The sequence below is a fragment of the Tursiops truncatus genome, chromosome 2 (assembly GCF_011762595.2).
Source record: "Tursiops truncatus isolate mTurTru1 chromosome 2, mTurTru1.mat.Y, whole genome shotgun sequence".
Taxonomy (NCBI): domain Eukaryota; kingdom Metazoa; phylum Chordata; class Mammalia; order Artiodactyla; family Delphinidae; genus Tursiops; species Tursiops truncatus.
In genome coordinates, this window is record NC_047035.1 from 92,958,666 (window position 1) to 93,020,225 (window position 61,560).

The 61,560-nt window shown below is 37.2% G+C and overlaps 1 protein-coding gene across 2 annotated transcripts; it reads right to left on the reverse strand.

The window, feature by feature from the left end:
- Positions 1-10,037: 10,037 nt before the first annotated feature.
- On the reverse strand, positions 10,038-59,510 carry SPPL2A (signal peptide peptidase like 2A). 2 transcript variants are annotated; one of them, XM_073800995.1, is made up of 16 exons: positions 59,303-59,510; positions 41,893-42,012; positions 40,982-41,164; positions 40,469-40,558; positions 39,849-39,982; positions 35,790-35,941; positions 32,984-33,080; positions 32,426-32,527; positions 31,363-31,444; positions 30,360-30,434; positions 26,485-26,541; positions 26,236-26,289; positions 25,705-25,807; positions 23,123-23,197; positions 21,180-21,340; positions 10,038-12,445 (listed from the first exon to the last, which is right to left on the reverse strand). In XM_073800995.1, exons 1-16 carry the CDS (start codon positions 59,363-59,365, stop codon positions 12,374-12,376), a joined length of 1,620 nt encoding a protein of 539 aa, XP_073657096.1. In that variant the 5' UTR covers positions 59,366-59,510; the 3' UTR covers positions 10,038-12,373. The 2 variants fall into 2 exon arrangements, with proteins under 2 accessions (XP_073657096.1, XP_019784994.2); XM_019929435.3 differs by lacking the exon at positions 26,236-26,289 and having other exon boundaries at positions 59,303-59,509.
- Between the last annotated feature and the right edge of the window lie 2,050 nt (positions 59,511-61,560).

A 61,560-nucleotide genomic window follows, 5' to 3' on the forward strand; every position in this document is an offset into this window, starting at 1 on the left:
TAGTGTTTTAGACTTCACGTTTCATAAGGACATTTAAAAAAATAAGATTAAGAACCATGAGAAAAGAAATGGATTATATAACTTCCAAACTGTAGAGGAGAAATGGATTAAAACAAAAACAAAAACTCGGTCAATCTAAAAAATGTCAGTGATTAGTCCACAATTTCCTCTTGGTTTTTGTAAGTTAAATTTGTTAACTAAAATATACAATACTTGGTGTTGTATTTACATTTAGAATGTTTCAGAAGCACATTTTGCTGTTTTAAACACATCAACAGCTGCAGTAAGGATGTGGCAATTATAAAACAACCGTTTTAAACATTAGCAGATTCTTTGTGGTTTTAGGGTATTTAATAATAAAGAGGCTAAATTTTAACCTAGGAAAAGTATTTTTAGAATGCTGCAAGTTTATTGTAATTTATATTTAAAGGGACCAATAAATAGTGCAGTTTATGAGTGATGACTATCTCTGACACTAGCCAGGTTTTATGACTTCCCACAATTATTTAAAACATGTTTCACCTTGATGTCCACACAAATGTGTATAGAGGTTTACATTCAGATAAGTAAAAGCAGGCTCCATAGTAAAACAGTTGGAAAGCATCAGAGTCCTTACTTCCTAACACTGAAGAGCAAGCATTTATTGAATGGTTTCTCTCTGCCAGGTATTATTCTAGTCACTCAACTTGTATTAACTTAGGTCCTCTGAACTCTATGAGCTACATACTATTATTATCATCCCTATTGTACAGAGGAGGAAACTGAGGCACAGGGCAGAACCACAGTTTCAACCAAGGCAGCCTAATTCCAGAGTTTATGTCCTTAACACTTCTGCTATATTACCTCTTGTGACAGTAAAACACATTGAGAAAGCTGTTACTAATAATAGAGAACAGATTATATATGATTCAGCCTTTCACAAAATCTTTTCTTCAAACTACTTAATCAGCTAATCAAGATTCTTTATTTACTTCACTAAGTCCAAATATTTGGCTTATATGATTGTTTTCACATTAATCATGCTCTAACTTCTCCCTAAACGGATTTGCCACCAGCATTAAGTCCCTGAGCAACCTGAGAAGGGGACACTGTGTTGAAAACTGAAGAACACTGGCAACATTAAAACAATTAAAATTGATTAAAGCATCAAATTAAAACAATTAAAAAGAGAGCCAATATATAAAGTATATGTTTTATGATCAATTTCCCTGTCACTTAAAATTAGACCCTCATAAATGTTTGGCAAATCCTTTGTATAAGCAGAGCTATTAAACCAGTTCCAAGAAATTTTGCAGTAATTTGGATTGAGGATTAATGGATTTTCTTTCTTAGGCATTCTTTCAAAAGAATTAACCTGTTTTGTAAGAGGAAAGCTAATAAAATGGCACCAAAAATACCTGGAATCTTTCAAATATTTTTTTTAATTAATTTATTTTTGGCTGTGTTGGGTCTTCGTTGCTGCGCGCAGGCTTTCTCTAGTTGGCAGTGAGCTGGGGCTACTCTTCGTTGTGGTGTGCGGGCTTCTCATTGCGGTGGCTTCTCCTGTTGCGGAGCACGGGCTCTAGGGCACGTGGGCTCAGTAGTTGTGGCACACTGGCTTAGTTGCTCCGCGGCACGTGGGATCTTCCCAGACCAGGGCTCGAACCCGTGTTCCCTTCATTGGCAGGGGGATTCGTAACCACTGCACCACCAGGGAAGACCCTCAAGTATTAATCTCTAACCCCAATAGTTTAGTACAGTGCCTGGTATATCATAAGTATTCAATAAATAGTTCTTGAATAATTGAGAGGATGAAAATCAGGCTTCTTGAATTAGAGTGTATGCATATATGTTATTTATGCAATATACAAGTAATAAACATTTTTTATAACTGTTTTCTTTGCCCCTAGTTTATTTTTAAAATAAATGAAAATCATAGGGCTTCCCTGGTGGCACAGTGGTTAAGAATCTGTCTGCTGGTGCTGGTCAGGGATGATCCCACATGCTGTGGAGCAACTAAGCCCGTGCACCACAACTACTGAGCCTGCACTCCAGAGCCCTCGAGCCACAACTACTGAGCCTGCATGTCACAACTACTGAAGCCTGCACACCTAGAGTTGGTGCTCTACAACAAGAGAAGCCACCGCAATGAGAAGCCCGCGTAGCACAACGAAGAGTAGCCCCCGTTTGCTGCAACTAGGGAAAGCCCATGCCCAGCAACAAAGACCCAATGCAGCCAAAAATAAATAAATAAAATTAATAAAATTATTTTAAAAATAAAATAAAATAAATCATAGACATCATGCCATTTTGCTTCTCTATACTTCAAAATACATCTGTTTAATAAAATGGACATGATGTCATTATCACATCTAAAAAAACAATATTATTTGGTATTGTTTTATATCTGGTTCATAACCAAATTTTCCCAGTTGGCTCACAAATGTCTTGTTTAATTGGTTTATTAAATTGGGATTCAAACAGCATCCACACAAGTGATTTGGATGTCATGTCACAGAAAAGTCTTTTAATTTAGAGCAGCCCTTCCTTCCACACTTTTTCCCCCTATGGTATTCATTTATCACAAGAACCAATTCAGTTGTCCTTGAGAATGTTGCATATTCTGTATTTGTAAATTTGCTCCCTTGAGTGTCATTTAACTTCTCCCTTCATCCTCTATATTTCCCATAGTTGGAAGTTTGTGCTGTAGATTTGATGAGATTCCAGGTTATCTTTTTTTTGGAAGAACACTTCATGGTGCTTTGTGCTTCATACTATACCATGTTGAAATGCCTACAATGTCTGGTTGTCCCACACTTAACAATGCTAAGATTAATCAATGATTTCAGGTGCTGACAGATTTAGCCCTCCTCTCATCTAATGGTTTTATACCCTGATGATCATTGCCTAAACCAATTATTTCGTGTGGGATTACAAAATTGTTATTTTCTAATCCTATCATTCATGAAGAACCACAAATCTCCTCTTATACTTCATGTAGCTGGGCAAATTTTTTTCCCTGACTCTGGCAGAAAACTGGAGCTTTGTTCTTTGGAGAGAGTAAAACAGGGGTTTTACTGACTGGGATGATACCAGTTACAATCGAGGGTGTGCATGGGTAACAGACTGAAAATTGTGTTTGAGTGAATGTTTGCGTGTAGAATGCTGAGACCCTCAACACTTTCCCAACCACATGACTCCAAAAGATTTGGAGACATTTTTCTGAGAAATCTGATCATCCCAAGAGAAAACATTTAAATATACTGGTATTGGGGTTTCCCAGCAGCAAAGCCAGATCATCCTACAATGTACCTCACATTTAATAAGCCCATTTATGTGCTCAGAGTATCCAACTGTATTTTTAGCCTCTCACTCTTAAACATGAGCAGAAAACTAAAGATTACCTTCTCTCTGAAGAAAGCTTCTAAGAAATAACACACAAAAATGGAGTTGAAAGAAAACGGTGGTTATACACAGAGGACAATTTCAAAAACAAGCAAACAGAAACCCTACGATTAATATTTTCAGAGTGTTAAGAGAATATATGGCATCAATGAAACAGCAATAGAATACAATAAAAAATAAAGTATCAGAGAGCAAAAAAGAGCTCTTGGAAATTTTTAAATGTTAGCAGAAATAAATTCAATAAAAGGATTAGATACTGTTAAGGAAATCTTCCAGATAATGGGCAAAAAGACAAGAGGTGGAATATTTGAGAAAACAGGTAAGACAGGAGGTACAATATCAATATATTAGGGATTCCAGAAAGAAAGAACAGAGAAAATGAAGGGGAGGAAATAACCAAATAATTTAAGAAAATATCCCAAAATTGAAGGACAGAGGTTACTAGGCTGAAGGGTCCCATTGTAAGATCAGCATAATGGATGAAAATAAACCCTTTCTAAGTATACTTTGGAACATACTTATACTAAGAAGTATCCATTGTTTATCTAAAATTCAAATTTAAATGGGCATCATGTATTTCATCTGGGAAACCTACATTGACCTTATCATTACCAGTAATGGCAATTCCTCATAATTTCCACTTCTAACAATCATCTTGGACCACCACTTTCCATCTATTGAACTTTTTCTACTATTCCAAACCCAACAATCATTCAGTTCTATAGGTATCTATAATGCATTTATCCTAACACCTTTTCACCATCATTTACTGCCCCCCCAAACCCTCATGTTCTTCTTTACCTAGCTTAAATTTCATGGTTAATAAGTTATATTCACTCCTTCACACACATCCTAAATTCCCTTGCTCCTCTTTTGCTTTTGAATTTGCTTGGCTAAATCACAGCCCTGGTTCAATTCAATATTATACCTGTATAACTGAATGTGGCTGGGGAAACATACACACACAAACAGAAAGTCCAATTTAAATTTAAGACTACGGACCTCATGATATGCCCCTGATGCAACTATATCATACTATATTTCCTTAGACCAGTAGTTCTCAAAGTGTGGTCCGCTGGCCAGCAGTACCAACTTCATCTGGGAACTTGTTAGAAATGGAAATTCTTGGTTGGGTTCCACCCCAGACCTGAATTAGAAAATCTGAGACTGGGGCCCAGCTGCCTGTGGTTCAATAAGACTTCCAAGTGAGTCTGATATGCCTGGTCTCAAATTTTAGCTTGTAAAAGAATCACCTGTAAAGCTTGTTAAAAACCAGATTGCTGTGCCCCACCCTTGGAGTTTCTGATTCAGGTCTGGGTGGGGACCAAAATTTTGCATATTTAACCAAGTGATGCAGTTGCTGAGCCAGGGATCACACTTTGAGAACCTGTCCCTATACCAATCATTCTTACTTTTGAAAGATTAACTTTTTTCTTTCTCTTCAAACTTTCTGCATCTGCTCCCGAAACTGACTCAGCTGATGACCCTGATTAGCACTTCATTGGCAGAATATAAAAGCAATCAGAATAGAACTTTCCATGCCCACGCCTATCACATCTACCTCCCTATTATGCATTTATACTTACATACACTACCTTATCTCCAGTTACTGGAGGCGAACGCTCCATATTTCTATTTAATGCAAGCCCTTCCACTTGGGCACTAGATCCCATCACCTCTGGCCTACTTAAGGAAATAAACTTAGTTAATTCTCCAATCTCTTTCCAACATCATCAAAATATCCCCTTTTATTGGATCCCCATTAACATTCACAAATGCTGTTATTTCTTCCCTTGTCAATACCCCACCCCCATTCCAAACTTCTTTTTTAAAAAAATTTTTAATTTTTTTAAACTTTTTATTTTATATTGGAGTATAGTTGGTTAACAATGTTGTGACAGTGACAGTTTCAGGTGTACAGCAAAGTGATTCAGTTATACATGTATCTATTCTTTTTCAAATTCTTTTCCCATTTACCAAACTTATTTCTTGAGCCCATTTCTCATCTTCCTTTTTAATAAAACTCCATAAAGGAATTGTATTTGTTCTTTCCACATTTATCTCTTCCCATTCCAAACAGTGATACCTAAACTGAGATTTGAAGGGGATGGCTGGGTGTGGGAGGTGGGAGTGTGTTTAGAAGAGCTTCCTAGGAAGAGTGTAAGGGGGCAGGAATGAAGGAGAGGAAAATAATGGGAGATTAAGTTGGAAAGAAACAGGGACTAGAAAAACCACATTAAGGTATCTAGACTATTCTTAAACAAATTTGGTGCTATTAAAGGGTTTTTTTAAAGTGCTTGAATTGCATGATTAGATTTTCATCTTGGAAAGATCACTGGCTATGATATGGAAGGGGGATTGATAGTGAAATTAGTATTTGGAAGACCAATTAAAAGTCTGTTACAGTACAGATGAATTAAATTGAGTTAGTGGCAGTGGGGATAGCGAGTACCAGGATTCTTCGAGAGACGTTTAGAAGAGTATGGAGAGGAGTTGGCACTTGAATTTGTCTATTTTATTTCTCTGCACTGAAAGGGGCTGGGGTAGATTTTATAGAAAAAATAATAATACGTGAGGCTTCAATCAGTGTTCCAAACACATATAATAAATTTTTGGATGAAGCACTCTTCACTTGTAAAAAATTACTTGGTTTTCCATAGCTAGCAGAGCCTATTAACACGTAACTATTAATTAGAATCCAATTGATACCTTTCCCACTTATCTAAAGAAGTGACCCTATGATCTAAATTGGAAAGTTGTTTTTAACATAATGACATGCCAAACCATAGACTTTCATTTACAGCTAAGGTTAAGAACTATTTACAGTAAACTTTCATGTTGTGAACTTTCAAAGATGCAAACCTGTGTTCACGTGTCCAATCACGTTAGTTCACATGTCTGGCATACATTGTCACGTGCATGCATCGTCTACAAGTGGTTGTGCTGTTGTGGACTTACCTTGTGTAGCTTACTAATGAAGACCTGATGGAATTGGAAGCCCAGAGAAAGGACGAAGAGAGACAAGAGGAAGAAGTAATTGAACTAAAGAGATTTACTATGCAGGAAATGGCAAGGGGATAGTCTTTATTTGAGGAGGCACTATTAGTTTGTTTTTGTTTTTAATTTATTTTTGGCTGTGTTCATTCTTAGTTGCCGCACGTTGGATCTTTTGTTGGGGCACACGAGCTTCTCTCTAGTTGTGGTGCCTGGGCTCAGTAGTTGTGGCATGCCTGCTTAGTTGCCCTGCTACATGTGGGATCTTAGTTCCCTGACCAGGGATCGAACCCTCATCCCCTGCATTAGAAGGTGGATTCTCAACCACTGCACCACCAGGGAAGTCCGGAGGCACTGTTAGTTTTTGAGGCACAGGACCAGAACATAGAATGGTACACGAAGTTTGCAGCAGCCGTTCAGAATGCAATCCAGTGCTACCGTGTCATCTATGACGAGAAAAAATGAGCTACTACCCAGACATCACTGGATCGTTTTTTCAAGAGAGTAGATAGAATTGAATCCAGCAAGGAAACAGAACCTGTGCCATCAACGTCAGGCATGAATGAAATTGCAGCTTGCTCTCCTTGTCTCCTATTGCTGACAATCCTTCAGCTCTACCACCTCCCACCTCCTCTCCCTCCATCAGTCAGTAACTCTTCTTGGCTCTTCACTTGATGCCAGCCCCTGTATGCCAGCTGTTGCATTGTACTACTATACTTTTCAAGGTACTGTACTGTAAGATGAAAAATGTTTTATTTTTTGTGTTTGGGTTTATGTATTATTTGTGTGAAAAGTATTATAAACCTATTACCCTATATAGCCGATTGTGTTAGTTGGGTACCTAGGCTTTGTTGGACTTACAAACAAATTGGACCTACGAACACGGTCTCAGAATGGAACTCGTTCGTATGTAGGGGACTTACTGTACCCATAACCTCCTAAGAGAGCTGTTAAGAATTAGTGCCTTACTGCAATTTACAGAGCTCTCTCTCCAGAATTCTGCTGAGTCTGGCTATTGCTGCAAGTGCCAAGTGTCTATTCTAAGAGCTCATATGCAGGTTGTTGAAATTTCCAAAATTTTTAGGAAGGATACTTTGTTATCATGAGTGTTGCCTGGAATTGGACATTGTTTTCCATTGTCAATGTTTTTCAGTGATTCATTATTTTTACTTTTTATTTTTTTTTGGCCAGGTCACACAGCTTGTGGGATCTTAGTTCCTGGACCAGGGCCTGAACCCTGGCTCCAGCAGTGAAAGCACTGAGTCCTAACCACTGGACCGCCAGGGAATTCCCACTTTTGCTTTATTTTTAATTTGTGTGGGTCATTTGGTTAAGGGCCACAAAGAAATATTAAGTTGAGAACTTCTGATCTCAATTCTAGAGTCTTTATGGGATTATAGAAATGGGAATGAGCTCATAAAATTTAGTTCTACTCTTATTTTCTAGCAAAAAATGAATTTCAAGCTAATAAATTTGTACAGAACATAAATTTCAAGACAAAAAACATGACAACTGGTTATTTCTCCCTCTTCTCCCACTATACATATTAGACTGTTTCCAAGGCTTACTATCTTAAGAAAAATGAGTAATTTATTAGTTAACCATCTATTTAGTATGAATACCTATTAAGAGGAAAATAATTCAACAGATTTTTATGATTTGTATTTTGAATCTTAATAGAAGTATATGATAGAAAATGTAAAAGGTACTAAGTCTCCCTCTCACTCCTGTGCTCAACCCATCTTATCCCCTCTCTTCTTAAAGAGAGCCTCTCTTTCCAGTTTCTTATGCATCTTTTCAGGTATATGGGCCTGTGGGATGAAACAAGCTTCCTCTGAACAGGACTCCTCAACATATGGTCGAGACAAAACCACTACAGATACATATCTGGGCCATCCACATCTAAGTTTAAAAAAAAAAAAATACCCCATACAATGGCAGCAGGGATCTTAGTAATTTGTGAGAACATAAGCAAAGCTGCAAATGTCAGGGATGTTCATTACAACAGGTAGGATAGTTTCTTGGTAAAAAAAAGTCTATAGATATATCAATTCAATAAATATTTATTAAGAGCTATTATGTGTCAATATAAATTTCCAGTAAATGACACTTATGGAATCTAGGTTTTATGGATAATTTGTCAGATTTAAAATAACCACACAATTTCATAAGTGATTATTATCATTTTCACCTTATGTGAACATGATCTAGTAGCTTTTAGTTCATTTTCAATTATTTTTCACCATTCAAAATAAAACAAACTCAAATTTTATTTTAAAATAGAATTTATTGAATACCATAGTGAATTCAATACATTAAAAAAACTGTTTTTCTTGTCAGTATTGGCACATAATGAAGAGTTTTAAAGCACTGCCAGATTAACACTTCAAAAAATTTTAAATCATGTTCCATAAAAAAATAAAGCCTAGTAGTGCTATTAAAGTACTAATTTACACTAACATATCAAAGTGTTAAAAGAAAAGAATTTCACACTCAAACCTCCATCTAAGAAGTAAAAATTCAGTCATGTACTTTAAAAAAGGTTCTCATATGATCAAAAGACAACAGAAGGTATAAAACAAGCAAAACCCACGTAATTTACGTTGACTTGTCTCATTGGGAAATCTCAAGGCTAACCAGGTAAACTTTAGATACTGAAAAAAAAATCCACATTCCAAAGCAAAATAAGTTGTTTACTTTTTATGCCTAATCAAAGAAACAAATAATGACATTAAATATTCCACATTTTTTCTTCTAGTTGCCCCTTAATTGCAAATAATGTAGGACTATTCTAAAAAATTTAGTTAAAAAAATTTTCCCCAATGAACATTTTCTTAGATACAAAAAGCTGTCCTTATGGAAACATTAAACAAGAAAATTTACATATATGATTTTCACTGTAATATGGCCTGTATATTACTCTTATAAATCATTTTGTTTACTCTGAAAATTCAGTAACCCAAATTGTGAGTACTACATAATTTCTTTCAAATTCCAAAAGGTTAAGTCATTTGATTCAGATCTCTTGAATTTATAGAGTATTTTTCTTCCAGGAAGCATAAACTGATTTTTACTCAGTATTTTGATTTTATTTTCATTACCCTCCCCAACTCCTTTAGAATTACCTCTGAGGTAAATAGAGCACTGAAAATAAATTTTTTAAACTGTAAAACGGGTTGTTTGGCATAACAACTTTTTTCCTTGTTAATGGGAAAATATAAAGCCTTTCAAACTAGTACAATCCACTAGTCTGAAAAGCAATTCCTGTTTGTGAAGTCTCATTAGCTGAAATCAAGTTGACAATTTAGAGACCAAACTTAAATAAATTAGTTTCTGCTTATATCTAAGGCAGAAATTAAAAAAACAAAGGAAAACTGGAAAGCTCATTTGTATTTACTCTAAATGTACCATTTCATCAAAATCTCTATGAACATGTAACTAAAATCAATGAATGCCAACAGCAGATGGGTTAAAATTTTCTTCCTTCAAAAGAGAAATAAATTGCTGAGTCTACTAATAAGGTATTGCTAATCTAAAAAAAAATCTACAAGTTAGAAGGAAACATAACATCATAAAATATCAAAGTCCTTTCCCACAAACCTCATATTTATCTTTGCTGAACTAAACTGAAGTAAAAATCATTGACTTTACAATTTGAGGTATTTAATAATTTGTTTGATAAACTACAAAAATGTTCATAGGGAATTTCTCAGACTTTTTTTTTTTTTGCAGTAAGTAATCTCCTACAATATTTCTTATTGTTTTAAAGACATGTTTAGGAAAAAACCAAACTTCTCTTCCCCTTAAAGTTATTGGTGGTGGGAGGGCAAGAGAGGAAGAAATGATACAGTCTTCTAAAGCCAAATTTCCATCCCCGCTATCTTTTGCTTATATTTTGATTCCCCAAATATTTCTGCACTTTATTGTAATTTCTATAAATATTTTCAGTTCATTTGCTAGAAGGACTAAGTAAAATATAAAGTTGATACTGAAGATGGAGAAACTTAAGAAAGTTCACTTTTTATGTTATTTCTATTTAATCTGTAAGATTTAAATAGCAAACTAGAACAAGGTTATAACTTCTTGATAACTAATGGTTGGATAAAGTAGAATTTGCATCAAAGAATTAAGATTCCAGACTTCTAGATGTAAAATTTTCTCTTAACATTCTTCATAAAATGTGGTTGAGGCTTTTGAATATTCTAAAGCTGGGATAAGAGTGCAGATAATTTTACTTAAAAAAGCTGTATTTTGGCAAACATTTTATTGATATTATAAATGAAAATATAGTTGGAGCTTTAACATGGCACTTAATCTGTTCTCTCTATCAGAGTCTGCCAAATAAATTAAATTCTCTGGAAAAACTTCAAACTTTATATTATAGAGGCAAAATTAACATGAACTCTTACTTGTCAGATACTTGTCATTTGCCATAAACCAAATGACCCATAAGTGTATTAAGTAGAAAGAAGGGCTGACTGTCAAGGGAGCTTCTACATCTATAAATTACGTAACTTAACAATTAACAATTAATCAAAAGCATCTAATTCCCTCAAATACTAAATTTAGTTCAAACATCAAAGGTCTGATCCATTTTTAAAGGCATTAGCTTTATCTTTTAATCAGTTAAACTGGCCTTAGGATGAAAAATCATGGATTTGTTCACATATCTTGTACATTATTCACAGAGAAATACAAAATCCTGCTGTCTCTGCAATCACTTTTCATTTGGGAATTTCTTAGAGAAAATAAAAGAAAATGGAAAGATAATGTGACCTATGAGTCCCAGGATAATGTTCAAGTCCACATCTGAGATTTAGCAAAGAATGAGAAAGATTTTTTCAAGTTGGAAGATACCAAAGTGATTAGTTGGTCTAACATACTCATTTTGCAGATGAGAAAGCTGAGATACAGTTTTATTGCGCTAATAAAATTTACTCAAACTCTTGTAATTAAATTGAGACTAACACCCAGTCTCCTGTCTTCTGTCTCCAATTCTTTTCTCTGAAGCACACTTTGTATATTAGTAAACCACTCTCCATCCAAATTTTAAAAAGTTAACAGTGGTTTCCTATGGAGAAAGGAGTAGGGATCAGGGGAAAAAAAGGTAGGGGAGGGGATTATTAGGGATGTTAACACTCAAACAATGAGTCATATGTATTAATACATAATTTAATAAGAAAAATAATTTTTACAAAATATTAAGTCTTAACATTAGCAGAACCAAACTTCAGAGATCAGAAATACCATAGTGGAATTAAATGTTAGTTTAGAAATTTAAGCTACATCTTCAAGGAAACAGCAGAACTGAAAACTGTGGATTTCAGTTTTTGTTTCCTTTTAATGACTAGTTCTATATATTATGTTTCTCTATATCTGGAAAAATATTCTAATATAATACATATGTAGTCTGAAGTAATTTAGGTTCTCAAGTTTAAAAAAGGATTGGGATTTTTTTAAACTTATGCTACAAAAATACACATTTATATATATTCCCAAATTATATATTTCTAACCTCTGCAGTGATAAAAGGTCTAAAATTCCATTGCTGAACTGCCTTCTTACATGGTCTTAAACAGTTGTTTCTATACAGCATAAAATTTGCATAATTCTTTACAGTAAAATCTGCTCAGAAATTCACTTTGACAAATACTTTTAACTATCATTAGAGTTGAAAGAAAGAGATTTCAGTAAGAAAAGTACAGGGGTGGGTGAAGACTTTTTTTTTAGAAAAATATACTGTATATATTACATCTTAAAAATTACACAGACCATATGCTTTTATTTAATGTGAAGGCACAACTTTAATGTAGTTAAAAGCAAATGTATTTTAATTACTTATCATGTAGTCGTCAGTACCAGCTCTTAAAAATACATATTTGCAAGCACAGCATTGAAGTTTCTTTCAGATTGTCAATTCAAAAGCCAATTTAAAATGGCCAACTCTATTTGTAGAAAGTCAATTGACACATTATTGCAAGTCCACATAATATTATTATTGGACAATCTGTTCACCAGCAGTCACAGGGTTTTCTTCATTTGTTGCATAGTCCAGATGGTCCATCATCTAGGCATAAATAAAAGATGTTAGGAAATGCAAATTTTCAACTTGCCCCTAGCATTCACTAATTTGGCAAAAGGAGTCCCAGTTTTTAAGAGACACAGAGTGCTCCATGGAACTGAGCACTCCTTTTGGAGCAATGTACTGTTTCAACATCCACACTCCTAAGGAAGGACATGCTCAGAGTCATTACTCTTTCAGGAAGCTTAATCATTAGACTAGGGCCAATCTGATAAGTGCTTTCTCTGGATCTTCCACTATTTCCATCTCCCAATATGAATACTGCCCTGCATGGCAGTGGGAATATCCATCACAAGATATTCCTGATGCTTATTCCAGGACACTATTCCAAGCAGTGTCCACTCCTACAAGTGGAAAAACTAAAAACGGCACCACAAATCACTGTGAGAATACTAGCTGGTTCAGGGACAGTATAACCTGGTTGACACCTTGAATTGACCTTAGGATCATTTAAAAATGATACATGAAATATTAAAAAGACTGTATGACAAAAATTTCTACTAAGAGCAAAGAAATTAAAGTCAAATGATATCTGAAAACAAAAACAAGAATATACTTGCCATAGACTATTTTAGGGGAATTACCAGTTGAACTTCTCTCAAATGATCACTTCAGTTCCTCCCATATTCTCATAAAAATCTTTACATGTTTGGGAATGAAGGAAGAAACACTTAAATGTTTTCAGTGTTTTTACCCTGTTCTTCAGATAAAACTAATTAAAAATAGGAAAAAAGGGACTTCCCTGGTGATGCAGTGGTTAAGAATCCACCTACCAATGCAGGGGACACAGGTTCGAGCCCTGGTCCAGGAAGATCCCACGTGCCACAGAGCAACTAAGCCTGTGCACCACAACTACTGAGCCTGCACTCTAGAGCCCATGAGCCACAACTACTGAGCCCACGTACCACAACTACTGAGCCCACGAGCTGTAACTACTGAAGCCTGTGCACCAAGAGACCGTGCTCCGCAACAAAGAGAAGCCACTGCAATGAGAAGCCCGCACACCACAACGAAGAGTAGCCCCTGCTCGCCGCAACTAGAGAAAGCCCACGTGCAGCAACGACCCAATGCAGCCAAAAATTAATTAATTTAAAAAAATAAAGTGTGACCTATAAAAAAAATAGGAAAAGAAAAAGTACTTAATGTCTTTCTGAAGATTGGCAAAGATTTTTAGATTGGTGATTAAATTTAAGTATTGTGATGTAGTTTTTCCCTTCTCCTTTACTAAGAAGTAGAAGACAAGCAAGATAAATGTTCCCATTTTTATAAACTGATTCTAAAAGCTTTAGTGTTTTTTGGAAGAGGAAGCAGAGAGAGCATTAATTTTCAAATGGGGTCTCTGGACATGCCAGACAAAGAAGAATACAAACATGAGCTGAGGCTTTCAGCTGACAACTGTCTCAAGTGACGGAGACACCTTATAAAACCCAAACCTGCTGATACTCTGAGTCATTTCAAGCCCCTAAACAATCAGTTTTGAGGTCCTCTATTTGCAAAAGATATCCCCTAGATTAATGTAGTTGCATATTCATAGCGCTTCTGCAGCAGGTCAGTGGGGGGGGGGGGGGGTGGCGCATAAAAGCCAAATCAAGATAAGTAACAAAAAGACGAAGTTGTTGAAGAGCTGATTTTAGTCACAATTTAAACGAGAGAGGGAAAGAAGAAGCACATAAGATATATTTAGCCTCCCTCTTTTTCTATAGACACTCCAGTGTAAGAGGCTGGAGCTGTGGGGACAGAGAACTGCAGAATGGATGTTGGGGAAAAACCCTCTTTCTTCCCCAAGACCTGCTGATCCTGGTAACTATAACCTAATGAAATAATAGCCTACATAACTCTAAGTTATAATGTGCCTCTTCTTTCCTAATCCTCTGGTACCTCATTGGTACTGTAATCTAATCTCTAAATATAGAAATATATTAGTTAAAAAGAAAAAAAGTTGCAAAATCAACCTATTGAGAAGTGACATCTCTACTCTGTATTTACTTTTCTTTACTGACTTTTCAAAAAAAAAACAAGACAGAGAAATAAAGAGCAAACTTGAAACAGGATTTTAAAAACACAACAAAAATTAACATAGATAATAAAATTAACCAGAAAATTCATGTAAATTTTTTTCTTAATATTTGTAAATAGGCAAGGTCAATTTAGAAAAGATGTTCTCTGAAACTGGGTCGACTAACCTGGCATTACTGATAGCTCTGAACCAATCTCCAGAAATAGCCTAATAAAATGCTCATTAAAGTGCAGGAACTGGAGAGTTGTTGATAGTACAGCAAAGTTGTTCTAAGTATTTCTGTATTCTGACTTGTCAGTTACAGCTTGTGACTTCTAAAAATAATTAGAAGCACTAGTGACATTTAACAGAGACAAACCCACTGTTTACTGGATCTTCACAAACTGAAAACTTACTTCCCACCCAGAGTAAAACAGCCCATTGGAGGTTGCTGCATAAATCTAACTCCACTGATTTAGGATTAGAAACAAAAAAAATTCTCCCCAAAGGATGATTTCTATTAATTGTTCTATATGCCAAAGTAATTATGTCACCGCTTAATTTTTCTCCTTAGAGAAAAAACACCTTAACTTTCTCTACACTCATTATAAAATAAGGGAAACTGAATATTGTAGCTCTTAAAGCACTCCAGAAAAATAGTTCATAAAAAATATAGTGTAAGTAGCTTTGAGGTACAGAAAAGAATATACAATTAAGATTTCCGAAATAGTATCATTTAATGAAATCCTATAGGAAACTTTACTTTTTTGATTAGAGAAATTCATGGAAGGGCTGAATGACTCCAAGTATAATACTGAAGTATCTCTATGAAGTCTCTAAGTTTCAGCAAAAAACAAGGTATAATTTGCCCTTTGAAAACAGTATAAAAAGGCTATCAGGGCTACCCATGACTTTTAAAAATCTCCAGTGGAAAAATCCTGCTTTCTGCTACTCTTACACTCAATGCTAATATCAGGAATTAGAATGAATCAAATGATAACAGCATAAACAAATGTGCTGTTAGATTCTGATTTTAATTTATATTATTTGCTTTACATTTGATTTTTTTTTCAAAACAGTAGCAAAAACTTTTGGTACTTGCATAAAATGGTTATATATAAAGACTGTAGAGATATGTCTAGTTTAATGTTTCAAAAGTGCCACACTTTTACAATACCTTATTAACATTTTTGGTAATTTTATGAAGGTTGCTTAAACACAACCCAGAAGTTTACACACATACACAGAAGTGATTAAAGGTCAGTGCCTTAAGGACTGAACATTATAATTGCTTTGCATGAAGAATTTCAATAACATAGACTGAGAATTTACAGTGTATAAAAACACTGTTATCAGCACTGTGGGTTCCTAACACCTAGGAGCTAATAACTTAAGTGAGGGAAGCATACACAAATATCTACACTACAAGGCAGGTGTCAATAAGTATTTAAAGTCAAAGTCTAAAGAAAATATGGGGAAAGGTGAACCTGATTTCAATTGGAGAACTCTTGGATATCTGCTTGGAGAAGGTAGATTTTGAGTTGGGAGTTATATAAGGGATATTCTGGAAAGAGATACTGGAGGTAGGGGGAGAAGAGGGAAAGGATTATTATACTGTTAGCCAAAGAGATGAACCAGTAATGGCCTGAGGGTTGTCTTCAGGGCTGATTCTCAGGCCTCTCCTACACTAAGTCCATACCTAGTCTCCCTTTATTTTCCCAGGCTTGTTGAGGTTCCCTGTTCTACTTCCAAAGCCTCTGCTAGCCTTATCTGATTTCAACATCCACTTGCCTCACTAAGCTTTGGGCTAACCTACCTCTATAGATTAGATTCTCCTACCTCCCTGTAAGTCCAACCTCATTTTATGAACGAGGAGTCTTCAGAGATTAAATAATTTGCCAGAACTGATGCCAAAGCTATAATATACTGTCTTCCACAAATGACAACATTTGAGCTAAATTAAGTTGGACTTTAAAGGTTGGACAAAAGGAATGAGAGATTTTCTTTTTCACATTAACAGAAGGCATTACATTCTATAACTTTTAAAAAGGCTAGTTTTTTTGAAAAACAGACTCTCTCCTGGCAGCAGTTTATAATATTCTGCAACTAGCTTGCCTAAAATTTCAGGAAATGTCCATGCTTAATATTTTCTGTGGGAAAATGACCATGTTTAACAAAATCTTTTCTCTGAGGCTTCTGATGGCCTTTTACAAATAAGTTAAAAGGAAACAGATTTAACAAAGACCCAAAGTTTTAATATCCAAACCAGGAAAGTAGAAATCAGTTAATGAATTGAAAAATAACCACCAAACCAACAAATAAACCAAAACAAGAAAACTCAATTCCTACAAATAATAATAGCAAATACATTTATAGTGCTAACAACGTGCCAGGTACTGTACTAAGCAATTTGCGTCTATTACAGCAACATTCTGAAGCAGGTTGATTATTATCCCATCTTACATTGGAGGAAACTGAGGCACCGAGAAGCTAAGTAACTTGCCTGAGGTCACATGGCTAATAATTAACAAAATCAGAATTCAAACTTAGGCAGTCTGGCACCAGACTCCATGCTTTTTATTACTATGTGGTATTTTATATTCTGAATGTCTTATGTAATAAAATTATGATACCACACTACAAAAGTGAGAAGTGTATTACCAAAATTGTCTTATTTTTTGACACTTTAAGATGGATTTTCCTACAATCAACTGTCTTATTTACTGTCTCTGTCTTAGAGTGAAGGCCCTGGAGACCATCCTTCTGTAACTATTTACTATGGCTTTGTGTCCAGCTGCAATGATCTTTAACTTTATATGTAGCTGTTGTGAATCAGAATCATCATTTCTTTCAAGGTCACAATTGTTAAGAATGAAACTTGAATGGTCCAGGGCAGAGCACTTATTCATAGGGAATATAAATGCATCCCTTGGTTGAAGTCCATTCTTACCTACCGTCCCCATTCTCCTCAATAAAAAGCATGGAGAGAGAAAGGTGCTATAATAAACCACCCGACCCTTAAAGCTGCATTAAAGGGGAAGGAAAATTTTACAAGTAAAAATAAAATGCTGGTGATGAAAATAACAACAAACATACTTAATTCTGTAAGATAGTACCATGTGCTCTCATTAACTGTCCCAAATTTAAACTTTAACCCTAAACAAAGTTTCCCCATGTTGCTCATCCTCTTTGTCCTGATTTGCCTCATAATCAGTTAATAAGATAAGTGCCCCTAAAAGGAGAAACCTCTTGGCCACAGTTCTGTCCTGAGCCTTTTCTTCTCCCTCTACATTCTCACTCATGGAGTATGCTAGTGACACTCCCAAATTTCTGTCTCTAGCTAGGCCTGTCTCCTGCATATCAGGAGATGTTTATTCAACTGCTTACTTCTCTTTTCCTGGTAGTCCCATAGGTATTCTGAAATGTCCAACATTGAATCATCATCTTATCTCTCAAATCTGTTGCCCTTCTTAATCTCAGTGAGTGGTGTCACCATCCACCCACTCAGCTACCCAAGTCAAAAATCTTGGACTCCACTTCCTCTCCCTACACTGAATCTATCACCAGATCACATTAATTATGCCTCTAAATTTCTCTTGACCTTGTTCTCTTCTCTCAATCTCACTACCTTTCTAACTCTGGCTACCACTGCTTCTAATTGTAATAGCTACCTCAAGTTTTGCTCCCTCCTCCAATCCATTTTCTAGATTTCTTAAAACTCTTAAAATGGTCTCCAATATTCTTAGGATAGAGTCCAAGCCCTTGAACGTGGCTTACAAGACCCTACAGATTCTTTCCCTTGCTTCCTTCTCCAGTTTTCATCTCCTACTGCTCCCCTATTCTTACTCAATAGGATAGCCATCCTAAACTTCATTTCGTTCCTAAATCTGTCAATGCTCTTCCCTCCAAGCCTTTTTTTTTTTTTTTTTTTTGCACTACACGGGCCTCTCACTGCTGTGGCCTCTCCCATTGAGGAGCACAGGCCCCGGATGCACAGGCTCAGCGGCCATGGCTCACGGGCCTAGCCACTCTGAGGCATGTGGGATCTTCCTGGACCGGGGCACAAACCCGTGTCCCCTGCACTGACAGGCAGGCTCTCAACCACTGTGCCACCAGGGAAGCCCCCTCCAAGCCTTTGAAGTTATGGTTCTCTCAATATGGAAAACATGGCTCAGTCTTAAAGTCTCAACATAAACTTAACATTCTTTTTTTTTCTTTTTGGCTGTGTTGGGTCTTTGTTGCTGTGCACGGGCTTTCTCTAGTTGTGGCCAGTGGGGGCTACTCTTTGTGGCAGTGAGCAGGCTTCTCATTGTGGTGGCTTCTCTTGTTGCAGAGCACAGGCATGCGGGATTCAGTAGTTGCAGCACGTGGACTCAGTAGTTGTGGGTCGCGGGCTCTAGAGCGCAGGCTCAGTAGTCGTGGCGCACAGGCTTAGTCGCTCTGTGGCATGTGGCATCTTCCCGGACCAGGGCTTGAACCCTTGTCCCCTGCATTGGCAGGCGGATTCTTAACCACTGCACCAACAGGGAAGTCCCATAAACTTAACATTCTTTAAGAAGCTTCCCTTCCTCAAATCACCTTTGACTGTCTCAAAACCATAAGCACTGGGTGTCCCACTTCTAGTTTTCATGGCACCTGCCATAACTAACATTCATCACACTTTATTGTTAGTGACTCTATTTGTATCCTCCACTAGATTCTAACTTTCAAGAGGCCATGAGAGTAGGCCTGCTTCTAACTTGTTCATCTTTTATCAACAGCACATACAACAGTACCTGGCTCAATAGAACTGCTCAATAAACATTTGCTAAGTGAAGAAATAGAAAACTATTTTTAAAACATGATGACAAAGAGCACTTCTTGGGATGTGACTTTCAAAAACTAGTATTAGGGACTTCCCTGGTGGCACAGTGGTTAAGACTCCGTGCTCCCAACGCAGAGGGCACAGGTTCGATCCCTGGTCAGGTAACTAGATCCCACATGCATGCCACAACTAAGAGTTTGCATGCCACAATTAAGGAGCCCATGAGTCACAACTAAGGAGCCCACGTGCTGCAACTAAGGAACCTGCCTGCCACAACTAAGACCTGGAGCAACCAACCAAATAAATAAATAAATATTAAAAACAAAACAAAACAAAACAAAACAAGTATTAGAGTATGTGTTGTAGGACATACTTTTACTTTTCAAAATCTATAAAACATTCCATGTGGGTGTCCTCTTTATGGGAGTTACAAGCTGTCTTACTAGTTTAGTCAAGGACCTTGTGGCCATAAACTAATTCTATGTGTATAAATACAAGTTGAGACAATGGCATTGTGAGGTAGGAAAGGCAGGTATTTATCCTAATCTCAAAGAAATTATAAGACTTAACCCAAAGAATTCTAAGCTGGTGCTTTTTTCAATTATAGTAGTCTAACTTAATGTGCTAATCACCTCTTGTTAAATAAAGATGACACTACAGGGCTTCCCTGGTGGCGCAGTGGTTGAGATTCCGCCTGCCGATGCAGGGGACACAGGTTCGTGCCCCACTCCGGGAAGATCCCACATGCCGTGGAGTGGCTGGGCCCGTGAGCCATGGCCACTGAGCCTGCGCGTCCGGAGCCTGTGCTCCGCAACGGGAGAGGCCACAACAGTGAGAGGCCTGAGTACCGCAAAAAAAAAAAAAAAACCAACCACAAGGTGGATATGAACTTTGAACTGTTTATCTACTAACAGAATTGCAGCCATCTACCCAAAGTATCTCTATTTTTGTTCATGTGATCACTGACATGCATGCATGAGGGTGGATGACAGAGGGTAGTTTGTTGTAATAGGGCAAAGAAGAGCTAACTGCCTCATGAAGGGATCAATGTCATGACCATGACCTCAACAGGTAAGGGTTTCCCAACCCTCTTTAATTTCGAAGCAAACAAACAAACTTTACAGGAATACCAAGAACATTTAGGAAAAGAAGAAAGGGGTTTAACTTCAATGAAGAAATAACTCAAACATGATAGATTCTGGTATCTGATATTCTCTGTTCTAGGAATTTTACAGAAAGGTTAATCTTGATCAATTTAAATCTGAGGGGCTTCCCTGGTGGCGCAGTGGTTGGGGGTCCGCCTGCCGATGCAGGGGACATGGGTTCGGGAGGATCCCACATGCCGCAGAGCGGCTGGGCCTGTGGGCCATGGCCGCTGGGCCTGTGCATCTGGAGCCTGTGCTCTGCAACGGGAGAGGCCGCAGCAGTAAGAGGCCCGCGTACCGGAAAAAAAAAAAAAAAATCTGAAATGAGTGCCCTCTTTCACTTCGTTAGGCCCATTTAGATGCTGGAGAGAGTACTTTTTATCTGCAAAATCTCAGGACTCTTACTATAAATAGCTAATGTCAGTATCAAAATTTATTACTTAAACAAGGGTTTTATCTTTCATGAAGGCGACTTTTGTGTGGATTTTGAAAACTCATGTTGAAATGCCGTTTTGGTTTTCCCTGATGCCCTCCCATGCTTCTTGGTAGTTTTATCTTGAGTCACCAGAATTCTGGCATCAGATTGCAGTGGGGATGAGAACTGATGATGCAACAGGTGAATAGTAAGAGGGTAGTAGTGGAAAAAACTTAGGACATCCTGACAAATTCAAGGCAACTTTTTGGCATGTAAAAGCTTTGACATATACAAGCAGTTCCCATCCAAAGTTAGGCAGTGTCATAAGATAACTTGGTAACCAAGATATAAGCACATACCTGATAGCCGCTACCTTTCCAGAACTTTTTCATTTCCTTACGTCTCCAAGCAACAACTGAGGCAGTAATAAGTGTGCAAGGTACTAAATAGAGGAGAGCAGGTTGCCCCTTTTTCATCAGCACCAGAACAACAAATGTAAGTATCATACCGACGGCATAGGCTGCAAAAATAATATCAAGTATCAGCAATTTCTATATGCTATCAAAGGTGGATTTTAACTCTGTCACTAAAGTACTGGTTTTCGAATACTTCTAAGGACGTTTTTGCCCTATGACTTCTTTTCATAATTTCATTATTTTCCTAGATAGTAGTTAGGAGAGACATTCTACAGAGCTTTTGAAAAATTTGGAAACTGGTTAGTGTTTTCATTATAATTACCCTAATCGTTAATCATTGATAAAGATAATAATTCAAGGAAGCCTCAATTATCTGCCACTGTTAAGGATGTTGAGTTGTTCCACATTTTAGGTAACTAAAATCTGTGCCTCTAGGTAGTAAAGTTTGCTTTTAAAAATCTTCCTAATATTGATTATATACTTCCTGGTCTTCTTCAACAAGTGCACACCAAACGTCATTTGATCTTTTATTAATGATTGAGGGTCTCATTATGAACACAGGATCTCAGAATATTGGAGCTAGAAGGGCCTTTATGGACAATGCAGTCCACATTCTTGCTTTATAGATGAGACAATGGAGGACCAGTGAAGTTAAGTGAGTTGCCCAAAGTTACACAGCAGAGTTGACAGTCCTATTATCTGTCTTTTCATTGAGTTCTTTTATTCTATCACACTGATTGGTGCTGGACTCTAATATGTTCATACCTTTTGGGAGTACTATACTTAATGGCCTCAGACTGCTTTTCTTATTCCTTTATAATTTCCCCTTTTTCATCCTTTCACTTACTTAGCTGTTCTTTCTTACTGTCAGGGTAACTATTTCTAGCAACACCCTTTTCTACCACTAATGTACACTTTTAATTTACTAGATTTAATTCCACTGTGGAATTGAAAACCTTGCTAGAACAGTATCTAAATGGCTCTGGTGCAGGCCATTTACCTAAGAATAAAGAACTTTGGTGTACAGACTTTGAGATATCTATTTGATATGTTCAGAAGCAGAAAAGTATTTTTTGGCTTACAGCCTGTTCCTGTCTGTTTTCGATAATAGAAATAAAAGGATGAGTGACAACTACCGCTGCTGTCCCAGGTGAAATGTTATTGTGCCATAAATTTATTTATATTAATACGTAATTATTGTACCGTATTTTTAAAGATTTATTATTTATTTAATTTTTGGCTGCATCAGATCTCAGTTGCGGCACGTGGGATCTTCATTGAGGCACACAGGATCTTTCGTTGTAGCACACGGGCTTCTCTCTAGCTGTGGCGTACGGGTTCTCTCTCTCTAGTTGTGGCACACATGCTCCAGGGTGCATGGGCTCTGTAGTTGTGGCATGTGGGCTCTGTAGTTTGCTGTAAGCAGGCTCTCTGAGGTGAGTGAGCTCAGTAGTTGTGGCATGTTGTTGTGGCATGTAGGCTTAGTTGCCCCACAGCATGTGGGATCTTAGTTCCCTGACCAGGGATCGAGCCCATGTCCCCTGCATTGGAAGGTGGATTCTTTAACAGTATAGGGACCACCAGGGAAGTCCCTATACTGTATTTTTTAAAAACCTAGTATTATAGAATTTATTGACTACTTATGTGCCATGTGCTTTAATAAGAATTTTATGTGTAGAACCTAAAGTTTTTCTTTCACATATAATTTCCTTTTTAAACCTCCAAAACCTTGTGATATAGGTAGTAAAGTATAATTATCTTTTTGATGGAAAAAATATGTCTGATTCATTCATGGTGAAGAACTAGAATCCAGGACTCTTTATTTTTAGACCTTTTCCTACAGACAGTACAATTCAATATAATAAAAAGAAAAAACAAAAACTTACCAACTGTGGAGGAAACATAGTATATAGAAGAACCAGCCTGAACATCAAATCTTCTACAGTATGCAATCAACAGGCCTAAAAAAACACTCTACATTATTTTCTTAAAACAACAACAGCAATACAAATTCAACTGTTAACTATGGCAACAGAACATGTTGTATTGTATCTAACCTTCATTTTTGCATCATTAGAACATTAAACTACCTCAAATTCTGGACAAAATTTTACATGCTGATTTTTTTAAACTTAATACCATATATTAAACATTTTCCTAAGCCATCAAACAGTCTTTAAAGATATGATTTTTATTAGCTGCTTAATATTCCATCTCATGGAGAAATTTTTCTAATATTTCTGTGGTATCACTTGTAATGTCTCCTCTTTCATTTATAACTTTACTGATTTTTTTCTTGGTTAGTCTAGCTAGAGTTTTGTCAATGTTGTTTATCTTTCTAAAGATTCAACTCTTGGTTTTGTTAATCTTTCCTATTATTTTCCTGTTCTCTATTTATTTTTGCCCTAATCTTTATTATTTCCTTCATTCTGCTAACTTTGGGCTTAGTTTGTTCTTCTTTTTCTAGTTCTTGTAGGTGTAAAGAAAGGTTGTTTATTTGAGATCTTTCTATTTTCTTGATGTATATGCTTATCAGTGTAAACTTCTTAGAACTGCTTTTGCTGCATCCCATAAGTTTTGAAATGTTGTGCTTCTCTTTTCATTTGTCTCACAACACATTTTTACTTCTCTTTTAATATTTTCTTTGATCCACTGGTTGTTCAGGAGTGTGTGTTAATATCCATGTGTTTGTGAATTTTCCAGTTATCCTCCTGTTACTGATTTCTAGTTTCATTCCACTGTGGTCAGAAAATATACTTGGTATGATTTCAATCTTCTTAAATTTGCTAAGATTTGTTTTGTGGCCTAACATATGATCTATCCTAGAAAACGTTCCCTGTGTGCTTCAGAAACGTGTATTCTGCTGTTGCTGGATGGAATATTCTGTATATGTCTCTAGTCTATTTGGTCTCTAGTGTTGACAAAAATTTTTAAATGTATCATCAAAAAAAATGTATTGAAAGAGCATCAAGGAAGACAATTTCAAATTGTGATCAAAGAAATCTCTTTTCCAAGGAGAATAAAATAATTTGGAATTATAATACAGAGAGTTCAAATGGCAATGAAATATAAGGTTTAATTTGTAAGCATGCAAGTGTACAGGAAAAAAAAATTTATTACCTATTTAAGAAATGTGTTGAACCTCTCCAAAGAAGAAATTTCAGACTGTATTTATTTGCTAAACACTATTATGAAACAGTAAGAATGACATTCAACTGCTTAAAAATATCAGAAAATAATTTTACTATCTTTATTAGTTGTTTCAGTTAATTAGTTTTGGTCCTTACATAATTAATCAAATACGATTCTTGGTAGTTCCTTGTTATTTTTTACTATATTTGCTGTTTAATCAACATTTCCATACATTAAAAACAGTGATATCCATCCTCCCAAATTAGAATTTAGCTTTTAGAATTAAGTCACATATTATAAAACACTCTGCTTTTTGGGGAAATATTTGTTAGTGACCTTTGTCATTTACTTCAAGAATGCAGTATTTACATACGATCACACTATTTTCACCAATTCTATGCTATGTGCTTTTTATAGCACATGGTGTGGGAGTGGTAAAGTTGGGGATAAGTTTAAAGATATTCAAGAAACCTTAAGTTTACTCAACAGAATGCTTTCCCTACTTAATCAATTATGTGAATGGAGACTCACTGAGCTAAGAGAGCTGCTACACTGGTCTTTGCGATCCAGCTCACACGGCAACACTTTTTGCTTATTTCTCTATCCAGCTTTACTATGTCAATGAAAGGGCTTTTTCAGAAGAGCCAGTACTCTTTACCCAGCCACAGGCAGTTAGTACATAAGGAGACTATAAGAAAAGTGAGGAAGGAAAAACTCTCAGCTGATTGAGAAACATTATTAATTATTTCTACACTATATTATTCCTGGGCTGGGATTAACTTTATTCTACAGGTAGCCCAGTGAGGAAAATAATGCAGAACTGCAATAACTGTCAGAGAAGACATGCTAGGAGAAGGTGATCAATTTCCACCACATGCTGTATTTTTTTTGCATTATAGTGCCCTACAAGCTATTGTTGTTCTACTATGTTTTCCACTTGGTCATGACCTTGCTTAGTATTCCTAAACCACTTTTCCTAGAATATAACTATTATTTTATTATGATACATTTGGTAATATTAAATTCAACTTTTAAAGGGGGATTTGTTATATACTTTCTTGGGAAAGAAGGTCAAACTGATACTAGTTACTTCTTCTAAGACACTTTTTGAGCCATGGAAAATATACTTTGGTTGTTACTATTTGGGCTTTATCTTCTACCCCCCAAAACACTTTTTCTCCACCTCTGTCTCTGTGGCTGATCCCAGCTCTAGCTATAGCCAGAAATACTTAATACAGAGTAGGTAACTTTTAACATTTGACATTTGATACTATACATATGACAATGTTAAACCATCAGTATATTTCCACTCAAATTGTTACAAACAACCGCTTACCTGGTACAATAATGTCTCCAAAACCCAATATTGAAACTGGCATGAGGCACACACTCATTACTGAGAAATAGGCCAGCTTTGGTACTCTGATGACTACTGGTAACTGTAATTACAAAAAAAAAAAAAAGAGGCCACCAATAAACCTCTTAGGAATCTTTACCCATATCTTTAGAAATGGAAGGAATGATATTAGAATAATTGTTTTAACATTTGAGAATTAACATTTTAGGAAAGCTTAGAATCAGAGAACATAAATTAGGCATATATATACTCTGAATTTATAGAAAGCTTGAAAGAAATAGATATGTAGTTTTGGAAAAACAAAACCCAACACACATGTAGGGTTAACAGTATTAATCCAGTATCCGCATATCTAACCTTTTTCTCTTTCCTTTTTACCAAAAATAGGACTCAGGCCTTGAAACTTTTTTTTTTTTTTTGGCAATCTGGATTTTTTTTCCCCAAAGAAGAGTCTTGTCTCAGAGGGTATGATTTAAAGTCCAATGAACATATCTGAAATACAATCCTTACTTTCTCATGGGGAGCTGAGGGTTGAGCAGTGGCTTCCACCAAGTTTCCATCATTCTAGGATGAAACCCAAGTCAATAGGTATTTAATAATTTAGAATAACTAATAAAAGGGCTATATTTTGTGAGAAATAAAGTTTTACAATACCTTAACATGCACTACGTGACCAATGAATTACACAAGAAGGTAAAATTATTAACTGGACACACACACATACACTGGCAGCCATTTGTATTTAATTGCCATCCCTACCTTTTCATTATTTCCAAAAGGTCCAGCTGCAAGTTCAATCATGATACTCTCACCATTCTAAAATTGAGAAGAAAGGTGAAAGAAATTGTTCAATCACTTAAAGGGAACAATCTGCCAGTGTTCAAGACAGATTTGACCCCATTGCTCATGGCCTACTGTAAGCTGATGAAAAATGGGTTGTAGACTGATTTTTTCCTAAAACGGTCTCTGTAGATAGCAAAACTTGGAGTCATCTAAAACAAATTTCATCTAGCATGCTGTTCCACTTTATCAGAGCTCAACAATTATCAGAAACTTACAGATAAACCATACAAAGATTATCCAATTGAGTTTGAGCACTGATTTATGCTGACAACTAATATCTAACATTTCTAATGGGCTATAAATTTTAAGTGCTTTTAATTACATTTGTCATATACTATGTGTCCTTAGTCATTCTTAGCAATAACAATGAACAGAGACACAAGAAATATTGAAATTTTTTATATTTAGATTTGTAATAAATATTGGTAACTTTATTTACATTTGACCTTCCGACTACTCACCACAATAACAATGAAGCCAAACTTGAAAAGACCCAGCCCTAAAGAACTTGAGAACATTTCTCTATCCTGACTCCTGTCCAATTTCAGCCCTGCCTGCTTTTTATCCACCAATCAAAATATTAACCTTAGCTGAAGTTTTTCTTTGTGTATGCCTAAGGTCTTTTTATGTGGGCTGTGTTTATTAAAAAGTTATTTCCTGACAGCCAAATCTACTGGGGAGAGGGAAAACATTTAGATGTAGCTAAGACTGCATGAGCACCCATCTTACACTTCACATTATGATAAATACATGCCCCAAATAGGCAGTCGGAAGATAAATAAATGCTGAATTTTAGGAAAATTTGATTGATTAGCTATACTATTTGCCATGTGGGTGGGGTGCATAGGAGAAATTACTTGAGTATTTTTAAGAAGACTTAAAAATATTTTTAAGACTCACTGACACCTGAGCTGAGTAGAAAGAAGGCTAAAATCCTTAGTTACAGAAATCTTTTCCTCATGTTAAGCTTCGGGTTACAGAAGGGTTAAATCACAGGAATTTATAAAAATAAACTAATATTAAATACAGTTCTTTACAGCAAACTCCCATGATATGATTCAATTTCCAGATAGAGTTCACGTTGGTTCATTTTTGAATTGCTATTTAAAACATTTAACTGAAGACCATTATTAACATCCTCTTATACATTCATAGATATCTACCTGAGTAACTACTATTTGCAAGATACTATACCTAGTGTGGTGGTGGATGAAAAAAAAAAATGAAGACAGGCTCTTATTACCGGTACTCCTATGGCTACCTGTCCTGCCAACTCATTAACAGTCTACTAATACCAGGGTCAAGAACATGTTTAGAATGTCTAATATTTAATCCTTGAAATTTTCAGTGAAAACCACAAAAATCAGAAATTACGTATCTAATTTTCATTTTGAGTTGCCTAACAAACAAACCAGACTGAGAAGAAGGTGTTAAGGTAAATCTACAACAGTGAACGCTAAAGAGCACTTCAATCTTTTCCAGTGGATCAGATTACTAGAAATCACATTCCTAGTCACTGGGAACAAAGAAGGAAAAAAAGAAGATGAAAAATTCCCTAAGCACAGAAGAAAGAAGACTCAAAGATATCTTTATTATTACCATATACCTTTAATATACTAAAACTTTTTATGTGTAGCGAATGGACATAGTTTGCTGGCAGACAAGTTTGGCATTTATAAAGTGATACTAGTGTTAAAACAGAATGGAAAAATAATTTTTTAAAGAGTTTAGTTAGGGGCTTCTCTGGTGACGCAGTGGTTAAGAATCTGCTGCCAATGCAGGGGACACGGGTTCGAGCCCTGGTCCGGGAAGATCCCACATGCCGTGGAGCAACTAAGCCTGTGTGCCACAACTACTGAGCCTGCGCTCTACAGCCCGCGCGCCACAACTACTAAGCCCACGTGCTGCAACTACTGAGCCCATGTGCTGCATCTACTGAAGCCCGCACACTCTAGAGCCCGTGCTCTGCAACACGAGAAGATACCGCAACAAGAAGCACGCGCACCGCAATGAACAGTAGCCCCCACTCGCCGCATCTACAGAAAGCCCGTGCACAGCAATGAAGACCCAATGCAGCCAAAAATAAATAAATAGAGAGTTTAGTTATAGTTTATAGCTATGTCCACTGTGCAATATATGTATCATATGGTATAACTACGTGTTGACTTATGGAAATGCCTTTGTAGAGAGAATGCTTTACTTTCATTATGAGATCTCTGATGGAGTGACTTATAGAAACATTTTTTTTTAACCAAATAAATTGACACAAGCTAGAACAGCTTTGGATAGAACTTTAAAATATGCTTTAGTAAATTAACAATTTTGTTATAATCCATAATACTAGTGCTATGCTTTTTTAGGTTACTATTGCAAATGAAGTCAGTGAGCCAGATGGCTCATCATTAAAGCATGGAAAGGTGCTAATGTTTTGGGACAGTTAACTACATTTGTTACCTAGTTGCAATTTTAGCTCCCCAATGGAGCACATGTTTGTCTTATGCCATTATAGCAAACATCAGAAATGCAGAGATTTCACAGATAGTAGGGGCTAAAGAATAAAGAACTACTAGGGAAAAAAGCAGTGATTATAATATCAATCACTAAATATATGAGAGTGACAAAGGATAAAGAAATGATATAAAGTTACAAAGCAAGACTCAAAGTGGGGAAAGTGGAAGAATTAAGCAATAATTAAAAATATGTTCATGAGACAGGAATAGGCACAAGGTAGAAAAACTGGGCAACGAAGGACTACCACACTCATCCAACACCTCTCCCTTATTCTAAGAACAGCACCAGGATTTTATTGAGGAGCTAATGGTAAAGCTGGGAATAGATGAACTAATTTTTTTTAATTTACTTTCATTTATTCCAAGGATATTTATTGATCACTTATGAGGGTCAAAACACATGAGAAAAGTAAAAATACAAATATGAGAACAAATATAACTTATAAGTGAAGGGACTATTATTTGTGTTACAATAATTACTTTCAAATTCATTCATAGCAGAATCTATTAAGATTTAAAACGTGACAAGTGATTCCAGATTTTTGATCAGTCAACATTCAACAGATATTTGAGTGCTATAATTCTAAACTCATGGAAAAAGCCAGTCTGAGACAATGAACATATGGACAGAAGCAGAAAGGAAGAGCATGTGCCCCTGAGTCTAGTTTCTCCTGAGGCCAGGCCCAACCTGGCCTTTGCACATGTCCTGGGTAGATGGGACCTCTTTCATATAGAAAGGTTAGGTTGGGTTCTGGCAGTGGCAACCAAAAGAATCCTACTGATGGAAAGAGAGGATGGAATGCTAGCAATACTCCCTCACCTAACTGATTAGGAAACTGAGGGCTAAGTGACTAGCAGCCCAGGGTTATAAAGTTACAGGCCTACACTTGAGGTCTTCAGACTTTCAGTGTGGTGCTCTTTCTTAGTCTCACACTAGGGTTACAGAAATCAAAGTAGCAATGACACTTTTTTTATTCTTTTTGCTGTCTATATTCTCTATAGCACATATTTATAGTTTTACAATAATAAGAAAAGTTACTTTAAAATGGGTAGGAAAATTTATATTCTCATGTTTACATCAATCAGGACAGATATTTTTATTTAGCAGAATGGCTTAAAGGCTTAAAAATATCCTCTACTAAAAGGCCAATTTCAATGATAATTCTCTTAAGAGAATTAAAACTCAGTCAGTGGTAAACATCTGCAAAATCAATACTCTAAGAGCATGTTTAAGATTCTCATCTTTTAGCATGTTTCTCATGGATTTCAAAAATATCATACCTTTGTGATGAATGGTGTTATGAAAACAAAAAATACATCATAGAGGAGGAGAAGGCTTAGAAGTATCACACATGACTGTTGAAGAAAGAAACAAATTTAAAGGTCAAACTTCCCATATCTAAATTAAGAGATATTATTTTACAAATACAAATAAACATGTAACATACATTTGAACACTTTTTAAAGGCATTTAATGTTATTACTATTTGTAGTTTTATTCTACAAATCACATTCAAACTTTTATCTGCTTTAAGTCCTTCTTTTTTTTTTTGCGGTACGCGGGCCTCTCACTGCTGTGGCCTCTCCCGTTGCAGAGCACAGGCTCCGGACGCGCAGGCCCAGCTGCTCCGCGGCACACGGGATCCTCCCAGACCGGGGCACAAACCCGCGTCCCCTGCATCAACAGGCGGACTCCCAACCACGGCACCACCAGGGAAGCCCTAAGTCATTCTTTTAAAAAAAAAAATCACTGAAGGACTTCCCTGGTGGTCCAGTGGTTAAGACTCCGCGCTCCCAATGCAGGGGGCCTGGGTTCAACCCCTGGTCAGGGAACTAGATCCCACATGCATGTTGCAACTAATAGTTTGCATGCCGCAACCAAGGAGCAGGCAAGCCGCAACTAAGGAGCTGCCTGCCGCAACTAAGGAGCCCACACACAAAAAAATCACTGAATCAAAGAAATGTTCTTCCCTGATATCTAGTCTTGCACAGATTATATGAATTTGGCATATTATATGAATGATTAAAAATATTTTAGCTAGCAAATTAGTGGTTGCTTGGGGTTGGGGATTAGGATTGACTGCTAAAGGGCATGACAGAGCTTTTGAAAAGATAAGAAATATTCTCTAATTGATTGGGATGGTGGTTACAAAGTTACATATTTGTAAAATTTCAACAATCTGTACACCTGAAATGGGTGATTTAATTCTCTGTAAATTATACCTTAATAAAGTTGTTTTAAAAAGAAAAAAATTATTTTAGCTAGCAAAGTAGTATACTTTACCTTGAAGTTGGGTAACTTCAGTGTTTTAATTAAATTCAGACAGAAAGCAATCCCTAAAATATCCTGTAAAATCCAAGCCCACCTAAAATCAAAAGAAATTACTCTATTGTTTTATTCAGTTATTTTTAAATGGAACATTTCAAAAGAAACAGATCACTAAAGTAATACTGTTCAATTGCTATGATATGAGTATTCAATTATTAAGCAGCAATTATAACAACAGAAAAACCTCTTATATTCTCCATATTTAGTAATTTACTGTCCTAGTAGAATAATGAATACTACTACTACACTAAGAAAAAGTTGAAAGGCTACCTCAGAAGAATGTATACCATGTAAGTGCATATTTATCTTTAATCTTTGATTTTATACATGTCTCTTTTAAGAAAGGTAGCTCATAACAAAGGACATTGATGTTAATATACATCCAGATAGCTAAAACATAAAGGAAATGAGAGCTATACAACATACTGTACCAGAAACTGACATGAATAATTACCAATTATCATACCTGAAGCTGCCTAAAATTGTATGAGCTTTGCTCCCAAACTTTAGGCTGTTAAATCCTTTGGGGTATTAATAATTTTATTAATAAACTGTTAAATTTTTTATTCTTCGTGCAAATGGACAGATACCTATATATTTTCTGATATTTCCTTTCTCATATGAAAGGTAACATACTCTAGATATTCTTTCATATTTTGCTTTTTTCACTTAAAAATATATCCTGGAAATCACTGCATATTAATTCAGAGAGATCTTCATTCTTTACAGCTGCATTGCACTCCACTGTGCGGCTATACCATAATTAAGTATATTTTTGAAGCGTATTTCAGCTTAGATGTTTAAATCCTAATTCACTATTTCCTTCTCTAGACAACCTCAAATCCATTAGCACAAGATCTGCTTATTTAAGAATTTATTTAGCATGTTTCAAGACTATGATGTTCTGGGATAAAAGCCAAAAAAATCCATAATAATCATAATGAACAATTATAAAGGCAAGATATAAAGTAATCCATCCTTAGACTAATCTAAAAGTAAATACAATGAGTATTCATACCTATCTTCATTTCGAAATACAGCCCAAACAACAGCTATTGCTATGCACAGTCCAGAGAGAAAAATAAGTCTCACTTCAATGCTTTTGTCACGACACATAATCCTAAAAGAGAGAGTGAAATAGGTTAATTCACCCTGCAGATGAAACACAATGTTCAGTTAATGTAACAAATCAATGTTAGCCACAGTGACAAGAAAACTTCTGAAATATCAATTTAAAAGTCTTGATTTTAAGTATAACAAATGATACATAATAAAATATTTATCAGTTCAGTAGAACTGTGATGATGAAAATGCTTTAAAAAAAAAAAAAAAAAAGAAAAGAAAATGCTTTATATCTGTGCTGTCCAATACTGTAGCCACTAGCAACATGTGGTTATTTAGCACTTGAAATGCGGATAATGAGACTGGGCAACTGAATTTTTAATTTTATTATTTTAAATTAAAATAGCGACATGCATATTGGACTGCAAGGTTTAAAATAACGCTCCTGTTTTTCCTTGTATTATTTTAAATTACAAAAACCAACATTATAGGCTTCCTCATAAGAGATACATACATGCATTGTCCACATGGTATCTTCTGAATTAGTGCAGCAAGACAGTTGTACAGACTCATCGCTGATGCTATGCAGAAAATTGCTATCATAACATAAACTAGAAAAAAAAAGACACTAAATTACACGAGAACAGAAAGAAACATGATAAGAAAATATTTATACAATCAATATTAATTCTTTAGCTTTTTTACTGGATCATAATACTTTCAATGCAGAACCATACCATAATCTGAATTGGTTACTAAACTGAAAATATTTAGATCTTGAGCTTTAAGGGTGGGTATTTTATGTGTTGTTTTAGTTCCATTACACACTGGTAGGATTTCTTTAGGGGCTGAAGCTGGCTCCACAGTTTCTTTCTTTTTGAAAAAATTTACTATTTTTTTTTTATTGAACTATAGTTGATTTACAATATTGTATTAGTTTCAGGTGTACAGCTTCAGATTCTTTTCCATTATAGGTTATTACAAGATATTAAATATACTCCCCTATGCTATACAGTAAATCCTTGTTTATCTTTTTAATATATAGTGGTGTGTATCTGTTAATCCCATACTCTTAATTTATCCCTCCCCCTTCCCTTTCCCCTTTAGTAACCATAAGTTTCTTTTCTATGTCTGTGAGCCTGTTTCTGATTTGTAAATAAGGTGATTTGTATTATGTTTTAGATTCCACATATGTGATATCATATAGTATTAGTCTTTCTGTCTGACTTACTTCATTTAGCATGACAATCTCTAGGTCCATCCATGTTACTGCAAATGGCATTATTTCATTCTTTTTAATGGCTGCATAATATTACACTGTGTGTGTGCGTGCGTGTGTGTGTGTGTGTGTGTGTGTGTGTGTATATATATATATATATATATATACACACACCACATCTTCTTTATCTATTCATCTATAGATGGGCACTTAGGTTGCTTTTATAATTTGGCTATTGTAAATAATGCTGCAATGAACATAGGGGTGCATATATCTTTTCTAATTAAGTTTTTTTCTTAGAATAAATACCCAGAAGTGGAATTGCTGGATCATATGGTAGCTCTAATTTTAGTTTTTATGGAACCTCCATACTGTTTTCATAGTGGCTGCACCAATTTACATTCCCACCAACAGTGTAGGAGGGTTTCCTTTTCTCCACATCCTCTCCAACATTTATCTGTAGACTTTTTGAAGATGGTCATTCTGAGAGGTGTGAGATGAAACCTCATTGTAGTTTTGATTTGCAGTTTTCTAATAATTAGCGATGTTGAGCATCTTCTCAAGTGCCTATTGACCATCTGAATGTCTTCTTTGGAGAAATGTCTATTTAGGTCTTCTGCCCAGTTTTGGATTAGGTTGTTTGTTTTTTTGATATTGAGTTGTATGAGCTGTTTGTGTGTTTTGGATATTAACCTCTTGTTGGTTGCATCTTTTGCAAATATTTTCTCCCAGTCCATAGGCTGTCTTTTCATTTTGTTTATGGTTTCCTTTGCTGTGCAAAAGCTTATAAATTTAATTAGGTCCCATTTGTTTATTTTTGCTTTTATTTCTTTTGCCTTCGGAGACTGATTTAAGAAAATATTGCTACTATTTATGTCAGTGGCTCTGCATTTTCTATCATTCAATGATTCAAACTCACATGTTTGCTAAAGATGTCTATAAAGTGAGTTGTAGACATTTGTATTTAATTTAAATGTAACGAATGGAGCAATTAATAAAACATTATAAATGCTTTTTAAATTGCAGCTTAAGGATGAGAACTGACACCTACCTTGGACGTTAATCATGATGTCTATATTTTCCTACAGTGGAATTTATCTCTAACAACTTTATATGTGTAAAACTAAATCCACTTAAACAAACCTCTTTGTCTAGATACGATACTAAGGTAGTTAAAATTCACAAATGTTTTTCTATATTAGCTATACTTATTTGAGAATTATTTAAAATTAAAAACATTTGATCTCGCTATTGTTAAAAAGGGGGAGAAATTATTGTACTCTAAAAGTGTTTGTTTTCTGAACTTTCTCAAAATTTCACAATGGAAATACAAATTTTAACTGAATTTTGCAAATTCCACTAGATTTCAGAAAACTATAACTCTGTTTTGTATATGAGAAAAGAGAGTAAACTAGAGACAGTAAATAATACAGCGAAGTGAATCGGCTATACGTATACATACATCCCCTCTTTTTTGGATTTCTTTCCTATCTAGGTCACCACAGAGCATTAGAAGAGTTCTCTGTGCTATACAGTAGGTTCTCATTAGTCATCTATTTTATACATATTAGTGCATATATGTCAATCCCAACCTCCAAATTCACCCCCTCCTCCCTTCCCACCTTGGTGTCCACACGTTTGTTCTCTACATCTGTAGGACACACTATTTTTTAATTTTTACTATTTTTAAATTGCTTTTCTTTTCTTTTTTAAAAATTTTTTTATTGGGGTATAGTTGTTTTAAAATGTTGTGTTAGTTTCTACTGCACAGCAAAGTGAAGTAGAGTTCCCTGTGCTATACAGCAGGTTCTTATTAGTCATCTATTTCATACATAGTAGTGCATACATGTCAATCCCAACCTCCCAGTTCATCCCACCACCACCCCCACACCGGACACAGTATTTTTTTAATTGGAATATATTTTTTTTAATCCCAGAGTAATAGGGGCCTAACACTTCTGACAGTTTAAAAAGTTCATATCACTCTTTAACTATTCACTTAAGTTTTCCAGGTAGAATGCCTTAAAGGAAAAGATAAATCTGGCAAAGTAAATAAAAAGATGTATGCTAAAAGTAGCAAATATAAAATATGATTTCTTACCCAACCATTTGTAGAAGAAATAAAGTAAGACCATCATAACACAGCAGATGACCACAAATATTACAACTGTTAGAGGACTAAAAGTAAAATATTCTTCCTTCTTTTTCCTCATTTCTCTATCTTCAGTGTTTGTCACTGCCTTCATGCTTTCCCTGCATAAACATACACAGGAACTTCAGCAAATCTCTGCCAAGTATAGTTATTTTAAAAATCTGTCTCTAACACCAACTTAGATTTGTTTCTGATTACAAAGTAATATACTTAAAAATTACACACCAAAAGGAAATATTTAATCTAGAAAGTAAAAACTCCCTATAATTCTACCCTCAAGAGTTGATCTGTTATTAACCACTAACTTTTGAAATAGCATTTTTTTCTGGAGGCAAAATTGTTGAAACAGATGACATTTATTACATAAACAAATTAATGTGTATATTATCTAATTTGGAAACTACATTGACGTAATAAGTTTCAAATGATAACCAATTCTTTTTACACACTTAATATTACCAACTTGCAGATAGGAAAGTACTTTTAAAATTAGCTTCTCTTCAATGTAAAACACTAAATTCTTCTCTCAGTCAACTCAGTATTTTCTATATGTCTGTTCAGGGCTCACTGACATACTATGAAGGATTCAAAAGGAGTTCAAGACATAGCTTTGTCCTACCTTGATATAAGATAGCAAAATAGTTTCTAATTCTCCCAACAACATTGCTGGGTCACACAGCTAATAAAAGGCAGACACAGGAGTTGAAGAGGAAAGGGTCACAAGCTTCTTTTGTTGAGCAGTGAGTCTCTGTTCTGTCACCTAATTGTCTCTTCCCAGTTATATGGAACCCACTACATACTTTTCCAGCTCCAGTTCCTTCAACTCTGGTCTACTAAATTCTGTTCCCTTTTCGTATATCCTGACCCTTTTCATCAGGTCTGGGCTCAATACAAACTTTAGGTTAAAAAAAGATTTATTTCTATGAAACTGTACATTTGCCAAACTGCTTATTTACCAACATGCCACTTTCTTATTAGAAAACTGTGGATTGGGATGGTTACTATTCTAGGCATCTCTGACTCTAGGGAGGCTGCCTGGGAAAAGAGCTGGGAGAGGGTCTGGGGAGAGACACACAGTACCTCCCTGAAACTGTAGAGCTGGATGACAGGGTATTAACAAAAGTTTCAATGAAAGTAGTACCTGAGTGGGAAAACATGCCAACCTTTGGTATCTATCATTGCAAACAGATTCATTTAAAGACATTTCTATCACAGAACATATATAAGCCATAATAATCAAAGAGTCATATATTCATATTCAGTGTACTAAAAAGCACCAGGCAATTTCTTGAAGGAAAACATATACTAGATTTAAATCATGTTAAAATAATATAATTCATCTTTTTAAAAAATCGTACTCTCAAATCAGCTCAAGAGCCACATGCAATGAAAAGCTAAGCTTTCTTTCCTGCCATCTTGAGTTTATGATGAGAACCAGTTATAAGAAGGACTCATTATAATAGACTTTAACTCTCTACTGAAAAGTCTTTATACAGAATCAAGGCATGTTTCCCTTTTGCAAAAAGTACCTCTTTCATTTGGCAGGGTAATTCTGGGTTATGAGATCCTGTTCTGATAAATTTTCCATTCCCTAAGCCTTATTCTCTTTTCCCTTTTCTTTCAGTCTAACTCTCTTTACTTGCTAAATAACAGTCCTTGTGTTATTTTTTAAATTAAGATATAATTGACATATCATATTAGTTTCAGATGTACGACACAATTTGATATTTGTATATACTGCAAAATGATCACCATAATAAGTCTAGTTCACATCCATCACCACACAGTTAAAACATTTATTTTCTTGTGATGAGAACTTTTAAGAACTACTTTCTTAGTAACTTTCATATATGCAGTACAGTATTATTAACTATGGTCACCATGCTGTACATTACATCCCCAGGACTTATTTATTTTATAACTGGAAGTTTGTACCTTCACCCATTTTGCCCCCTCCCCACCTGTGGTAACCACCCATCTGTTCTCTGCTCTATGAGTTCTTTTTTTTTTTTTTTAAGATTCCCACATAAATGAGATCATTTGGTATTTCTTTGTTTGACTTATTTCACTAAGCATAATGCCATCAAAATCCAGCCATGTTGTTGCGAACAGTCCTTATGTCCTCAATAATTCTACTTTTTATGAAACTTTCTCCATTTTATTACTGATTCATACTCTCTTTCTCTATACTGTCACCCCCACCACCACCAACACACACACTTAGTTCTTTCTATCTTTATCCTGCTCTTAGAATCAGCCTCCTCAATTTCAAAATCCATAATCCTGCAGGTAAAGGACATCTCTCCCAACCCGGCTACTGAAGGCAACACATTCTTTGCTTTTGCCCATCATGTTTTATGAATAAAAGAACTTATACGTGCTGCTCTCCCACCTCCAGTTTTCTTGAGGAGGAGCCTGCCCTGACATGTATATGAAGCTTGCCTTGCTAACTCAAAGTGTGGTCCACGGGCCAGTCTGTCAAAAATGCAGAGTCTCAGCACGCATCCTAAGCCTACTAAATCTGAATTTTTAAAAATTTTAATGAGCTCTCAAGACAGTTTGTATGCACATTACAGTTTGAGAAGCACTACTCTAGAGAAGAAACAATTTACATTATAATGTAACTATAGTGAAGATATATATTAAATGGAAAAACATTTTCAATGAATCAGTAGCTTTTGGGAAATTATTTATAAAGTTTCACCATATAATCTAGAAAATGATTTTGGAGCTCTTACATACTATGCTTTATAAAGATTAATAATGAAGAAAAATAATGCTTACTCATGTGAAATCATGTGACTAATACATGCTGAAATGTGTTTTCCAAATATGTAAAATATTTTAAGCTCAATACTCTAGGAATCTACACATGTTAAACCCTAGACTTCTCTCTTGATGAAAGTCAATCAAATTTTAGTACTTTAAGAAATTACAAATAAGCTTATTAGCTTCGGCTAGCGTCAAGTAAGCCCTTTTTAATGGAATCTATAGATCAATTCACAAGTGAATATATCATCCTTTATGCATAAAATAATATGCTCTGAGCACAATTTTTTACTCAGAGTTATAAATATGAACTGATCCTTCTAAACTACATTGCTGGGACTTTCCTGGTGGTCCAGTGGTAAAGAATCTGCCTTACAGTGCAGAGAATGTGGGTTCGATCCCTGGTCAGGGAACTAAGATCCCAAATGCCGCGGGGCAACTAAGCATGTGTGCCACAACTACTGAGCTCACACACCACAACTAGAGCCCGCATGCTGCAAACTGCAGAGCCCACGTGCTCTGGAGCCTGTGCGCCACAACTAGAGAGAAGCCTGTGCCCCAACAAAAGATCCCGCATGGCTCAACGAAGATCCTGCGTGTCACAGCTAAGACCCGATGCAGCCAAAAGTAAATTAAATACATAAATAAATAATAAATAAATCTTTAAAAAAATAAACAAACTACATTGCTTGCTTTAGTCTACAGCCAAAGGTACGTAACTGTAAGAAGACTGGGCCTAGGTTGTTATTAAATAGAGAAATCTAAATTTCACATACATTTGGCATTTCTATATTTAAATTAAAATATGGACATGTTTAATTAATACCCTTAGAATTACTACAGCATTAAATAGAATGATGAGGTCACACTGTAATGACTCAACTCAGGAGGAGCTGAAAAACTTCCCACCTTCTCTTGTTTATTTTCTTCCAATCTAAATAGGCACATTAGAATGTTAACTATCTCCACCTTTTCTGGGAGAGGTAATTAAACATTTTAATTTAAGAGTCTCTGGTGAAATTTCAATGTTTCCTTCCCAGCAGAAGAACAAGAGGAACCTATGACTCCCTTCTTCTCAGTGAAAAGTTAAAGACCTGTATGAGGACAAACCTGGCAATCTAATGGTCAGCACTATATTCTAAGAACAAGCAGAACTTTATCTGTTGTTACACGATAAAATGATTAACAAACAATTTTTAACCATTTATCTTAAAAACAATGAAGTTTAATTAAGCTTACAATTCAATTAGCCCACTCCAGTATCCTCCTAATGCCACAGTGAACACAGCAATTACAAAAATAACCACCATAGTATAGTCAAAGTTAGGCCACGATGGAGAATACATTTTCACAGTAATGTTATCTCCGAGAGTCTGAAAGGCAAAATAACAGTTAATACACTGGAATTAGTTTTCTTTTTACTATAGCATATGGCAGCAATATTCCAATTTCATTCTGGAATGGACACTATACATAAGATAGCCAAGAATAATAGAACTGTTTTGACAACATGATATATAGTCTCTTGTCAAAATTATGAGGCTATGCTTTGGTTTATTAAATCTTGAAAGTGCAATGTTCCACACATCACATTTTGTTCAAGGATTTAAAGTTAAATGATACAACACAAAGATTTCTAAAGAGGTCAAAGTAAAGAAATATCCCTTCTAAAGTCAGGACTCTGAAACACCTTGTGCTCAATGGGGGGGGTGCATACTTTCCAAATAAAAACTTGATAGGCCTTTATAACTTCCTGTTAGCAAATGGAACACATATAATAATTTAAATTAAATATCATGGTTAAAAGTAAAAAGCTGTACTATTTATAAACTTTATCTAATATACAATTACTAATTTACCTGCTTTGTATCTTTAAAGTCTTTGTGGTTTATAAATGCAATCAGTATTTTCACATCATGAAATTCAGATTTGTTCCCTGAGGGAGGAAACTAAAAGAAAAAAACATATTGTGAAGACTTATGAACTACTAGTGTATTTACAGAATAAAATACAAGTTATTCATTAAGTACAAACATTACATCTTTTTAAAGTAATAAAACGAAGTTTCATGTGTTCTTAATGTTATAGTAAGAGTTCTCAAACTGGAATCCTTTTAGCATAAACTTAAACTGATATTTTACACACACATACACACACACACACATTCCTAACATAGTCTTGTCTACTTTAGGAATGGAAAAGAAACAAAATTTTCCAAACACCTATCATAACCAGAATGTTTATTTAAAAAGAATCCTACCATCAGATTATTCAAAACTCAGCCCCTAAACCACACACAAAGAAGATAGTTCAATTCCTGTGAAATTTGATATCATGAATTCAAAAGAAGTTATTATAGTTTTATAACTTACGAGGACACTGTTATTGGCAACCAACAATGCTTCAGCACCTCCTGTTTGTGCAATTCTGGCTTTTTCAAGAAAATGGCACGTTCCCCACTGTACCACAACTGCTTTGTTCTTTATTCCATCAGGAGGAATATCAGAAAGGTTGCACAGTGGTGTGGTAGTCAGATTCATCAAACTAATGGAAGTCTGGAAAGAAGAAATGTCTTTAATATTATAAATATCATATTTCACCCTAAATGCATTCAATGACAAAGTGTCAACATTGGTTTAATACAAGGTCCTTTTTTTTTTTAAATTTTATTTATTTATTTATTTTTGGCTGTGTTGGGTCTTCGTTGCTGCACACGGGCTTTCTCTAGTTGTGGTGAGCGGGGGCTACTCTTCATTGCGGTATGTGGGCTTCTCATTATGGTGGCTTCTTTTGTTGCGGAGCACGGGCTCTAGTCACGCGGGCTTCAGTAGTTGTGGCACGTGGGCTCAGTAGTTGTGGCTCGCATGGCTCACAGGCTCTAGAGTGCAGGCTCAGTAGTTGTGGAGCCCAGGCTTAGGTGCTCCGTGGCATGTGGGATCTTCCCAGACCAGGGCTCGAACCCGTGTCCCCTGCATTGGCAGCTGGATTCTTAACCACTGTGCCACCAGGGAAGTCCCAAGGTTCTTTTAAATTAGAAATATTTGATGACAATCAGGCTTTGAGGCAAGTATTTTTATTTTTATTTATTTATTTATTTATTTTGAGGCAAGTATTTTTAAATTCTCTAACTTGTTTTTCTCACAGACAGAAATACTTAAGCAAAAGCAATAAATATTTATTAATCATAATATAACTAGTTTACATTCTAAAACATAATAATCACTCATTCTTACCATTCAATATTTTTATGTTTATAAATAAATAGAAGCTGTGATTTACTTACTGCGTTTTCTAGGGTACTTGGAAGAGCTGTCCAATGAGGGTTATATAGCATGCAGTAGTCCTTAGATGGTGAAGGCATGCCATTTCCAGATGCATGCAGGATTGCTTCCTGAGCAGCTGTCTAGGACACAAACAATAATTTTCACAGTGGCAATAATTCGGCTTGCCAAGAACTAAGGATTTTAATAAAGCTATTTATATACAGGTTTGACCACATTTCCTTAAGGGGGAAGGTCCTCCAATAAATTGATTTCTTCTTGTTTGAGGAAGTGGTAAAACTGTACATGGTTGCCCAGAACACATTCTTTAAGGAAGATAAGTCACTTTCTTACAGGCCCTTGTTATAAGGGCCATATCCCAGGGAGGAATCTTGTTATGATTTTATAAGTTCAATACTCCCTTTACAGTCTGAAACTTTATTTCCCAATCTCTTATGAGTTATTATTCCATTGTTCATATTCTATAAAAGAAAATGAACTTGAAATCCCTCAACCTATATTACCTTCCATATTCTATGAGTAACTGGGGTGAAAAAAAAAAAAGGTATCATTATTTCTAAGTGCTATCTTTGGAAGAGAACCAGAGCAACTGGAAATCTCAAGTTTTCAAGACCCTGCAACTGCCTATTCCAAAAGACCAGTCTAGAGTTTAGAGTGGAAAAAGAAGATATAGAAACATGTTCGTTCCTTTTACCTCATTTCTCACTACCTAGAAAAGAGAGACAAGAGGTAAGAAGTGACTAAAAAGAACATCCATTGTACATGGGGGTGGGGGGTGGGAGTGGAGCCTATGACATGAAGAAACAGCCTAAGATAACTAGAATACCACTCCACATCTCAATTCCCTTCAAACTTGCATCAGTCCAGATCCTTCCTCTCTCCTCCTTTGAGAAAATCTTACTCTACAACATAAGGGAGAAAAATGATTGTTTGGCAGATAAATATGTTGTACTGCTAAGCCTCTGCCACTAAAGCATGCATTAGGTCGAGCTACAGGAAACTGCTGATATTTGATCATTTTTGATCTATAAAATTGTTTATTACATAGAAGTCAATTTACATGTCTAAGAAGTACAGAAATGCTCTAATCCATGCTCTCCTACCTGAAATCTCCCTTGAACATTCGAGATTAGAAAACTTTCTAGCATACTTGGGACTTTATTAGCTTATGGATCTAAACAAGTATAGGGAATTCTTGAAACATGCCATCAGATTACATAAAGTAATTACATAAGGAATCTACTTCTGGAAAAAAGAAATGTAGTTTTCATTCAGCTATATACTTGGTGGCTATGAATGGATTCTGACAGGAGAGGTAAACTGATATGTTAAATTCTTACTGTATACAAACTATTTTTAGGTGTAAACAAACTACACAAATTCAACAAAGTATATTTAGGTTATTGTCATACATTTATTTGATTCACTGTCACTGTTTTATAAATGATGGCTCTGAGACTCAGAGTAGTTACTAACAACCTACGTAAGGTCACACTAACATCATCTACAGTTCTAACTATTGCTGGTAATTTTACAGATAATCATAAGGGTTGATTAGACCCTTATGACATTAAATATTTTTTAAAGAATACTATGTAAGTGAATTGGGTACTTCTTATTGCACCCAACAAAATGGCGCATGATATCAGGATGTCCCGCTATTAGCAATGCTGAGTTTGATTATTTGGTTAACATAGTAACTGCAGGGTTTCTCCAGTGTAAAGTTAAATATTTTTTCCCCTTGTGATTAGTAAGTAATCTGTAGTACAATGTGAACAGTTCAGCAACTTATCACCTAGTGTTTTAGCCTCCATGCCTGAATTTAATTTTACATATTATGTTGGGGGTTGTGAAATGGTGAATGTCAATCCTCTATATTTATTAGCTTGTACTCTTCTTTTTTTTTATAAATTTATTTTATTTATTTATTTTTGGCTGCGTTGGGTCTTCATTGCTGCGTGTGGCCTTTCTCTAGTTGCAGCAAGCGGGGGCTACTCTTCGTTGCAGTGCGCGGGCTTCTCATTGCAGCGGCTTCTCTTGTTGCGGAGCACGGGCTCTAGGCACGCAGGCTTCAGGAGTTGTGGCACACGGGCTCTAGAGCACAGGCTCAGCAGTTGTGGCACATGGCCTCAGTAGTTGTGGCTCGCAGGCTCAGTAGTTGTGGCATGCGGGCCCTAGAGCACAGGCTCAGTAGTTGTGGAGCACGGGCTTAGTTGCTCCGCGGCATGTGGGAACCTCCCAGACCAGGGCTTGAACCCGTGTCCCCTGCATTGGCAGGCGGATTCTTAACCACTGCACCACCACAGAAGCCCTTGTACTCTTCTTTTCTAAAAAAAAAAAGAGCTTTACTCTCTCTCTCTACCACCTTTTGTTTACTATCACTAGAGATTAATTGACTTTTTAAAATTCAATGTAGTGCAATTACAATTATTTGTCTGATGTTCAAATTACCCCAAATTTGGCCAGTAGGGCCTCTTCCACCTTGCTCTTTGTATCCTTTTGGCAAGACCCCATTAGTCTTTGAGGACTTCCTTGTTTTAGGCTGACTTTATCCTTTACCTGCCATAGGTTGGAACCAGTAATTCTACTAAGCTCCTTTTAGAGAGAACTGTATTTAAATTAGGATTTGGGTTTTAACAATGCACACTGCTGAAGTGGTATAACCTTTACAATAGACAATTGGCAATATCAATCAAACTTTTTTAATACTTATAATTCTCTGATTCATATCCTACAGATGTATTACATAATGCACAAAGATTATACAAAGATAGATGTACAAGGACATTCACTGCAATATGTTATAGCAAAAACAAAAAACATCTTCCACAGATAAGAATCCATTACATTATGGTATGCATAGTACACAGCTATTAAAAAGAAAGAACTAGAGGACTTCCCAGGTGGTGCAGTGGTTAAGAGTCTGCCTGCCAATGTAGGGGGCACAGGTCCGAGCCCTGGTCTGGAAATATCCCACATGCCGTGGAGCAACTAAGCCCGTGCGCCACAACTACTGAGCCTGAGCTCTAGAGCCCGCATGCCACAACTACTGAAGCCTGAGCGCCTAGAGTCCATGCTCCACAGCAAAGAGAAGCCACCGCAATGAGAAGCCCACACACCACAACAAAAAGTAGCCCCACTTGCCACAACTAGAGAAAGCCAGTGAGCAGCAATAAAGACCCAACGCAGCCAAAAATAAATAAATGAATAAATAAATTTATTAAAAAATTTAAAAAAAGAAATAACTAGATCTACCTGTAGAAATAGATGTCCATGGTGAGAAAAGCAAGTTCCAGAAAGATATTTATAGTGTTTTCTATTTTTATAAAAATGACCCCCCCTCAAAGCTCCCTATATGTATTTGTACTGTAATGTGAACCTAAAGAATGATGTGGAGAGAGATCAGGCTATTAAAAAAAAGGAGAGGAAAACAAAAGCAAAGATGAGGGTGTAAAAAGATCGGAATGAGAAAATTTAAAAAGGAAAGAAATAATCAAACAAAACAAAAAGGTATGAAGTCCCTCTCCTCTCATCCTGGTTCTCACAGTCACCCCTTAGGGGCTTCTCTTATGTCTTTCCAGATACTATCTATGAATATTTAAGATAGATAGATGTTGGGTTGGCCAAAAAGTTCCTTCGGTTTTTAAGTAAAAATAACAGACACATTTTTCATTTTCACCAAGAACTTTATTGAACAACGTATTCACCCTTTTGTTCCACTACCTTCTGCCATTTTTCAGGCAACTTCATAATTCCCTCTTCCCAAAACTTTTTATATTTTTGAGCAAAGAACTGTTCCAGGTGCCTTTTACAGTATTCCAGGGAAAGGAAATGATTTCCATTAAGAGAATTTTGTAAAGACCAAAATAAATGGAAATCCAAAGGTGCAATGTCTGGTGAATATGGCGGATGAATCAGAACTTCCCAGCCAAGCTGTACAATTTTTGCCTGGTCATCAAAGAAACATGAGGTCTTGCGTTATCCTGATGGAAGATTATGCATCTTCTCTTGACTGATTCTGGACACTTTTCATCAAGTGCTGCTTTCAGTTGGTCTACTTGGGAGAAGTACCTGTTGGGATTAATCATTTGGTTTTCTGGAAGGAGCTCATCATAGAGGACTCCCTTCCAATCCCACCATATACACAACATCACCTTCTTTGGTTGAAGACCGGCCTTTGGTGTGGTTGGTGGTGGTTCATTTCACTTGCCCCACAATCTCATCTATACCACATTATTGTACAGCATTCACTTTTCATCACCCATTACAATTTGTTTTAAAAACAGAAACTTCGTTACGTTTCAGTAGAGAATCGCGTGAGGAAATATGGTCAAGGAGGTTTTTCTCACTTAACTTATGTGGAACCCAAACTTCAAAGTGATTAACATAACCAAGTTATTGCAAATGATTTTCAACGTTTGACTTGGATATTTTGAGTATGTTGGCTATCTCCTGCACGGTATAAAGTTGATTGTTCTCAATTAATGTCTCGGTTTGATCGCTATCGACCTCAACTGGTCTACCCGACCATGGAGCATCGTCCAGTGAGAAATCTCCAGCATGAAACTTTGCAAACCACTTTTGACACGTTCGATCAGTCACAGAACCTTCTCCATACACTACCCAACTCTCTTTTTGCGTTTCAGTTGCATTTTTACCTGTCTTGAAATAATGAAGCATAATATGCTGAAAACGTTGCTTTTTTCTCCCATCTTCAATTTAATAATGGCTATACAAAAATTCACCAATTTTGATTTTTTTTAATGCATGCTGATATGACAACTGTCACATTACAATCTAACAAAATTGCTTCGAATGAAGTTAAAGACAACTAAGCCCTACCAGAGCCATCTTATGGAAAAACCGAATGAACCTTTTGGCCAACCCGATAGATAGATAGATAGATAGATAGATAGATCTCAAACATATACATTGTTGTCTGTTTTACACATATGGGATCATACTATATATACTACTGTGTAGCTTTTCTCAAATTTTACTTTTTAAAGTTTATTTCTTTGAAGTATAACCGATTTACAATGTTAGTCTCTACTGTATAGCAAAGCGATTCTGTCATATATATATTCTTTTCCATTATGGTTTATTACAGGATATTGAATATAGTTCCCTGTGCTATACAATAGGACCTTGTAGTCCATCCTATATATAATAGTTTGCACCTGCTAATCCCAAACTCCCAATCCTTCCCTCCCCCACGCCCCTCCCCCTTGGCAACCACAAGTCTGTTCTCTATGTCTGTGAGTCTGTTTCTGTTTCATAGATAAGTTTGTGTCATATTTTAGATTCCACATGTAAGTGATATCATATGGTATTTGTCTCTTTCTGACTTACTTCACTTAGTATGATAATCTCTAGGTCCGTCCATGTTGCTTCAAGTGGCATTATTGCATTCTTTTTTATGGCTGAGTAGTATTCCATAGTATATGTGTACCACATCTTCTTTATCCATTCATCTGTTGATGGACATTTAGGCTGCTTCTATGTCTCTGCTACTGTAAATAGTGCTGCTATGAACACTGGGGTGCATGTATCTTCTTGAATTATAGTTTTCTCTGGATATACGCCCAGGAATGGGATTGCAGGATCATATGGCAACTCTATTTTTAGCTTTTTGAGGAACCTCCATACTGTTTTCCATAGTGGCTGCATCAATTTACATTCCCACCAACAATGTAGGAGGGTTTCCTTTTCTCTATACCCTCTCCAGTATTTGCTATTTGTAGACTTTTCAATGCTGGCCATTCTGACTGGTGTGAGGTGGTACCTCATTATAGTTTTTTGTTTTTTGTTTTTTTTTTGTCGTACACGGGCCTCTCACTGTTGTGGCCTCTCCTGTTGCAGAGTACAGGCTCCAGACGTGCAGGCTTAGCGGCCATGGCTCATGGGCCCAGCTGCTCTGCGGCATGTGGGATCTTCCCAGACCGGGCCACGAACCCGTGTCCCCTGCATCGGCAGGCAGACTCTCAACCACTACGCCACCAGGGAAGCCCTGTATGTCTTTTTGGAGAAATGTCTATTTAGCTCATTTGCCCATTTTTCAATTGGGTTGTTCTTTTGTTGTTGACTTGTATGAGCTGTTTGAATATTTTGGAAATCAAGCCCTTGTGGGTTGCCTCATTTGCAAATACTTTCTCCCAGTCTGTAGGTTTGTCTTTTCATTTTGTTTATGATTTCCTTTGCTGTACAAAAGCTTGTAAGTTTGATTAGGTCTCATTTGTTTATTTTTGCTTTTATTTCTATTGCCCTGGGAGACTGACCAAAGAAAACACTGGTATGATTTATGTCAGAGAATGTTTTGCCTATGTTCTCTTCTAAGAGTATTATGGTGTCACATCTTATATTTAAGTCTTTAAGCCGTAAAATTTAAATTTTATATGTTAGATTTTCCATATTGATACATATACACTACCTCCTCTTACACAACTGTATAATAGTCAGTGTTACTTTTATAATTACAAAAGCTAAGGGATTTTTTAAAAAGCTTAAAAGTACAAGGAAGTACAAAGGTATCCAACTATGAGTAACATTTATTGCTATAGACAGATTACAGTCTTTTCTACAGTGGTAGAAAATTTATCATTGATATAAGCAAAATTCATTGATATAGGAATTACTAAGGCAAAACACAAATTTTAGTGGAAGATTAGTATGAGAGAGGAAAGTATAACCATACGTAATTGTAGAATAGTTCATATTGGATGTGCAACATGCAGCAAATTTCATGAGCAAGCTAATATACCCAAATAACTTAAGCATTTCCACTACATTTTAACATCTTAGTAAAATTTCTCATAGAGATGATATAGTTTTGAAAATTCAGTTTATCAACAATAGATGTCGTATGTTCTGGAGTTAGAGACCTGGGACAGAATGGCAATTTCACCATTTACTGGCTATGTTACAAGTCATTTAAACTGTTTAAGCGTCAACATCTTGGTTTTTTTGTTTTTTGCTTTTGGTCCCGCCTCGAGGCTTGCGGGATCTTAGTTCCCCGACCAGGGATTAAACCTGGGCCCTGGCAGTAAAAGCACGGAGTCCTAACCACTGGACCTCCAGGGGATTCCCTCCTCAGCTTTGAGATGACAAAAAATGTCCAGACCTCACAGAGCTGTCATGATGATTAAGTCAGATGATGCAAATGTTTACACATATTAAGCTCTTAATAAATGGTAACTATTATTATTAATAATACATCTAGCACCTTGCCAAGTACTTGCACAATGCAGAAGAAATACAAGATGATTAGTGGTTGCTTAGGGTTTGGTAGGATGTGGGGATGGGGGTGATAGCTACAGAATATGAGGTTTCTTTCTTTCTTTTTTTAAAATAGACCTTATGTTTTAGATCACCTTTAGGGTCACAGCAAAACTGAGCATGAAGTACAGTGTTCCTACATATCCCCTTACCACACACACGCATAGCCTCCCTCCAACCTCCATTATTAACGTTTGTTACCATCTATGAACCTACACTGACAATTCATTACCACCTAAAGTCCACATTTTACATTTAGGGTCTTTCCTGGTGTTTTACATTCTATAGGTTTTGACAAATATGTAATGACATGTATACACCACTACAGTATCGTATGGAATATGAAGTAGTTTTATTGCCCTAAAAATCCTCTGTGCTCTACCTATTTGGTTTCTTTTTGAGGTGATGTAGATGTTTTAAAATTGACTATAGTAACGGTTGTACATATCTGTAAATATACTAAAAGCCACTGAATTGTACACTTTAAATGGGTGAATTTTATGGTATATGAACTATATCTCAATAAATCTGCCCCCACCAAGAAACACTAAACAAGAAATTATAGTCTTACTGGGAAGATTAAAAAGAAACCTGAAAAAGATAATGACAAACAGAATATGATTTAAGTCAGTCTCTAGTAAAAGCTTTAGTAGTTCTTAGGGTGTTGGAAATGCAAATTTTTGGACCCTATTCCAGACCTACTGAATCAGAAACTCTGAGAAGTTTATTTTTAACAAGGCCTTATGGAGATTTTGATGCTTGTTAAGGTTTGAGTACCATAGCTATATGAGCAGTGCTTCTCAAGATTTAACGTGCATACAAATCACTTAGTGATCATATTAAAATGGAGATTCTGATTCAGTTGGCCTGAGTGGAATGTGGGATTCTGCATGTCTAACAAGCTCCCAGGTGATCCTGATGCTGCTGCTCTATGGGCCCAATCTTGAGCAGCAAAAGCTATATGGCAACAAGAGCACAGTCATCCCTTGGTATCTGAGGGAGACTGGTTCCAGGACAGATAACAAAATCCAGGTATGCTCAAATCCCATAGATTTGATTCCACACAAATTCAACAAATTGTAGATCATAAACAACGTATATGTATTGAAAAAAATCCAAGTATAAGTGGACCCGCGCAGTTTAAACCCATGTTGTTCAAGGGCCAACTGTAGTAGAAACCACATCACTGTGGGCCAGTTAGGTTGGGAAGCACAGAGGCCTGAAGCTCAAGTGTCCCTTTAAACATTACAAGTACCAAATCAGGAAAGACCTGTGGTCTGCCTGCGCTAGTATTAGATCATCTGACAAAGACCCTACGGTGGATGGACAGGATACCTTCCTTTATATTTTTCAAGTTAGAAACATGCTTCAAGACATCTGAATTTTCCTTTGTAATCAATTGTGGTCTTTATGTGGTCTTCTATGACTTTACTCAACCCTTAAAAAATATCTGTTTATATTTTCAACTAATAATGAAAATATTCTCTTAGTAAAAAGCTTAGTATCAAGAGCTTGAAGGGATTTAGGGATATCTAGTCCCTTCATTTCACAGCTCAAACAGGTCCAAAATGATCAAAATGAAGTCTCAGGGGCCAGATTAGAATTGAGCTCTCTAAAACCCAGACCAGCAGTCTTTCAGCTCTGCTATCACTTCAAGTTCCCTTATGCAGCTAGATCTGCCAGCACCCCTTAGTACCCAATCATCACCCTTCAGTTTTAATATTGGTCATACATATCTCTGCATTACCTGTTAACTCCCTCTCTGCTGTGATTCTGGGCATGGGTCTCCTACCACCACTCAAATTCCTCTAATACCCAATTAGTTCCTCCCACACCCTAAACATACCAAACTCTAACTCCTTTCCTTACCCGCTTCCAAGTACCCCCACTTCTAGGACTCTAGAGTTTCATGGAATTCCTTTCCCTATGACAAATGCTCCTTACTGCTCACCCCAAATCCTGCCTCTTAATGGCAGTTCCTACAACCACTGGCGGTGGAATCAAGTGCTCTTCATGGCCATCAAATCTTTATATTCCACATCTTGCTTGATCCTCACACGCAAGGGAAGCAAGTTTACTAGCCCACAGTGTGAAGTAGTACTTCCTGTTTTTCCGATTCAAATATACCTCACATAAAAATTCATCGGATGCCTGTTGTTTGTGAACATTTCCAAATTTACTTTACCCAGATCACTTGACTTCAGTCTTACTCCATATCATCTTCTTTTTAAATCAATGTTTAAGTCTATCTTAATGTCAGAGTTGCCTATTCTTTTGCTCATTTTTCTCCTAAATAATTTTTGGTATGATAAGTGCCAAATGATTACTCAAAGTCTAAAAACACCTCAACTGTAATGGAGTACACTATACTCACATCCTTGCAGGTGTCCTATTTCCTCATTTTCCCAAACCAATCAGAGCTTAAACAATAGGACATATATAAAGAGCTTTATTTCATCAGTGTACTTTCACTGAGTCAGTCTTGCACTGACCTTCACGTCCCTGTCTCTTGAGGCTATATCTATGCTTTATACTCCAGTCTCTTGGTAGTCCCAAGCATGGGCATTTGTATTCCTGGCCTCTGTTCAAACGGCCTCCTGATGCTGACTCACCAGCCCAATATTAACCTAGGAAACAGGCCTTTCTACTCCTGTCCAATCTAATAGCACAGTTCAATTCTGCTGTGACTTTGTTTCACAGGTTTAGTTTGCCTTCTACTCTTCTTTCTCCTTCAAAAGGTATCTACCAGCACTGGATCTACTTTCCAAATTTAAGTCTTCACACATTCCTTTTGAAAATAAAAATTCTTTAGCTAAAAATTTATCTAATATACTACCCCCTACCCTGAATCAACGCCATACTTTGGGTCTGCCAGGACTCTGTATCTTGGCCCATTTTCACCTCATCATGATGGAGCTCTGACTAATACAATGCTAACTTTTACCCACGTATATATTTAATTCCCTTTAAAAACCTTAAAAGATTAGTCAAGCATGGTTCTTCTTTTTTATTAGAGATTATGGTGAGTAATCTGGGCAACAATTTCTTACCCTTTATTATAAATCAGTGCTTCTTGAATTTAATGTTCTGTTAAAATCAGATTCTGATCCAGCAGGTCTTAGGAGGAGCCCATGATTATACATTTCTAACAAGCTTCCAAGTGATGCTCTGATGTTGGTCTGCAGAGTACATGGTTATAGACTTAATCATGAATAGCAGTGAAACTCATCAGATTTCCAGACATTACTCGGGTTCTCCTAGGAATTTTCTTAAGAGGTGAAAGTCGCACTGTACCTGCAGTATGCTGGTATAGCCAACGTTCATGTATTGGCCAGCAGTTCCCCCATTTCACCCATAAGTTCACTCAAAACTCTTCAGCATTTGTATCACTGGGTCCCAGCTTCCCCACCCACCTCCACAGTCTGTCAATTAAACATGGTTCACATTATTCATATTGTTATCCATTAGATATACTTAATCCTTTGGTTTCAAGGGACAATGTGTGAATATGATGAACTCTCTCTCCAATGAACCCCCCTTACAATCTTTCTTCATAAAATCTACAAATTAAACTACTCCTCTATCTTTAGATACCAAATATGAGGGCTAGGGGTTTGGGGCAAGTTTTGCTAATAAACAGAATTTATTTAAAATGAGAACTAGCAATTTAAAAAAAAATTATTTCTAAACCAGAAGGTAAAAAGTTAAAATGTAATCACTGAGTGCTAGATGCCAAAGAGTAATAGTCATCTACCCATTACCCTTATTTCATAGCAATGTAGGAGGTATCCTTTTCTTTACAAATATCTTTCTCCTTACACAGATTGAGTTTTAAGTCAATAGCAATACATTAAGAGTTGAAAGCAGCCTCTACAAGAAAGGCAGAATTGGGGTTATATGTCTGAATGACACATGTTCCAAAGCCAGGTCTAAATAACTTCCAGATTCACTATTCACTATTATATTTTCTATGCCTCTTTCCTCACTAATAAGTTAGACAATCAAGACAATCTATGTTCTTTCTACTCCTACTTCCAATATTCAAGGTTTATGGAAACCATGCACTGAAACTGACTAGACTCAGACCCTCAGAGATGAAGTGAAATCTTGATTACTTAATTAGTGGCTCAGTGGGAGCTAGGGCACCAAACAGGGATTTATAGAGAATCAGAGGAGTCTGTGGGACATGGGGAAAGTAGATCCCCAGGATCATTCCTTACACTTGGAGAATCTGGGGCATGTAACAGGCTAAGATGTACTAGGGTGGAGGGAAGAGACAAGGTAACCATTCTTCATGCAGTACTCTGCAAACTATGAGGTGCTAAGGGAGACAGCAGAGAATGAGTCAGGTAGCTTCTCCTTCATGGGGCCTATATTCTACATTACCTAGATCCAGCCCTCTCCCTGGGTTTCCTTAAGTAATCTTACTACTTAACTATTATAGAATTTACGATTTACACTAGAATTCATAAACTCAAATGCGTAAAAGGCCAGGCAGGTAAATAAGAGTTGATTTAAGACCATAGGACATGGTAACATTTGGCAAATTCTGGCCTAAAGGCAATGAAATTTTTGAAAAAAAATTTAGTATCTTGGGGTAAGAATCCATACCTGGAGACTTTATGGTCTAGATTTCTGTAAACAGAACCAATTTCAGGTAAATTTTTAACAAAGACAAATTATTAAATATATAATAAACATGACTTCTATCTTTAAACCTTTTTTCATGAAAATAAATTCACAAATTTTTCCAATCAGTCTTGTGATCTATTTTTGATCCAAAAAAAAAAAAAACCACTTAGTGGAAATGTATAAACAAATGTCTTAGAAGCTCTGGGTTCTAGTCCTCTTTTTCATGACTTTCTATCTGGTCTAGGACAAATTGTAATCTTCCTGAAACTTCTCTCAGGATCATTTTGAGATTCTAAGGAGATGTATGTTTAGGTGTTGTATTTTGAGAAGGAGATAAACAGCAATTAGTGCCTTAAAAATTGGACAACGGGATGCAGAATCCACAGAGACAGCTCTGATTGTGAAGAATCTGACAGTTAAAGGAGGAATGTGACATAACCAGCATGTCTAAGCTTGGGCTTAGACATGTACCACAGACTAGGTGGTTTAAACAACAGAAATTTATTTTTCACAGCCTGGAGCCTAGAAGTTTCAAGGTGCCAGCATGGTCCAGTTCTGGTAAGGGCTCTCTTCCTGGCTTGTAGAGAGCCACCTTTTCACTGTGTCCTCACATGGTTGTGGGGGGCAGAGGGAGAGAGAGCAAGGCAATAATCCCATTGTAAGGGCCCCACCCTGATAACCTCATCTAAACCTAATTATCCTCAAAGGCCCAGTCAATCTCCAAATACCATCACACTGGGAGTTAGGGCTTCAACATGAGAATTCAGAGGCACACAATTCAGTTCATAGCATTTCTCCCCTGGCTCCCAAAATTCATATCCTTCTCACATGCAAAATATTTATATTCATTCCATCCCACAGCCCTAAAAGTCTTAATTCATTCCAGCATCAACTCTAAAAAGTCCAAAAGCTCATCTAAATGTCGTCTAAATCTGATATGGGTGAGATGCAAGATTCTTCATGAGGTAAGATTCCTCTCCAGCTGTGAACCTGTAAAACCAGACAAGTTATGTGCTTCCAAAATATAATGGTGGGACAGGTATAGGATAGACATTCCCATTCCAAAAGAAGAAATCAGAAGGAAGAAAGGGATGAGGGGACCCAAGGAAGTCCAAAACCTAGTAAGACATAGATCTTAAGGCTCAAGAAGTATCCTTTTTGGCTCTATGTCCCACTTTCCAGGCCCACTGGGGAGGAAGTGTCACCCCTATGGCTCTGTGGGGTAGCCTTTGGTTCTGTGGGATACCACCCCCAAGGCTCCTGGTAGAGGCCAAAAGGCTTGTTGAAACTGAAGCTGTGGCCCTGATGATCTCTGAATCACCTATTTTAAATTATTACTGTTACCAGAAAGCCCCAAAATGGAATCAAATCCGGGGGTCATTTCTCCCTCTTCTTGAAGAATAATGCACGTTCACAGCCTAATAGCTCTATCATCCCATCCTGTCAGATCCAAAAGGTCCAACAGCCTTTCTTCATTTCATCCTGTCTCCTTCCCCCGGAGTTAAAAGTGGCAGTGTTTTTGCTCATAGAATCCCATAAGCTACTTATCAAGTGATTGTTCAGCCACACTCTTAGTGTTCTTTCCAGAACAAACTTTCTCTCTTTTTTTTTTTTTTTTTTGCAACATGGATAGGCTGAGAATTTTCCAAATCTTCAAATTCTGGTTCCTTTTTGCTTAACAATTCCTTCTTCAATTCCTCTGTCCCCTTTGCATTTCACTAAAAGCAGTTAGAAAGAACAAAGCTGCTCCTCCAATGCTTTGCTTAGAAATCTCCTCAGCTAAATATATTTCACTGCTTACAATTCTTCCTTCCACACAACACTAGAACATAGTTCAGCCAAGTTCTTTACCATTTTATGACAAGAATTGCCTTTCCTCTAGTTTCCAATAAACTGTTCCTCATTTTCATCTGCGTTCTCACCAGAATCACCTTTAATGTTCATATTTCTAGCCTCTACCCATTACCCAGTTACAAAGTTGCTTCCACATGTTTAGGTATTTGTTACCACAGAACCCCACTCCTGGTACCAAAATCTTAGTCAGCTTGGGCTGCCATAAAAAAATACGATAGGGAGAGGGGGAGGGGGCAGGGAGAGCAAGCTCTCTGGTGTCTTTTCTCATAAGGGCACCAATCCCATCACAAGGGACCTACTCTCTGACCTCATCTAAACCTAATTATCAATATCTCCCAAAGGCCCCATCTCCAAATACCATCAATACTGGGGGTTAGTGCTTCAAGATATGGATTTTGGGAGGACATGATTCAGTCCATAGTACAGTAGCTCAGCATGTCTCTGATAGGTTGGGTAGCAGAACACTACTAGTTTCTGCAGGAGGTTGAGGCAGGAGGACAGAAGAGAAGGAATTAAAGAAGACTCTTTGAGTTGGTGTAGTATACCAAAGGAATGCAGATTTCAGTAAGAGATTTTCCTGTTGGGGATTCTGATTACCACTTCATTTTCATAAGCTCAAGATGTGGCTATATGACACTTCAAATTCTTTGAAGTAATGAAAACATGAATACAACTTTTATAAAAACATTATGAGAAAGACTCAGGATTCTTCAGAGAACTCTGAAGCAATTTTAGAAAACAGATCCAGGCTAAATTTCACTCATTGTCTTTGAAACAGAACCCTGTGACTGGGTCCGAATAACACTAAAATAAAGGTCTAACAGTTGGGGCTAGCGGTGGGAGTTGGACTAGGGAAGGACAAGTGTGATATGGAAATATGTCAAAGCCAAGAGAGAATTAATTACCCGCCAGGCACTCTTTTCATGTCTAGACTTAAATGTTTAATGGGTTTAGAAGTTATTAAAACAGCCAGATGTGCTGTAGTTTGTGTTCAAGATACACGGTAAGGTCACTCTGATGTGATGAGGACAAACAGAGTAGGGTAGGCTACATGATGTTGAAGGGGCTTTCCAATGCTAAATACTCTGCCTCTTCTACAAGGATGTGACTCTTTCTGGAGATTAAATGCTGCTTCTACATGAGGATGATGACCCTTATTTTTTCTTTTAATTTTTGGCTGCGTTGGGTCTTTGTTGATGCACATGGGCTTTCTCTAGTTGCGGTGAGGGGGGGCTACTCTTCGATGAGGTGTGAGGGCTTCTCATTGCAGTGGTTTCTCTTGTTGTGGAGCATGGGCTCTAGGTGCGCAGGCTTCAGTAGTTGCAGCACGCGGGCTCAGTAGTTGTGGCTCACGGGCTCTAGAGTGCAGGCTCAGTAGTTGTGGTGCACAGGCTTAGTTGCTCCGCGGCATGTGGGATCTTCCCAGGCCAGGGCTTGAATCCTTGTCCCCTACATTGGCAGGTGGATTCTTAACCACTGCGCCACCAGGGAAGCCCATGATGACCCTTTTCTAACATGACCAAGGGGAAAGAGGCTCAGTAGGGCCAGCTTCCAGAGACCAGAAAGAAGAAATGAAATGATTAAGCTGGCATCATTCATTCAAATGAACTCAGAGAGGCCACCTAGGGCTGTAAGAGTAGGGAAGAGGAGTAAACAAGGGCTTCAGGGAGAAAATGGTTAAAATAACAAAAAACTTAAAATAGTGCAGGAAAGGAACTAGGTATCTAGTAAACAGAAGGAAAGAGAGAGCTCCTGCTGAGAAAAAGGATACCAGATTTATTTGAGTTCCTCAGAAAAGGAAAGGAATGAGAAAGAGATCCTTTCATGAATTTAAAGGAAGAAAGAGTGTAGAAAAAAAAAAATCCACTATGGAATCACTAAGAAATAGAAAATCAATAATACTAGTTAGCACTGAAAAAGATCTTCCCAATTTCGAAACATCTTGTCAGTGTATTCACAGTTACCAGCACAGCTCCTGGCATATAAGAGATACCACACTAAATATTTGTGGAGTGAAAGAATGCTACTGAGTCCTCACAACAACCCCGCAACCGGGGAATATAGAACTCAAGATTAACATGGTGAAATATGACAAAATATATATGTGCAATATAAAAAGAATAAAATCTAGAATATGGGAGAGACAGACTAGCTACAATTTAGAACACGGACAAACTTTAGACTTGTGAAGCACTTGAAATTACATGAAAATTTTGCTTCCATTTTTCTAGTGAGAGGCTTCAGAGCTTTTATTAAGAATTTCAATAAGAGTTTTTGAGCAATTGATGTATTATTAGGTTAATTATTAATTTGTGTTGAGAAAGGACAGGTGGGAATTTATACACACATGTATATATTCTTACAATTAGCTTAAGAAGTTCAAATGAAAATGAGTGCAAAAACACTCAAAAAATTTCATACCTAGGTTATAGTTTTATGTGTATTTACATACTACCTGAATTATCTTCTGGACACGTCTGATTACAAGGTAAACAACACCTCAAAGATTCAGACCAACACTGCCACTTTGCTATTCTCTTTATATCCTACTCCTCCCCCTGACCCACCTCAAGCAATTTTTACATACATTCTTCCTAATGCTGCCTAGCAAAGTTATGAATACAAGGAAGGCACTTAACCACTTCAGGCTTTGAGTTTGGTTTCTCAATAAATGTTAAAAACACTTTCATATTGAATATATTCACTGGTAGTAATCATTTAAACTGGAGAGTAAGCAAAATATACTCTTTCAGAGAAGTTACACATTCTAATGGAAAGAACTAGACAGGCATACACCATACCAATTCTGTATAAAGCTCATAAAAGTTTCCAACCTGAAACTCCCTAAGTGAAATTTACAAGAAACAAAAACTGAACACTGGCGTCCTTATCACCCATTCACTGAACCTTCTGCTTGGTGTTGAATTTTAAGACATTATTACTTTTCTCTAATTACGAAAACAAACTTGTGTACACATACTTGTTACTGTTACTTAACCGGCTCTCCTCCCCTTTAAACTAGGCCCCTTTAAACTCCCCTTTAAACTAGAATTGAAACCCACTAAAACCCACTAAAAGAATTACACTTTGGTGTGTTCTTTAAGAAATTATTTTAAATTATTACTGTTACCAGAAAGCCCCAAAATGGAATCAAATGAGCCCTAAGGCGAAACAGAAACTAGAGAAAGAAAAAAATCTGTATGAGAGCAATTAAACTAAAGCGCAGTCCTTGAACCGCTAAACATCCAGGGATCGCGTATACGTTTTTTCCTTCTTTCGGGGTTGGGGGTAGTGCGGGTTAAGCAGCGGTAAGAAAGACTGGACAATAAAATTCAGAGGTCAATTCAAAACGCCTGGAACAGTGAAACTACAGAGGAGAAGCACCAAAGTCCGAGTCGTATTAGGGGCTCGGCAGGTAGCTTTCTCGGGGGTAGGTACCGGGACTTCAAAGGACGGGAATGGGGGCTGGACCAAAAGGGAGTAGTGGGACAGGGATGGGTATGAAAGCAAAAACCCAGAGCAGGCCGCGTAGGCGCGGGAGAGGGCAGGCCGGCAGGGAGCCAGTGGGGGTGAGGCGGCAGCAGCGGCGGCGGAAGGTGGGGGGCCCGGCCCCGCCCCGGGGAGGCCCGAGCGCCCGCCCGTCCCCCTTACCAGAGGGAGCAGGAAGCCCCACAGCAGGGCGGCGGCGGGGGTCAGCGGTTGCTGCAGCCCCATCAGACTGCCTGGTGAGCGCCCGGCGGCGCGAGGCGGGGCGGGTTCCGGGGTCCCCTCGCGGCGCTGCTTCGGTGGCTGGGCCGGACAGGGGCGGGCAGCGGGGTTGGGTTGGGGCCGCCGCGGCTGCTGGAGCCGCCACTGCAGCGCCGACTTCCTCTTCCGGCCCCGCCCGGAGGCCGCGGAAACCCCCACGGGGCAAGTGGAGGCTGGGTCAGCGCGCGCCGCCCGCCGGGCTCTCTCAGGCTCCCGGCGCTGGCGAGCACCGGCAGCGGGTCTGGGCGTGTCTCTTTACAGCTGCGTGACCTGAACTGTTCCCCGGTCCGGGCAGGCGAAGGGACTTTTTCAAGCCCTCCTTCTTCCTAGAAGCGGCGGAGCGCCTGTTCAGTTCCCCACCAACTACCCAGGTGCTCGAGCCAAAAACCTACATGCTCTGAGTCTTAATTCACCTGCTCATCAGCCGTCCTAGGCTCTCTCACATGTATGTCCCCAAAACGCCCACCTTCTCCTAAACCGCAGTGACCACCCCCAGACCACCGTTGCTTCTCTCCTCCAAACTGGTTTCCGTTTCCACTCCCCACAGCCCATTATCCACACAGCTGTCCTGGAGAGATCTTTTTGAAAATGTAAATCAGATCATGTCACTCCCAACCACACTTAGAATAAAATCAAAGCTCTACTCCGGGACTTCCCTGGTGTCCCAGTGGTTAAGAATCCACCTGCCAATGCAGGGGACAGGCGTTTGAGCCCTGGTCCCAGAAGATCCCACAAGCCATGGAGCTACTGAAGCCCACGCGCCTAGAGCCCGTGCTCTGCAACAAGAGAAGCCACCGCAATGAGAAGCCTGCCACTGCAACAAAAACCCAACACAGCCATAAATAAATAAATTTATTTTTTTAAAAAAAACGGAACACTCTACTCTGGAGGACAAAGTTTATATAACATGGTCCGTGCCTGCTTCTCTGACCCCATCTTCACTGTTTTCCCACGCTCGTTTCAAGCCACATGGGCCGCCTTCGGTTCTTCCGGCCTTTGTACTGGTAGTCCTCCCTGCTGGAACGCTCCTCTCTCTGAATACCTGGCACGCTGGCATTCACTTATCAGCTTAAATGTCACTTCCTCAGAGGGAACTTATTTATTTACTTTTTAAGTTAATTAATTAATTAATTTTGGGCTGCATTGGGTCTTCGTTGCTGCGTGTGGGCTTTCTCTAGTTGCAGTGAGCAGGGGTTACTCTTTGTTGTGGTGCGTGGGCTTCTCATTGCGGTGGCTTCTCTTGTTGCAGAACTCGGGCTCTAGGTGCGCGGGCTTCAGTAGTTGTGGCACATAGACTCAGTAGTTGTGGCTCACGGGCTCTAGAGCGCAGGCCCAGGAGTTGTGGCACACAAGCTTAGCTGCCCCACAGCATGTGGGATCTTCCCAGACCGGGGCTTGAACCCGTGGCCCCTGCATTTGCAGGCGGATTCTCAACCACTGCGCCACCAGGGAAGTCCCGAGGGAACTTATTGACATACCCAATCTAAAGTAGCCACCCAGTCACTTTCATATCACATGATTTAATTCTCTGCACAGCACTTTTCACTCTTACTTATTTATCTCATCGTTTATTTATGATGTAGATTCCCACTTGATAGAAAGGTGTATCTTTGCTTTGGTCACTGCTGTATCCATTACAACATTTGGCTTAAATTTGGTCCTCAAATATTTGTTGGATGAATATTCAATACCAAACACTGAATAGAATGCTGTCCCTGCCATCCCACAGCTCATGGTTTAGTGAAGGACATAGATGTGTGAGCAAACAGTTCAGGGTGAGTAGTGACCCTTTTGTTTGCACAAGATGCTATGGGAGTATCAAAGGGACATTTTACAGGGGTGCCAGGAAATATTTCAACCTAAGCTGAGTCTAGAAGGCTGAGTTAATTTTAGCCAGGCAATGTGTAGGAGAAGGGGGAGACTTCCAGGAAGAATGAACCATTAGTGTCAAAGCCAAAGGTGACATTGGAGGAACTGCAAAACTTGGGCTTGGCTGAAGTTATGAGTGATGATAGATGAAGTGAGAGAAGAAGGCAGAGGCCAAATCACAAATAGATAGGGGTATCCTGCTTGGAACTTTAGGCTTCGTCTAGTTGGTGATGGAAAGCACAGTGACAGACAATTTTTGTTTTAGAAAGCCCTCTGTGATGGCAGGAGGGGTG

Bases quoted from the DNA above. Each gene is read 5' to 3' on its own strand.
- SPPL2A (XM_073800995.1), bottom strand. From the start codon at position 59,365: ATGGGGCTGCAGCAACCGCTGACCCCCGCCGCCGCCCTGCTGTGGGGC. The intron at 41,165-41,892 runs GTAAGTAAATCA...TCTTCTTTCCAG, and splicing joins CAAGTACCCTAGAAAACGCA to ACTTCCATTAGTTTGATGAA. The intron at 31,445-32,425 runs GTATGAATACTC...TTTTGATTTTAG, and splicing joins GTATTTCGAAATGAAGATAG to GTGGGCTTGGATTTTACAGG.